Source organism: Acomys minous, assembly GCF_964271855.1.
Source record: "Acomys minous genome assembly, chromosome: 7".
NCBI classification, from domain to species: domain Eukaryota; kingdom Metazoa; phylum Chordata; class Mammalia; order Rodentia; family Muridae; genus Acomys; species Acomys minous.
The window spans coordinates 98,756,658-98,817,605 of record NC_140488.1 but is presented as its reverse complement, the minus strand read 5'-3'; the positions used below and the strand labels follow the sequence as shown (position 1 = coordinate 98,817,605).

The 60,948-nt window shown below is 42.9% G+C and overlaps 2 protein-coding genes across 3 annotated transcripts in view; both read left to right on the top strand.

Moving 5' to 3' along the window:
* The first annotated feature begins 21,942 nt into the window (after positions 1-21,942).
* TLR8 (toll like receptor 8) lies at positions 21,943-32,846 on the top strand. 2 transcript variants are annotated; one of them, XM_084790988.1, is made up of 2 exons: positions 21,943-22,101; positions 28,339-32,846. In XM_084790988.1, exon 2 carries the CDS (start codon positions 28,345-28,347, stop codon positions 31,420-31,422), a length of 3,078 nt encoding a protein of 1,025 aa, XP_084647114.1. In that variant the 5' UTR covers positions 21,943-22,101; positions 28,339-28,344; the 3' UTR covers positions 31,423-32,846. The 2 variants fall into 2 exon arrangements, with proteins under 2 accessions (XP_084647114.1, XP_084647115.1); XM_084790989.1 differs by lacking the exon at positions 21,943-22,101 and adding an exon at positions 22,584-22,623.
* Positions 32,847-60,620: 27,774 nt separating this feature from the next.
* Positions 60,621-60,948, top strand: part of TMSB4X (thymosin beta 4 X-linked) — a 2,074-nt gene continuing 1,746 nt past the window's right edge. Inside the window, exon 1 of the mRNA XM_084789980.1 lies at positions 60,621-60,700. The gene's annotated coding sequence lies outside the window, so the exon portion shown is untranslated. The remainder of the gene's footprint in view (positions 60,701-60,948) is intronic.

Below are 60,948 nucleotides of genomic sequence, written 5' to 3'. Positions count from 1 at the left end.
ATTCTTAGGCCTGCATTTACCAAAGTGTAGTTGCCTTTAGATTGGGGCGTCATGGCTGTAATTCCTGGATAACATAACCCACAAGGTACTGTTTTAACACATTTTTCTCATTGGCAGATCATGACAGACTGTTTGAGAAGGGCAACTATCTGGGCCAGACCAGACCAGACCAGAAATTCTGGTCTGTAGGGCCCAGGAATGTGCACTTCAGCAACTAACACAAACATCATTGAAGAAGCTAACCCGCAAGGACGCTTGGGAAACGCATCTTCCTCAGGGGTGCCGGTGGCTGTTCATACAGGGATCACTTTTGCAAATAAAGCCTGAGCCCCCAAGGTGTACAAAATCCCTTGATGCTCTTATCTCACTACCAGGGACTAAAACTGTACTTAAATCCACAAATAGGGCTCCCTGCCAGGAACTATTTGGGGGTGGAGATATACTTTATATATGGAAATAGCAGCTCTGCTCAGGGTTAAGATATGAAGACAATTTGAACAAGAATATTGAGAAAAATTTAAGTTAATAGGCCTGGAAAGGCAGGTCAACTGCTACTTAAACTGCAGCGGGGGTTGGGGAGTGGTAGGTAGGAGGGGCAGATGACTACATAGGTTTCCTATAATTTTCCTACCATCTTCCTCTAACACCTAGATGCCAACTGCATTTCCATATGTATGACAGAGAGTGCCATCTAGTGGAGTGTGTGATCCCTGCTGGATGCAGATGTCTGGTTTCTGAGCTCCTTAGCTGGGTCTCCAAAAAGGGAAGAAAATGCCATATAAAAGCACATAAAATCATCTCTTGAAAAACAATTATTGTGATTATTTTTACATACCCAGTGTATTCATACAGCAATGTGTCAGATGTGTATTAAGCATTGTTTGCTGGTAGAAGGGCAATACAAAATGGGACCACAGAGTATCAAATCTGCTTCCACCACTGAATTGGTTTCCCCCTCCCCCCTTTTAAATTGCTGTGACAAAACACCTGATAGAGAAAGGAAGTAAGGGTTCATTTTGGACAGTAGAGCCAGAGAACCATCCACTGTGGTGAAGAAGTCCTGGAAATAGGAGCTTGAAGGCAGGTGCTCATAGGGCATCTGTAATCAGAAAGCAGACCCCACATGGTGCCCGCATTCAGGATGTGTTCCTCTTCAGTTAACCCAATCTATAAATTCCTTCATGGACATGCTTAGAAACAAGGCTCCTAAGTGATACCCGATGCTTTCAAGTTGGCAATTGGCATGAACCATGCAACCATTAATGCCCCAATACGGGGCCAGTTATACATGATCTTTTGAGTACACCTATACAGATGAGTGACCCTGAGGTAAATAGCTGAGCATGCTTCTTTCACTACAATACATTCTCCTGTTTTCATAGACTGTGTCCCCTATTAGAGTAGTAATAAGACACACACCACTTATTCACCCACTTTGTAACTCTCATCTGTCTGAACAATCTAGGCAATACCTTCCTCTCCTACCACTACATGGACAACAGTCTACTTAATGGTGCCTTTGAAACTTGCTTTGACTTCATAGTTTGTGAATTAGTCATCTTCTCCCCTTGTTTGACTGAATGGGATGATGCTTGGATGTTCCATGCCAACTTTCCTCAAAGGTAACTGAGTCAAAAACAATGCCATGCACATTTGCTCACACACACACACACACACACACACACACACACACACACACACACACGCTGTACCTCTGTATATCTATATTTTCCCATGTATGGCGTGTATATGTATACTGTTTATGTGTTATAAATAATGAAAATGCCAATCCATTTTGTACTTATGTTACTTGCAAGACAAAATGAGATAATCTGTAAAAACTATTCAGCGCAGGGTTTCATTATCTATCAAATACTTTGTTAAGTATTAACCATTAATTTATCCTATTGCTTTGGGTTTGTGTTCAAATTAGTCATCTCAAGAGGTAAATTCTATATTCCTCAAAAGTGATTTTGAATTTTGATTTACTTTTAGCAAACAGTACTTGGAAAGAGGTTTACTAATAATCTCTACTGTATATAAAATACTATACAGTAGTATATTGATGCATTATATAAATTCTAAATTTATATGTGGAGATTTTGGTTTTATTTTATGTGTATGGATGTTTTGCTGTAGGTATGCCTGTGTGCTGCATGAGCACAGCACCCCCAGAAGAGGATATGTGAGCCCCTGGGACTGGAGTTACAGAATCAAACCCTGGTCCTCTGCAAAAACAAAAGTTATTTTTTAATTGCTGAACCATCTCTCCAGTCCTTAAATTCTAAATTTAAAAGACAACAATTACCTAGCTCTTCTATTCAATATATACCTTTTTGTTGTTTTATTTTTAAGACAAAGTCTCTCTGTGTAACCCTGGCTGGTCTTGAACTCAGAGATCTACCTTCCTCTGCCTTCCAAGGGCTGGGTTTAAAGGTGTATGCCACCATACTTGGCTGAAAATGACTTCTTCTTCTTCTTCTTCTTCTTCTTCTTCTTCTTCTTCTTCTTCTTCTTCTTCTTCTTCTTCTTCTCCTTCTCCTCCTCCTCCTCCTCCTTCTCTTCCTCCTCCTCCTCCTCCTCCTCCTCCTCCTCCTCCTCCATCTCCATTTTTTACTCCAAGACAGTGTTTCTCTTTGTAGCATTATCTATCCTGGAACTGACTCTGTAGAACAGGCTGGCCTCAAACTCATAGAGATTTGCCTCCCTCTACCTCCTATGCTTTGGGATTAAAGGTGTATGCCACCACTGCCTGGCTCCCAACACATATTCTTAAGTATGGTTTGGTCGGTCTTACTTTTTATCTGTGGACTAAATTCCATTAAATCTTCTAGAAATAGTTCAGATACCCAGAGGTTATCTCTGTAATTTTTCTTAAATATATTTTTTCAGTTTCCATCATCTTTCCTCTATAGTAAGAATGCCAACTATTTTCTGCTGAAAACTTATCTGAAGAAAGTCCCTTTTTCTTATTCCAAGTTCCAAGATTTCTCTAGTTCTCTTGATTCCTGGCACTCCACAAAAATAAGGTTGGGGGGTAGAGAGAAGAAGAAAAGGGGGAAGAAAGAGGAAGATACAGAAGTGTGAAGTAATGCCAAATGTTGGTTTGCTTAAAACACTTTGATGATTCCTTACTCTTAAGAATGCCTAATGCTAGGGTCACCCTTTAGATTCCTCAGAGTTTCCCCTGTCCTAGGTTTCTGGTTCATCCCAGAGCTGCCTCCATACACAGGTTTCAGTTTTCTTTCCCAGTTCTCTCTCCCTTATTCTTCCCTGAACTTGATCCCTCCTATTCCCCTCCCCACTCCTGCACCCAATCAAGTTCCAGCTCTCCATCTCCCTTCAATCACTCATCTCCATCTCATTCTCCATCTTACTTTTCTAAGAGATTTAAGCATCCTCCCGTGGGCCCTCCTTGTTATTTAGAATCTTTGAGGGTGACCCTAGCTAAGATTCCTAGCCACAGGGGATATGGAACCTGAAATGGCCACATCCTGCAGCCAGACAAGTTGCCCAAAGGAGGGATGGAGACAGCAACCCACCCACAAAAACTTGGACCCTAAATTTGTCCTTCCTATAAGAGTCACAGGGGTAAACATGGAGCAGAGATTGAAGGAATGGGCAAACAATGACTGACTCAACTTGAGACCTACCCCATGAGAGAGAGCCAACCCCTGACACTATTAATGATACTCTGCTATGCTTACAGACAAGAGCCTAGCATAACTATCTGATGGAAACAGATATAGAAACCCACAGCCAAACAATAAGTGGATCTCTGGAAACCTTGTGGAAGAAAGGGATGAAGGATTGAAGGAGCCAAAAAGGTCAAAGACACCACAAGAAAACCTACAGAATCAACTAACCTGGGCCCATACGGGCTCATAGAAACTGTACCACCAACCAAAAAGCATGCACAAGACAGACCTAGGGACCCTGCACATATGTAACAGATGTGCAGCTTGGTTCTCATGTGGGTCCCCTAACAGCAGGAGAAGGGGCTGTCTCTGACTCTGTTGCCTGCCTTTGGATCCCTTGCTCCTAACTGGGCTGCCTTGTCTAACCTCAATAGGAGAAGATGTGCCTAGCTCTGCCTCAATAGGAGGCTTCCCCTTCTATGAGGAAAAAGAGAGTGGGGGAGTGGGGGAAAGGAAGAGAGGTGAAAGGGAGAGACTGGAAAGAGAGGAAGAAGCTGCAATCTGGATGTAAAGTGAATAAGTAAATGAGTTAATAAAATGGAAAAAATGAGAAATGGCTATCCTATTCTCCCCTATATCCTGATATTTACTCTGTTTCTGAATATAAGTGGTCTTCTTTGTGTATATATATATTTTTTCTTCTTCTTCTAGATGTAGCCTTTTCTCTTACAACTTTATCTAAAATGTAATGTTAACGGATGCCACAGTTTGCATACATAAAAATAGGAAGTGATTTCTTCCAAGAATGCGAGGGGCGGCCTTTACCTCCAAGCTTGTGACAAGTTTAATCTCAATGAAGCTTATTTGGGACTTCAGAATTTGTACTTACCAAGTCTGAGGTTTTCAGTGTTGTTGGAGTTTGGGGCATCTACTTACTTACACTTCTCTCTACATGAATAGGTAAAGAGTCAGTATTCTTTGAAAACCCTTCTTGGTCAAGAGAAGAGACTCTCTAGCCTGGTGCAGAGACCAGGCCAATGGGACCAGGCCATCTCCTGGCCAAGGAACCATCCCTCGAAACCATGGCAACAAAATAGAATAATTAATTCTTTTTAGTAGGATCCTGGCTCAGGTTTATGGAATCAACTATTACTAAGGAGACATGTTCGTCCCATTGCAATTTCTTACTCCAAGCTAGGACAAAAACAACAACAACAATAACAAAACCCAAAAAGGCCTGACTTCTTAATGAGTTTGAGAATACTTAAAACTAAGAGGAAGGATTTATAAGAAAGTAAATATGAGTCCTTTCTATCAAATACTATAAAACTTGTCTTTAGGATAAGGTATTCAAACCGTTTTATCTCCTCCCCTTGTAAGACTTTAATGAAAAAGTTAAGCACTCCCATCACCAGCAGCCAATAAAACCTTTGTTTATACAAAGGCACCCTGTTTGCATTCCAGGATTTTGGTGGCCTGGAACAGTGAGCCTTTCCCCACCTTAGAGCAGTGACCCCTTTCTCCTTCCTCCTTCTTTTTCTGCACATGTGCATCAATTATTTTCAGACTAGCCTATCAAATAAGACAATGAGGTCAGCCCCAGCCAATGAGGAAAAGACACAGCTACTCCATGGGTTAGAATAAAGTCAAATTGCACTTCCTGTTTCTGTGTGTTCACTTTTCTGAACACACCCTGTTGATCAAGAGTGAAGTTTTGCCTTGACCCGGAAAAAAAAGGGGGGGAGGGAGAAGCTAGTATTCTTTCAATTTGAAAGACCACTTGGAAATGTCATCCTGCAAATCTCCAATCTCCCCACTCAACTGAGATGACCCACTCAACAATGCGTGGAGAAGGAGAAATACAGGCATTTCATCCAGAGTGAAGGCTCCTGGTCCCAGGGCTTACCTAGGGCAGCAGAAGCAGAGACAAAGCACTCTCCTTCTGGGCAGGCTGCCTCAGGACAGAGGTAAAGCCAGGAAACTGTAGGGAAAGGTGAAAAGGCCATTTACCTACAGTCGTCCATTGAGCAAGTCACTCCAGCAGCACCTGTGAGAAGCATAGGAAAGGGGAGTTGGGGAAGCAGGGACCCAAGCGTCCTCATTTGGAGGATTGAAGTTCAAATGAAGAGAACGCTCCCTCTGAATTACTATTCTGAATCGGTACTACATGAACAATAAATTCCCAGCCAAGTTGTTGCACTAATTAAATAAATTCTGGAAAACATGATGTGATTCTCGAATTCATGAGCTGAGAAAGATCCTTCCCTTTCAAGCAGAGACCAAACCTACGAGTTTCTCTTCAGTATGCATCTACCTTCAGGGGGATAAAGTTATCATTTCTTTTCTTTTCCTTTTTTCTTCAGGTTTTTTGAGACAGGGTTTCCCTATGTAATCGTGGCTGCCCTAGACTCATTTTGTAGACCAGGCCGGCCTCATACTCATGGAGATGTGCCTGTACTCTGCCTCCCACGTGCTAGGATTAAAGGAGTGCACCACCACACCCAGCTTTCATCTGATCTCGGAAGTTAAAGCTATAATTCCTAAGATTCATTATTGTTGGTTGGATTCTATAATTTACTACAAGAATTTGTGAGATGGCATAGAACGTAGCTAAGACACTAGTATTCTGCATTATATAGCTATAATAGAGGCCATCAACTATACTCATTCTTTCCGCCAGTCAGCAAATCTATATTTACTGTATGGCTATCATGGGCCAAGCAAGGTGCTACTTGTGATTATTTGGAATGTGTTCATCTGAGTAGTACCATAAAGAAAAATAAAGGAAAAGGTTTTGGCAATAATATATAATTCTGAAGTAGTGACTCAAAGAATTGAGTGAGACTAGGGAGTATGAGAGGAAGGCTGCCCCAAATAAAGCTACTTAAATGAATAAGGAGAACTCTATTTGGCAGGGATAATAAATGATTTAGGGGAAGATAATGATGTGTCTTAGCAATGTTAAATTTAGGGGCCCTCAAATAGCCAAACTGGAGACAGTGATTCAGTCCATTTTGGTGGTTTATGAAGCCCAAGAAAAGGAGGTGAGCTAGAGGGAGGTTGTTGGGGTCTCCTGTGAAAATGGTGGCGCTATCTGGGTGTTTGGCATAGGGCCTTGCTATTCAAATTGCGGTCCTTAAAGCGGAAACATCAGCATTTTGTTGGAGGCTTGTTAGAGAGGCAGTGTGTAGAGCTGCGAAGAGGGTTCAGTTGGTAAAGAACTTGTTTCACAACTATGCCAAACAGGATCTGATTCCCAGAACCTGCGTTTCAAGAAAGCCAGGCAGAGTGGAATGCTCATTTCATCCTAGGAAGGTAACGGAGAGGACAGGAGCTGGAGAAAGGAGGATCTCTGGAGCTTGCTAGCCAGCCAGTCTGGGCAAATCAATAAGCCCCGGGGCAGTCAGAGACCCTGTCTCCAAAAAGAGCAAATGATTTCAGATGACATCTCAGGTAGTCCTTCAGCTTACACACACACACACACACACACACACACACACACACACACACACACACGGGTGGGGCATACAGTATCTAGAGCTCTACCAAAGATTAGCTAAATAAGAATCTAAAATTTAACATGGAACACAGGTGCTCTCTAGGTCCTAGGAAGCAGGTCTATACCCCTTTATGGGAGAATTTCTGTCTCCACATTGTTGGCAGAAAAATGCATTGTTGATATGGGATAAGAACATTTTGTGCATTCTGTGATATCTAGCCATATCCGTCTATCATCAAATTGTAACAACTCAAAATGTTCCCAGACAATTCCAAATGTCCCCTAGGGATTACCAACACAACTTCCTCTGAGATCTGCCAATGACTGGGTAGACAACAGATAGGGAACAAAAGGGAAAAAAAATGTTGAGACACGAGCTTTGGGACATTCTCATCTTCTATGGTTTGCAGATGAGCCCGGAAAAGAAGATAAAAAGAAGGGACTGGAGGATGGAGGCATCCCCGGAGAACAGCAGCTATGAGAACAAGGGGGTGGTGCCGATAAATGTTGCCAATGAAGATATGAACCGTGACGTGTTCATTTTATCTAGAGGAATGGAGGTTACTCGTGACCCAGTATAATCTCTGTTCACAGAGCGTGGAACCAGGGGTGGAGGAAGAGGCAGTCAAGGTCCAGCTGGAGAATGAATAGGAGCTGTGGGAACTGAGACCAGGTGTTAGTTCTTTGGGATTTAATATAGTTCCCAGAGAGCAACATCAGAATTTAGAAACAGAGTCCCAAACCTACCAAGGTGCAACCTGGCCCTAAAGAAAAGTCCAAAGTTCCCAGATGACTCCAAAACACATTAGATGTTGGGAAACTTGACTAATAGGTAATTTAAAAATCTGATTAGCTGGAAAGGGAGAAGAGGTTGACCTTACACAGCATGCGAGTGTCTTAAATATGCTATTCTTCTCAAATTTAAAAGACACACATATGGTTGAACATCTTGGTTCTGTAAAAAGGAAAATGTGTGATCTACAAACTCCAAAATCAGAACTCAGATGGCATTCCTATTTTTTGAAATGCTAGCTAGATGTAATTTGTAAAATTATTTTATCAAAATCTCAAAGATACTTATTAGATATGGTACTTTTATTTAGACAATGAATGCCTATGAACAAATGCAAACATATTTGAAATTGTTCCTATCTCAATGGGATCTCTTCTTGGTTAGTGGAAAATCAAAAAGTGTAACCAGAAGATAAAGGACCAGAGAAGGGGGGGGGAGAATATTGGTATCATTCCTTGAGAACGGAAGCATCAGGATCTTACTCAGGGAACATATGCATACTCATATAGGAAAGCACTTTGGAGCAAGCACCTTCCTGAGCATGTTCAGTTTAAGATGTGCATTGCTATGCATGCTCGGTTCAAAGTCACAGGTCAGGAAGGAAAGAGGGTAGGCATCATACTGGGTGTGCTTGGTTTAAGATCATGGAGAAAGAAAGACATGGAGCACACATTCAAAAAGTTAAAAAACGGAAGACAAGAACACTTCTGGGCAAGCTTAGTTATAAAGAGGGTAGGCATGTTCAACCTCCTTTCCCTAAAAAAGATTTAAGTCGAAACCAAGTGAAGAGACACACATACTAAAAGTACAGTAGTATACAAATTTTCCCTATAAAGGTTCCTTCCTCCCTCACTTACTAACAATTGGCTGGCATTCATGACAGTAAATGGTGAGCCTGGCATGGTGGCAAAACCTTGTAATCCTAGCATTTGGCAAACACAAGCAGGAAGATCACAAGTTCCACCAAGCAAGGTCCTGTTTCATAGAGAGGGGAAGAGGAGGATGGTAGTAGTTATGGCTGACTGTATGTACATAGAAACTTTTTACATTTTTATTTATTTTAAGTGTAGGGGTGTTTTGTTTACATGTATGTATATATGCTATGTGTGTGCCTGATACCTCCAGACGTCAGCAGAGGGCATCGGATCCCCTGGAAGTGGAGTTATGGACAGTTGTTAGTCTTCATGTGGAAACCTATCCTTGGTCCTTTGCAGAGCCAACAAGTGTTCTTAACAGCTGAGCCATCTCTCTCGCTTCCTGTACATCTAACCTTAATGCATCATTTTATCTACTGTTTCATACAAAGGCGGGAATACAGTTGGCCTGTGTTGTGCTAAATTTGTGGTTTTCACTTTTTTGAAACCCAAGTAAGCACACAAGTGGCAGAGAACTTTGTCCCACCAATAACAAAGGTTACAACCCCAGAGCACTTTAGAGGGTGGGATAAAACTATAACATTCAAGCAAGGGGTATTTCTTTACTGTGAGAGAGTCCCAATAAAAACCCAGACATAATTCCCCCACTTTTGTACAGTAACTCTGAAGTTTGGCTGTACCTTGAAAGTACCCAGACAGCTGAAAGAAGCAACAATTAAACAAACACAAACACAAAGCATGACTGCGTCCGATGTACTATATGGGTTTTTATTTAATGGATTAGAGCCAAAGCTCCAGGCTTGGATTTCAAATTTTGAGGTGGATGCCTATCAGAAGGCAAAGTGGAGAAAAAAACATTACTTTCCAATCCATTGAATCTTATTGCAGCAGATTATCGCCTGAGAGGCCTAGAAATCTGGCCACTCACTGGAAAAGCACAAGGGCCTGGTTTTGACTCTCAACACTAGGGAAAAAACAAAAACAAACAAACAAAAACAAAACAAAACAGAAAACACCTGCTAAAACTTAGGTTTCCATATCCGGAGGAAGGAAGGCTGAAAGTGGAGTCCGTGTATTTGCACCTCTAGCGAGCTGGGTCTAGTGCAGCGGTTCTCAACCTGTGGGACACGACCTCTTTGAAAGTCAAAGGACCTTTCCCCAGGGGCTGCCTAGGACCCTCCTGCATGTCAGATGGTTACATTATGATTTAGAACAGTAGCAAAATTACAGTTATGAAGTAGGAGCCAAAAACGATTTGGGGCTGGGGTCACCACAGCATGAGGAACCGTAGCAGAGCGTCACAGCGTTAAGAAGGTTGAGAGCCACTGCTCTAGATGATGCTGATCTTCCCAGGTTTACTATTTCCAAAAGGTTCTCAAAGTTCCCTGATGAACAGAATCATGGGCACATTCCTAGGTCCTGCTGTGGCATCCATGGATTGGTATCTCTAAATGTGACTTCAATTATCTATATTTTAAATAAAAAAAGAGAAACAGCTATCCAGATGCCTTGATACAGGAGACTAAAGAAGTTTTATTTATAAGTGAGATGATGTTGTTAAGTATCTGAGCTGCCTTGGTAAGATGCCCGAAATATTGGGTGGGGAGCGCCATCTCGTGGCAGAATGATTATTAGCTCTTTCGCAGTTGGCTCTCAAACCTGATTGACTGCTCTTTTGCTTTGAGGACTGTCGCAGTGAATTTGAAATCATTCACTGGCCCCAGGATCTTCCCACGCATCTTCAGTTTCTGACATCGGCCTTTCCAGTCAGGCCGACTTTCCGGGACAACACAAGAACTTCCTCAAATTCCCTTCCCCCTCCTACAAAATATCTCTTGCCACCAACCTCAGCATCCGACTGAAACCAGAGCCCCACCCTTCCCCCTACCCCCACCCCTGCAGCCTGGAGAAGAGGCAGCCTCTGAGCTATCTATAGTGAAAGCCCATCCATCCCTTCTCCACGCTCCCCTCACTTGGGTAATTGCTTTCCTTCATCTGTTGCAGAATAGCCCTTTTCCACCCTGCTGCTTTCCCCTCCACATCGAAGCATTCTTGTTTTCCAATTAACTTCTCTCTCACTTAGTGTGCGCTTTCAAACACTGGAGATTAAACTCTAATGGTAGTCAATAGGAGATGCACGAAACAAAATGTTATACCACAGCAATGTAGCGTCCTTAATTTTTTTTGAAAAAAAAAATATCAGATTATAATCTCAGCATTCAAGAAGTAAGGATTATGAGTTTGAGGTCAGCCTAGGCTGGACAGTGATCTTGTTTCAAAACAATCCCCCCAAACTCCAATTAATTAATTATATTAAAAATAGAAATAAAAGCAGAAGACATATCTATATCTACAATAGAACTGTTGTTAGACTTGGGAAAAAGTACCTTTAATGATTAAGCCACATCTCTGACCTCTGCGAACCCATTTTTACAAAAGAACTTGTATGTAGTTGTATAATAAGATAAACATAGGAAAACCCTGAAGAAAAAACATCCATTCTTGTATTTAAATGTTTAGAACCACATGGGAACAATACCGTACATAATACATATGCATAATAACAAAATGATACATATATATTTCTACCAAAGCCATCCTCTGCATTTCCATTTCATTTTAGCAACTGACAATTGTGCACGACTGGCCAGGATACATATCAATATTGTTTGCTCTCCAAAGTTTTATAGTCTTGCTGGACATGGTGGTAAACACATACCTATAATGCCAGCCCTCTGGAGGCTGAGGCATGAGGAGTGAAAATGTGAGACCAGTCAGTGCTATTAAAGTGAGTGTGTGGCCCACCTGACCTGTAAAGAGACTTTATCTCAAAATAAAATAAGATAGGTGTGTGTGTGTGTGTGTGTGTGAGAGAGAGAGAGAGAGAGAGAGAGAGAGAGACAGACAGACAGACAGACAGACAGACAGACAGACAGACAGACAGAGACAGTAAGAGACAGAGACAGAGAGTGAGAGACAGACAGAGACAGAGAGACACAGAGAGATGGAGGAGGAAGAGAGAGACAGAGAGGCAGAGACAGAGAGACACAGAGAGATGGGGAGGAAGAGAGAGGCAGAGACAGAGACAGAGAGACAGAGAGAGACAGAAACAGAGAGACAGAGACAGAGAGAGGGGAAGAGAGAGAGAGAGAGAGAGAGAGAGAGAGAGAGAGAGAGAGAGAGAGAGAATCTGTATATGTGCACATTTGTGTATCTGTAAGTGGATGCCAGATGTCAATCTCAGGATTTCTTTCTCCGAATCATCTACTTTGTATTTGGAGAAAGGCTCTTTCATTGGCCTGGAGCTTGCTGATTAAGGTAGGATGGTTGGCCAGCAAGCCTCAGTGATCTGCCCGTCACTGGCCCAGTCCAGAATATTACAAGTGTGCACCACCATGTCCAGCCTTTGTTTTGGTTTGGTTTTGGTTTTGGTTTTTCGAGACAGGGTTTCTCTGTGTAGCCTTGGCTGTCCTATACTCACTTTGTAGACCAGGCTGGCTTCGAACTCACAGTGATCTGCTTGCCTCTGCCTCCTGGAGTGCTGTGATTAAAGGCATGCGCCACCATGCCTGGCACCATGCCCAGCTTTTTAAATGGGTCCTGGGAGCCAAACTCTGGTCCTTATGCTTGGCACTTACTGTTTTGAGCCATTTCCCCAGCCATCCAAAATATTTTATGGTCCTACAGAATATCAGGTGGAACCACAAAGTAAATCTAAAGCAGACAATGAAAAGTGCAAGAAGGCTTTCAGTTCAAATCCCAGTTTTGCAACTAAATTTGGGTAAATTACTGATTCTCAACAAGCCTGTTTGTATTATTCTGAGAATGAGATTCTAATGACAAGGAAAGAAGCATGTGAGCTATGGAGAAGAAGAGTCACAGACAGTGCCTGGTACAGTGGACACCATTTCACTGTAGCTGGCATCAATGAGGGGTCCACAGGCACTTGGGGACAGAATTCAGAGAGTCTATTTCTGCTAGAAGATGATGGTAAAATGGACAGAACCACAATAGGCTGTGTCCCAAATACTCATGGCCAAAGACACTCACAAGAGCTCAGAATGAGAGCACTGATGATTTACAAAGGTAGGGTCAACTGGAAGCCTCCAGATACCTGCCCAGGAAATATGAGTCCTGCCAAGACTTGGGGAGTTCTCAGGGAGTACAGGTGGTCAAATGAACTGAGATCCTGAAGTACTATGAGGGACAGTTGGGGGAGCTTAGCTCTCTATGGCAGAGACAGTGGGCTACTAGCTCATCAGTCCATCCGTACAGCAGTGTGTGAGTTACAATGGTAGTCATATGGGCAGTATTGTTGGAATGCCAATCTGAGGTACCACTTGACTTTTGGTGGTGAAGGAGCTACCATGTCTGCTGTCATGTTCCACTGTTTGTTTGCTTGCTTGTTTGTTTGTTTTTGGAGACAGGGTTTCTCTGTGTGATAGTCTTGGCTGTCCTAGACTTGCTTTGTAGACCAGGTTGGCCTCGAACTCACAATGATCCACCTGCCTCTGCCTCCCAGAGTGCTGGGATTACAGGCCAGAAGCACGGCACCCAGCATTCCACTCTTATTTAACCTTTCACAACCAGGCTTTTGATTTGACTAGCACACTGTCAAAGCTCCTCTCTTGACTGTCATGGGTCCAATTCTCTACCAAATTAGGTGACTTCAGCAGTTTTTGTACTCCTTGGCATTTTGTACTATAAGCACTCAGGAGCCAGCATAAGCCAACGTTTCTTTACCTCAGTTTCTTCCTGTGAGAAATGGAAATATTCATAACTATCCAGCACAAGTTTATCCTTTATTTATGTATTCCTCTTTTATTCCCTCTCTTCAGTCTAGAAACAGCGACTGAGCTTCTATTATGCAGCCTGAGTGCAATGGGTTAAAAGGATAGCCTTGCCATCCTAGAGAAACCAGTCCAGAGTGCCTTTTACACTGCTTGATCCATGAGCGATAAAAGTTTGCAAGGAGGAAGTAGACCCTTATCTAATCAACTCAGGAGTGAGGCTACTCCAGGCAAGTCATGGGATCATGGAACAATCACAAAGCACAGACACCCCGTTGTGCTCAATGCTGGTTTGTCCTCTTCCCAGGGTTATTCTATCTGGCTCTTTTGACACCCCTGTTCCCATAACTTTGACTCCATAATGAATTTTCAGGACTGGAACTGTAGATCAATTGGCAATGGCAGGTTTCAAATCTGTGAAAAATGGCTGAAGTGCCTACTTACCATATCAAAAGCAGACTCTGGCTGCCAGTTTCTCCTTGTATCACTTAGTCCCTACCTGTTACAGGGACCCTCTTGACTGGTACGCCTTCCCCTACTGGGCTACTCTTCCTTATATAATTCAACCATTTTGGTTACCTGACCTCTTTGTACCTTTGGGCCTCCTGGCTGCTGCACCTGGCTCCCTGCTCTCCCCTTTCCCTCTCCCCACATGGCCCATCTCAGTCTGTTCATGTCCACTCTGGACTCTCCAAGAGGTCCCTGCCTCTGACTATGCTCTCCCATGTATCTGTAATAAACTTTCTCTCTCACCATACCTAGAAGGATCATGATCCTTTCCTTTTTTATTTCTCTTTCTCATCCTTATAGAACACTTGCTTATTGTACATGAAAGTGTTGGGTTTGATTTACAGTGCTGCATAAACCAGGAGTAGTGGCCCATGCCTATTATTCCCATGTAGTGAGAACTTTGTAATTTTGATTTCTTTCAAAAATACAGATATAGGCCAGGTGATGATGGACACGCTTTTAATCCCAGCACTTGGGAGGCAGAGGCAGGTGGATCTCTGTTTGAGGCCCGCCTGGTCTATAATGAAAGTCCAGGATAGCCAAGGCTAACACAGAGAAACCCTGTCTGGAAAAAAACAGAAACAAAACCAAACAAACCAAACAAACCAAACAACAACAACAACAAAACCCAGATATTGTAAGAATATGTTTTGATTTTAATTCCAGGTGTGGGGATCCGGGGCTGCTTTGCAGCAGCTGGCTATGATTTGCCTCATGCTCTAGCAGAGGCATGATTTTGCCAACTCCAATTCTGCAATCGGGTGATGTTTGGAATTCTGGGGAGTTTTCATAGAGTGTATAAATGCTAAGGCCCCAAGAGAGGGATGGGTTGCTTGGTTGTTGGTTGCAGTTTGTTAAGTAGTTGTGCACAAAGAAAGGAGAAGAAGAAACTAGATATCATAATGGAAAAGATCAAACTTGCTCCAAGGACCTCAACGCCTGTAGCCAGCAGGAAGCAGTCTAAAGATAATGTCACCCCCCTTCCCCTTCTATCATTGTTTCTATCCTATCTAGTGTTAGGGGCTTGAAAAGGTGGAAGAAAGAAGAATGCACAAAGTAGTAGAAAAGAACAGTTACCTCTCTGCATTTGGGATTGTTACATCTCAATGGTTATCCCATCCCTTGTATCCTCCCATTCTTCCCTCCCTCCCATTTTCCCCTTATTCCCCTCCCCTATGACTGTTCCGGAGGGGGATTACCTCCCCCTGTATATGTTCATAGGGTATCAAGTCTCTTCTTGGTAACCTGCTGTCCTTCCTCTGAGTGCCACCAGGTCTCCCCCTCCAGGGGACATGGTCAAAGGTGAGGCACCAGAATATGTGAGAAAGTAATATCCCACTCTCCACTCTACTGTGGAGAGTGTTCTGTCCATTGTCTAGATCTGGGTAGGGGTTTAAGGTTTACCTCCTGTATTGTCCTTGGCTGGTGCCTTAGTTTGAGCGGGACCCCTGAGCCCAAATCTGCCTATCATAATGTTCTACTTGTAGGCTTCTAGGACCCTCTGGATCCTTCTACTTTGCCATTCTCCCATGCTTCTCTCACCTAGAGTCCCAATAGAATGTCCTCAGTGTCCCCCAATAGAAGAATGGATAAAGAAACTGTGGTACATATACACTATGGAATACTACTCAGCTATTAAAAACAAGGAATTCCCGAAATTTGTGGATAAATGGATTGAGCTAGAAATGATCATAATGAGTGAGTTAACCCAGAAGCAGAAAGACTCAAATGGTATATACTCACTTATATCTGCATATTAGCCCAAGGGGCATGTCCCACGAAAGCCTTCACTTACCAGGAAATTGTTCAATTTTTACCAATGAAGACTTGGGCACCTGATACTAGGGTGAAAACCTAGTATTTCAGAGAGGCAAAGAAAACACCCAGTTGACCTTCTTACTCAGCTGACATTCCGGAAGGAAAAAGCCAAAAAAGCCAAAAGCCCCTTCTTCTCTTCCATGCTGTCTTAAATATCCTTCACTCAATGTCCCTCCTTTCTGTTTACTCCCTGTCAGCTAGTTTCTTGCTCCGACTCTCGACCTAGGGTTAACTTCATTTAGCTCTTGGATTACAGGTGTGTGCTAGGGCTGAGACAAAATCATAAAGACTTGGTTACAGTAAACATAAAGCTCTTGGGTTAAAGATGTGTGCTAGGGCTAAGCCACTCCACAACTAGAAACAAGATTTTATAGTTCCCAATCTCAGGGTTCACAATGGGATCAAATATCCTGCCACAGTCTTAGTTCTATTGCTGGCAAGAGTCACCATGGCTAAGGCAACTTAGAAAAGAAAGCACTTACTTGAGGGCTTGGTTACAGTTTCAGAAGACGAGTCTATAACCAGCATGGCAGGGAGCATGGAGGCAGGCATGGCACTGGAGCAGGAACTGAGGACTTACATATTGAGGCAAAAAAAAAAAAAAATCAGAAAAATACTGAGCCTGGAGTGGGCTTTTGAAACCTCAACACTCATCCCTAGTGACACATCTTCTCCAACAATGCCACATGTAAACCTTCCTAAGACAGTTTCACCAACTAAGGACCTAGTACTCAAATATATAAGGCTAGCTGGGCGTAGTGGCGCACGCCTTTAATCCCAGCACTTGGGAGGCCAGAGGCAGGCGGATAGATGTGAGTTTGAGGCCAGCCTGGTCTACAAAACAAGTCTAGGACAGCCAAGGCTACACAGAAAGACCCTGTTTTGAAAAACCAAAAATAAATAAATAAATAAATAAATAAAACAAAAACCAAAATCAAATATATAAGGCTATGAGGGTCATTCTCATTCAAACCACCACACCGCATATATCTGAAGTGCCTGCTACCAGCTGGCCATGTCACACTGTTGGTCACATGGCTGACTTAGAATTCACAACTCTGATATAACACTCTTCCTTCCATGATGTACTCTTTGAAAATGAATTGAAGCCTATGTAAGAAGTAAGCACTTGGGTGGTGGGGTGGCATGGGACTCTCCATGAACTCTGTGGAATTCTTTAAACTGTGGAAGCTGTCTCTCCTCTCCCATGTATTTAATCACTTATTCATATATGATATCTCTGCATGAAATCATGCGTGTTTGTTTCATACTTTGGGCTGTATTTCTCTAGTGCTAGCCATTGGGATCTTACTCTGGTTAGGACAACTTTTTTCTTTTCATTCATCCTTTGTTTCTTTCTTTTGGGTTTATTTTTTGGCTTTATTTCATTTAAAAATTAAAAATAGACTATGCAAAACAATTAGAAGTCTCAACCATTTCCCAATATTCACATTAGCAAGACTAGTCATTAGAAGATGATATGAAAAGACACATTCTTAGGGCCCAGACCTTCTTCTGGGCCAAGCTGCAAGTTTCCTTTTTCTCTCCATCTTTTCTTTTCTGGTTTGTTATGGTACGTGTATCAATGAATGTACCCAGAAGAACTTCAAATGGCCTAGGCAATGATGACAGTACCACAAAGAACAGCTGGCAGGAACCAGATGATAGGAAAGGCTTCTTTTCTCCAGAGAAGACTCCTTAACTCAGTGCTCAATTTCATATGTACATGTTCATGAATGCTTTCCTGTCCCTGAAGTCAACACTTCCCATCTGTGATCAAACTTCCGTGTTAACTACCCCAAATGCAGTTGCCAGGGAGAAGGTAAAAAGCAAAAGCCACACATCTTAGTTTCTGGGGAAGTTTGAAGTCACGACAAGTGTGGTCCAGTGTCATCTAGACCTTCAAAATTCCCCCTTAAAATATTTTGTGTCTTCGATACAGAAACTAATTGTGAGGAGTCAGGGCAATATAACCAAGAGAAATTTCTTCCCCAAGAGAGACAGTGAGAGGAAGTGGAGGCATGGCCTACAAGCACCTAACATGAGCAGAGTCCCAGAGGACCAAACTGATAGGATCAAAGGCTGGTAAAAAGCCCCTCAGAACTTCAAGGTCACAGGGTCTCCTATTGCTGAGCCCTGGCACTGACATGTGACCACCAAGAGCCCTTTGGGCTCCACCTACAGTTGTTGCCTCTCAACTCTAGAAAAATATTATCTCCCTTTACTCATTGATAATGAAGACTGGAGGTTAAAAATGTAATAAGCTATAAGGCATTTCCATGTAACCTCGGACTCAACAACTCAACAACAATCCATATAATGATCTTGCTCTGTCAACCAGCCTTTCCACTGTGGTCCTCATTCCTTGCTGCCATCACAGGTCCCCTGGCCTGACTGGATCTGGAATTCAATCTTTCAGCAAACTTTTTTTTCTTTCTCTGAAGACTGTCCTCCCCACCTCCATGATATTCTGTGGCATAGAGCAAACAGAGTAGCAATTTTGGGTCTTCTCTGCTTCCAGTCTGCAGTAGTGAGGAAAATTCCAGATACTACCATTTCTCAGACTCCGATGGACTGTGAAGTAGCCGTTTCCTCTTGTTCTGAGCCTCACAACTTAACCAGAACTTGTAAGTTCCCTCTGATCCTGAACATCCAATCATTGGTCCACTCTCCTTTGAAATAGCCAACCAGAATCTTTCCCTGTTAAGTGAGAACATGGTTGTTCTGGCAAGAGATGACATCCAAAGACCTTCTATGTCTATGTGATCCAGCTGGAATACAAACACACATTTAATCCAGGAGAGAGAGTGAAACAGATCTGAGTTCAAGGCCAGCCTGGTATAGAACAAGTATCAGGTAAAGAAAAGCCGAGGTCCAGGTATGGTGGTACATGCCTTTAGTCCCAAACAGTGAAGGCAAAGTTAGTTTGTAGAAAGAAGCACCCATGTTTGAAAGTGACGTCTAATTGAGTGTCAGAGAAGATTTGACAGAATAGGATATGCCCAACTCTCACAGGAAGAGAGAGGAAAGGGAAACTACTTAAGAGGTAGTTTTACAGACAGAAGTCAGTTTTGCCATGATCGTAATAGAGAGGTGTGTTGCAGAGAGAAAACTCAGGTGAAGATGAAACATGCCAGAAAATGAGAAGAAGCCAGAAGATTAGAGCATATTTCTGCGTTAGTTTGAGGCCAAGTAGAGCAATTACGGGCCTAGAGAGAAGCCAGATTAAATAAGTCAGCTGAGAGAAGAATTTGAGCCAGAACAGCTGAGTTGAACCAGCCAGCCCAGAGCTCAGAAAGAACAAGAAAGGGTGAGCTCATTCAGCAGTAAGTCTCATGGGTCTCATAGGCTGAAAATTTTCTAGGCCTACATTAGATTGTATGGAGGCTAGAAGCTTCCAGGACTACGCCTAGATTAGCAGAAGAAGGCAGTAAGTCCCCCTAAACAACAGTTGAGTCAGGAGAGTAAAAGTTATTTTTGCACCCTTTGGTTTCACTTCCCTTGCCTGTAACCTTTGAGGACCATTTTGAGCTCTTAACTGCTGTGGTTACTTGTGGGGTCACAGGTCATTATTTGGAAGAGTTTGGCTTAAAGAAATAGAGAAAAGAATAGAACTTGAAGGAAGACCATAGTTTTCATATAATTATTCTTTATCTCTAGAGGAACTCAAAAAAGGGTTTGTAGGGGACTTTGGGGAATCTTGCCTTCCCTTGTGTCTGTAAAGTTATTACTAACCACTGGAAGGAGATAGGCCCCTTCATCACAGTCAAATGCACTATGGTACACAGTTGCAAAGATTGTCCTCTGCAAGCCTACTTGTGCAATCGTATGGTCAACTGAGGCTGTCATTTAGCCCTCCTTCCTCTTAACTAGCTCTGTTCCCTTATTTGGAACTTTATCAGTTCACATAGAAGAGTGCCTTTAGCTAACTTCTTTATACAGAGTCCTGTGTTGTATAGATGAACACTTTCAGATTTGGGTTGAAGGGAGGAATGAGAGTACTAATTGAAATCAATGATTTAGGCTGGGAATGAGTAGAGGGTAAATGGCTTAGTAGAGAAAAGGGAAGGATGGGGTTAGGAGGTATCCAATAGCTTTATGCCTTGCAGGGCAGGGCAGGCCTGGGCAGGGTGGGGTAATCCCAGCAGTTGCAAAAGCTAACTCTTAGGCTTGGCCAGAGGGCATGATAAGCTGACCACTATACGTTGGACGGAAGTTATGTACAGATTCCTCATAACTGCCTTCCATTCAATTCTTTTTTCATTTTCATCTTTGGTTGGGAACAATAACAGATGATTTTAGGCATGTTCCTAGCAGATAAAGCCTGTGTACATGTGCGCCCACATATAATCATATTTTGTAAGATTCCAATTAACTGTTCTATAACTGGTTGGTATTTTGCACTTTTGAATCCAGACCACAAGAGTCAGATTCTTCTATCAAGTCCAAGATGCTCTGCTCAGTCATCCAACTAGTACTCTGTTGATGTTGTTATTGTTGTTTAGAGTATTGGGTTTTCTGAAATCAGATCTCAGTATGAAGCCTTTGCTGACCTAGAGCTCACTATGGGGACTAGACTGTCCTCAAACATGTGGCAACGCTTCCTCTACCTTCCAAGTGCTTGGATTACATTTGCATCATCATACTAGGCTAGAACTTTCTTTAGAACAGCATTTGAAGAGAAACTAAGAAAGTGAGAAGCGTTCAAATGAAGCCTTTGATTTACGAGGTTTCCTTCCTGAGACCATGCCTTCTCTATGGTGATGGACTGGATTGATCTTTAAGATGTAAGCTAAAATAAATCTTTCCTCTCTTAGAAAAAAAAGATTTCTGGTTATGTCACAAATGCCTGAGCTGTCTATGTTCCTTGATGTCCTGGGTCCTAGAAAGCTCTCTGTAGCCATAGCCTGATCTTGAATTTCTCAGGGACTGGACCTCTGAAGTCAATCTAGGAATGGTCACTCAAGCCATTCCGGGACTTCTGCAAGACATTCCTTCATAACCAGGCCTTCTGTTGTCCACATGCCTATGAAGGGCACTCCAATGTGGTTCCCTCTTATTTGGTGAGAGAGGGCACTCTAGGAAAAGCATCTCACTCTGACCTACTCTTTTCTCCAGAGCCCAGAAAGCTCCTTCCATACAAAGTTGGCTTTGTAGGACAGGAGGCCAATTTCTGATATCATGTACATCCTTACATAGTAAGAGAAAAACAATTTCCCACAGTTATTTCAAAACAGAATAACAGCTGAGGGCAGTTTTGTACTATCTATGTGATGATGAGGAAATCCTTTTTTGAGGGTGGTGTTTTCAAAATCAGAGATTGAAGCTAGTGCTCTTTATTCATTATGCCAAATTGCCACATGTTTCTGAGTAAAATCTTGGGTTTTTTTTTCCAGGGCTAGATTCTGCTCCAAGGTTCTTGACTATGGACACCTTTCTAGAGGTAATTTGATGATGCCCTGGCTCTGGAAGCTTCAAGTCTAATTTTATCCAACCAAATCAGAGAAGGAAAAATCCCCAGCCTTTAGAATACTCATCATCTACTCACTCAATGAACATTTATTTTATTTTTGAATAAACAATTATTGAAGGCATATTGCATGCCACAATGCTGCATAAGGTAGAAGGACCCCAGCCATGTTCCAGTGACAGCCTTGAAAATATGTGTAACAAAGTAGAACCCATTTATGACTTAAATACCTAAGGATAAGTTTCAGAAACCCCAAATTTGATACAAATTTATGTTAAAGGTGTTTGTTTTTAAGAAACACACTATATTTTTTCATTGAAATATTTTCTCCCCATTTTATCACCTGTTTCCCTCAATCTTGCTCACCAAAAACCCTACAGATGTGCACAGACATAAATACATACCAACTCACAAAAATATGCTTTACAAGTTATACAAAAAAATTATAAGTGACTTTTCCTCTGATTTCAGTTTCGAAATTTTGAAGCACAGCCAGTAAGTGAGTTGGCAATGATTAAGAAATCATAAGTTCCTGTCTTCCCATATAAACTTCTGCAAACCCCATGCTAGGTTCTGCTGATGTTAAACCAACCAAATTCCAGAAATCTGCCAATGTCTGTTCTCTGCACACCTACTGCACACAGGGGACCACACTGTACTGCTACAGCAAGCTACTGAAAGAGAAACTCAGCGAGGAAAAAAAAAAAGGTAAGCTGTGCTTGAACTTGTCTCAAAGATCTCCAGCAAAATGTCATTTCCCATTTAGAGATCTGGCTGGGTGGCTGCTGATATGAACAAAGAAAGTATTTACTGAGCAAGCAGTCGCAGAAGCCAAAGGAATCTAGCAGCACGCGTTGTATGCTGGGAGGATTGCCTGCGGGATGAGCTTTGTGTGGATGTTAAGATAAACTAATTGGAGAATAAACATCGAAAGCTGAATGTGTTGATAATCTTATCATTTTGAACAAGAAAGCAAGACCCTTCCAAGATAGAATTTGAGCTGGTCTGTTGCTTTCTGGTCCTGCTAGAGGACATCTCTTCTTGTAGAACCACAGGTTTAGAGGTGAAGAAGGAAACTAACATTTTTACCTTTTCTTTGTCTATAGAACATAGTCCCCTTCCTTTACACCAATGCTTCTCAACCTTCCTAACAATGTGACCCTTTAATACAGTTCCTCATGTTGTGGTGACCCTGAACCATAAAACTACTTTTGTTGCTACTTCATAACTGTAAGTTTGCTACTATTATAAATTGTAAAGTAAATGTCTATGTTTTCCTACTGTCATAGGTGACCCCTGTAAAAGGATTATTCCACTCCCAAAGGGGTCACATTGCTTTACAGACATAGATTAGTCCCTACAGCCTAGTGATGGTTAAATTTTACTACTAAAAGCTTGAATTTCAGTAGCAACAGTTACTCTTCTTGACTGGAATTTTAAAACACACATCTCACTACATCTGAAGCTATTGCCTTACATTGTCTAGATACACCAAGTGGTCTGTCTTTATCATTGTCGAAAGGTATCAGTTTGAAAAGCAAAGAAACTGTAAGTCATTCTGAAAGATGTGTTTTATAGAAAATTCAGGGAAGTTTAAAGAGCATTTGGAAAGTGTGACTTGAAAAGAATCTTATTCAAAATTGACTATGTGTTTTTCCCTAGCCATTTAGTGCTTATTAAAGTCCTTGGTGTGCTTTTGACAATAATTTAATGTCTACTTAACTTATTGGAAGTTAATGTTGATGCTCACTTAAGGCCCATTATGGACTTTGAATATCAATTCATTTTGCACTAAAATTTTATGACGCTTCCAAATGACTGCAGTGGCCTATATGGGATTGGTCCAAGTAGATCAACAGCACAGATGACATTGCAATAGAAGTTGTCCAGCTTTTACTTGACTAATTGCTATAATGGTCAATATAGCTACATCGAAAGAAAGGAGAATATAGAACAGTAAGAGCATCAAAGTAAGCTTGTAAACAGGAGCTTGACTTCCACCTGTCAAAAAAGGGAATAAGGTAGGTAGGCCTTACATATTTAATTTGATTCTCTTACTGTTCTATATACTACTTTCTTATGATACACTTATGTTGATTATCATTTCGTTCTCCTTCCGTCACTGCTTCCTATCCCTCCATGTGATAATCCTAAAAACAGGAGAATTGACGGAAGAAAAGGCAGGCTCATGGGAAGTTCGGACTCAGAGAATGTCACAGCACAGGAAGTGATTCTTGGTGCTTTCAAACTCAGGTTCTATGCAAAAGCAACAAGCACTCTTAACTACTGAGCCATCTCTCCAGCTCCTGGCTGTGATGCTTTTGCTTATCCCTGTAACCAGATCACTGTCAATTTGTTCCTTAAATTCCAGCCCTAACTCATGAACCATTTGAGCAGATCTATGTTCTGTTTCAGTTTGGCTGCCTACTATGGAAGTGACTTTGGGTAAATTAACCTCTCAAAGCATCAGGGTCCAAATCTGGGAAACAGGCTTATGATACCACACACCTTGCTGATTTTTATGAGGATGAAATAAACATTTGCTTGGTTTTTTACTCAAAGACAAAACAAAACAAAAATCAGAATAATGCTTGGGTTTTTGTAGTTGAAAGTTGTAATAGGACCTTTAATTCCAGCACCTGGGAGGCAGAGGTAGGCTGATCGCTGTGAGTTTGAGGCCAGCCTGGTCCGTGAAGTAAGTATAGAACAGCCAAAACTACACAGAGAAACCTTGTCCTGAAAAAAAATCAGAACCTGACCAACACTCCCTCAGTGAGATGATCAAGGTCTACATCAACTGGGAAAGTCATGTTGCTAGCATGTAGTCTTGGTCTTATTAGAAGGACACACCGTACCTCTATGAGCTCTTTCTCCCAAAGCCTATGACATCAGTCAAATTATAGCAAAAATGTCATGTAAGTCCAATGGAAGCACTTGTAGGTAAACCTCCACTGTCTCATCTTTGCTATCTTCCAATCTAATGTTTTAGCTAACTTTCTAATTTTTAGTATACACAACAGATAAGCAGGTTTTGTTTTTCCTCCACTGTTGGGTTTGAAACAGTTCCTGAGATGAAATACATGTCCAATAAGTATTTGTTGAATGAATAAATAGAAAAATTATTTTATTTTTCCATTCCATTTCTACACAGGATTCTGTCATAGGATTACAAGCAGACCTCTATCCATAGACATTCAGATTATTTCCAATCTTCTGCTACTGCTAAAAGCTTTGCTTAGAATATCTTTCTACATAGATATTGGCCCGTGTTTGGGATCTACTTCTAGAATTGGAAATGCTTGACTCCAAGTACACATTTCTAGTTTTGAAAGATGTTGCAACCTATTGTCCATCCTAGAAGTCGCATTAACTTCTATTTCTGACAGCAAAATATGATACTGTTTCACAACATGCCCAGCTGCACAATGGATTCATTTTAAAACTGGAATCTGGGTAATTTCTTGAATGAGACTGGAGTATCTTTTTCTGTGGTTAGGAAGTATTCACAGGGGCAGAAGAGATGGCTCGGTGCTTGAGAGTACTCTTACAGAGCACCTTAGTTCATCTCTTAGTACCGACATGCTGGCTCACAACCATCAGTAGCTCAAGCTCCAGGACACCCTGAGACTCTTCTGGGTACCAGGCGCAGGCATACATGGAAGCAGAACATGCACATACATAAACATCTAATCACATTGCATTTTTTGCTGTGACTATATTTTGGTCCATTTTCTATTAGGTTGTGTTCATAAAAGGATTCTACATAAGAATATATTAAATATAAGCAGAAAGATGAAACATATCAAAGAGTCTAGAAATGGATCCAAATATGCAAGAAAGTTGTACATGGAGCAATGAGCATATCAAAGCAGGGGTCGGATGGTTCTGCAAAGGATATTCAGACAACTGTGTCTCTACTAAGAAAAGAATAATTTATCTTTACTTCACACACTTTATGTCCAAGAGTTCTAGTGGGGTAAAATATTTTAATATGAGAAAATAAAATCATAAATTTACTAGGAAAAATAGTTAGGAAAATTTTTCCAGAATTCAAGTGTGGAAGCCTTTCCTAGACCCTACAAATAAGTCAAATTCCCTTTTTGGGGTGCTTTTAGCATCAAGTAATTTTTTTTTTTTGTTTTTTCGAGACAGAGTTTCCCTGTGTAGCCTTGGCTGTCCTGGACTCCCTTTGTAGACCAGGCTGGCCTCGAACTCACAGCGATCCGCCTGCCTCTGCCTCCAGAGTGCTGGGATTAAAGGCATGCACCACCACCGCCCGGCCGCATCAAGTAATTTTTAAAAATCACAGATTAAATTTTTTAATATTACTTCATGTAACTCATGTCTATCTACCCATCAAAAGGAGTCCCCAGACCATTCACTGGTTGACATATGAAGGAAATTACATAAAATTACCTCAGACCTCACTAAATTCAAAGTTCAGATTGGAATACATGTAGATTTAGATCTTCATAGGGACCTTGATAAAAATAATATTTCCTATGTTAGGCCACAAGTTGATTACATTCCTGAAAGTCTACACTGTTACATGTTTTCAAGCCTTATCTTATGATGCTGGGTTTTTTGGTTTTTTTTTGTTTGTTTGTTTGTTTGTTTTTGGTTTTTTTTGGTGAGGCATTCTTTTGTTGTTGTTGTTGTTGTTGTTGTTGTTGTTGTTGTCATTTGGTTTTTCAAGACAGGGTTTCTCTGTGTAGCCTTAGCTGTACTGGACTTGCTTTGTAGACCAGGCTGGCCTCAAACTCAGAGTGATCCACCTGTCTCTACCTCCCAAGTGCTGGGATTAAAGGTGTGTGACACCATGCCTGGCTATGATGCTGTTTTGATATAGGGACTTATGTAGCCCAGATTTGTCAGGAGCTGGCAAGGAGATGAATTTGAACACCTGATCATCCTGTTTCTACCTATAGAGTACCAGGATGACAGGCTTATGCATCACCACCCCAGCTTAATCAGGGCTAGGTCTGAACACAGGGCCACAAGAATGCTGGAACAGCACTCTACCACCTGATCTACAGCCCTAGCTGAAGTCATTTTGTGAACACATTTTCAAGTTGTATTAGTTTTCCATTGCTGCATATTAAGTAGACTCCAACTTTAGGGTTTTCAAGATGCATTTGCTTGCTTAGAGATGAAAACTCAGTTTGATTTCTACTCTAGGAGAGCATTCAACACTCTAGAGTTCCAGAAAGATTTTTAAGAATCAGCCATGCCTTCCTTAGAGAAATTTCAATAGCCATTAATCACAATGCTTGCATGGTCAGTAGTCCACAGTTTTGTTTTTTTGTTTTTTGGGGTTTTTTTTTTGCCTGATCACTACATTTGATGCACCATTTTGTCCCATACATTTCAAAAGAAACAGAGTATGACAGTCATTGGCTGAAAAAAAATTTAGAAGTCAAATTGGCTTAAGTCCAAACATAAAACTATAACATTCTGAAAGTTACTTAACTCTTAACTCTTGTTCATCTGGAAAATGTGTGTGAACAAATAATTGTGTTTTTTATGAGCCTTAAGGAAATGCTGATGTAGCACTTAACACAGTGCCTGACACTTTTTTGTGTGTCATGTTTCACATTTTAGCAATGTAAGGAACATAGAGAAACCCTGTCTCGAAAAACTAAAACCAAATCCAACCAAACAAAAAACAATGTAAGGAACTAAAAGAATCTGATATGTGCCATTATCACAGAGAAACAGAAAAAGCCGAGGAAATAACTGTGAGAACTTTGGAAAGCAGGTGATGGGTGACCTTGACTTAAGTGTCTTGGGTGATACTATAATAGATGCAAAAGTTGAGTTCTTCTTGGGAGCCGGCCAAAGTTTTATCGAGTTATACCAAGAAGGGCTGGAGGAACAACGTAGTGGACACAGTACTTGCTGTGTAGTGTGAGGACCCAAGTTGAGAGCCACCCCTCCACTGCTACCCCCAGCACCTCCATATAAGCTGAGAAAATGTGCTGGCCTGCTTCTAATTCCAGCTCTTAGGAGACAAACACACTGGATCTCTGGAGCAAGCTGGCTATCTAGATGACCCAAATTGGCAAACTGTGTGTTTCATGAGATTCCCTACCTCAGTAAATAAAGTAGGGAGTGATTGAGGAAGAGAATTTGTGTCAATATCTGGCTTCCACATGCATGCACCCACACACATACATGCACACTACACCTGCAAGAGAATGGTTATACAAATAGTGTGATGCAGCTGGGGGTGGTGGCACACACCTGTCATCTCAGCACTTGGGGAGGCAGGCAGATCGCTGTGAGTTTAAGGTCAGCCTGGGACTACAAAGGGAATCCAGGACAGCCAAGGCTACACAGAGAAATCTTGTCTCAAAAAAATAAATAGAGAAGCCGGATGGTGGTGACACACGTCTTTAATCCCAGCACTCAGGAGGCAGAGGCAGGCGGATCGCTGTGAGTTTGAGGCTAGCCTGGTCTACAAAGTGAGTCCAGGATAGTCAAGGCTACACAGAGAAACCCTGTCTCAAAAAAACAAAAAACTAACTAACTAACTAATTAAATAAATAAATAAATACCAAACCAAACTTATAAAAAAATTTTATAACCAAATAATTTGTTGCTTAAAAAACATGCTATACTATATACTTTCTATTACCCACAACCGTGCCTCATTCTGACTCAGTGTGGTGGTTGTGGGAGGAATCTTGATTAATGCCTCTTCAACAGCTTCCTGTCGTCATATCTCCGAGTTACATCTTTAACATGTTTAGCTCACTGAGAGCTAAAAATATATCAATATTCCAAATGCATTTGATGCAATGTATTAAATTGTTAGTAGCATCTCACCCGTCATACTTATATCAAAACTCACACAAGTATGGTGAAACACTGCTAATTTTTCCAAGAAACACCCATCAAATATTGCCACTCTAATACAGTACTTCCTCTTTTGTTTTTCCTTAGGAAACCATGTCCCTACCGTCATGGATTCTGACCTGCTTTTGCCTGCTCACCTCGGGAACAGGCTCAGTCGTCCTCAAAGCAAACTATTCCAGAAGCTATCCCTGTGATGAAAAAAGGCAAAATGCCCTTGTGATTGCAAGATGCAATCATCGTCGGCTACAAGAAGTTCCCCAAACTATAGGCAAATATGTAACAGAAGTAGACTTGTCTGACAATTACATTACACACATAACAAATGAGTCTTTTCAAGAACTGCAAAACATCAGTAAAATAAATCTGAACCACAATGCCAATCAACAGCACCCGAAAGAAAATAAAAATGGTATGAATATTACAGACGGAGCATTTCTTAACCTAGAAAATCTAACGGTATTACTGCTTGAGGACAACCAGTTAGGCACTATGCCTACAGGCTTGCCTGCATCTTTGAAAGAACTTAGCCTAATTCTAAACAAGATAAGGCTGGTAACTAGAAACAACACTTGGGGTCTTAGGAACTTGGAAAGACTCTATTTGGCCTGGAACTGCTTTTTTCATTGCAATCACAACTTTACTGTGGAAAATGGGGCATTTACAAATCTTACACACTTGAAAGTACTCTCATTGTCTTTCAACAACCTTGTCCATGTGCCTCCCAAACTACCAAGCTCCCTGAGAAAACTTTTTCTGAGTAATGCCAAGATCCAGAATATCACTCAAGAAGACTTCAAGGGACTGGAACATTTAACATTACTAGATTTGAGTGGAAACTGTCCGAGGTGTTTCAATGCCCCATTTCCTTGCACACCTTGTGAGAATAACTCACCCATACACATACATCCTCTTGCTTTTCAAAGTCTCAGCCAACTTCGCTATCTAAACCTCTCCAGCACTTCCCTCAGGTGTATTTCTCCCGCCTGGTTCAACAATCTAACAAATCTGAAAGAACTCTACCTTGAATTCAACTATTTAGTGCAAGAAATTGCCTCGGGAGAATTTTTAACAAAACTACCCAGTTTACAAATCCTTGATCTATCTTTCAACTTTAAATATAAAGAATATTTACAGTTTATTACTATTTCCCCAAACTTCTCTATGCTTCATTCTCTCAAGAAATTGCACTTAAAAGGCTATGTGTTCCGAGAACTTAAAAGGGAACATTTCAAGCACCTCCAGAATCTTACCAACTTAACAACCATCGACTTGAGCATTAACTTTATTGAGAAAATTGATTTCAAAGTTTTCCAAGATTTTCCCAAACTGAAAGTCATTTACTTGTCAGAAAACCGTGTCTCACCCATAATAAATGATTCCTCTTTGCCATATCATATCCTTAAACCTCGGTCAACAGTCCCCGAGTTTGAACCACACTCGAATTTTTATCATAGCACCAAACCTTTAATAAAGCCACAGTGTACTGCTTATGGCAAAGCCTTAGATTTAAGTTTGAACAGTATTTTCTTTATTGGGAAAAATCAATTTGAAGGTTTTCAGGACATTGCTTGCTTAAATCTCTCCTTCAATGCCAACAGTCAAGTATTGAACGGCACTGAATTTTTAGCCATGCCCCACATTAAATATTTGGACTTAACCAACAACAGACTAGACTTTGATGATGATAAGGCTTTCAGTGACCTTCACAACCTGGAAGTGCTGGACCTGAGCCACAATGCACACTATTTCAGTATAGCAGGGATAACACACCGTCTAGGATTTATCCAGAACTTACTAAGCCTCAGGGTGTTAAACCTGAGTTACAATGGCATTTACACTCTCACAGAGGAGAATGAGCTGAAAAGCATGTCCCTGAAAGAATTGGTTTTCAGCAGAAACCGCCTTGACCGTTTGTGGAATTCGGAAAAGAGTAAATACTGCCGCATTTTTACAAGCCTCCAGAATCTGACACGCCTGGACTTATCTTACAATAACCTTCAACAAATCCCAAACGAAGCATTTCTCAACTTGCCCCAGAGCCTCCAAGAGTTACATATCAATGGTAATAAGTTATTATTCTTTAACTGGACATCACTTCAGCATTTTCCTCAGCTTCAGTTGCTGGACTTACGGGGAAACAAGCTATATTTTCTAACCAATTGCCTATCGAAGTTCACACAATCCCTGCAAACACTGCTGCTGAGCGACAATAAGTTCTCCCACCTCCCTTCTGGCTTTCTCTCTGAAGCCAGCAGTCTGGTGCACCTGGATCTAAGTTTCAACATGATAAAGATGATCAATAAATCCTCCCTGCAAACCAAGACTAAGACAAACTTGTCTGTCCTGGAGCTAAGTGGGAACCATTTTGACTGTACATGTGACATCAGTGATTTTCGCAGCTGGATAGATGAAAATCTGCATATCACAATCCCTAGGTTGGTGGACGTTTTTTGTTCCAGCCCTGGGAATCAAAAGGGGAAGAGCATCATGAGTCTAGAGCTTATGACTTGTGTGTCCGATGCTACGGCAGCAGTCCTTTTTTCCCTAACATTCCTTACTACCATCACACTTATGTTGGCTGCCCTGGTCCACCATCTGTTTTACTGGGATGTTTGGTTCATCTATCACATGTGCTCAGCTAAGTTAAGAGGCTACAGGTCTTTGTCCACATCCCGAGCTTTTTACGATGCTTACATTTCTTATGACACCAAAGATATGTCTGTTACTGACTGGGTAATCAATGGGCTACGCTCCCATCTCGAAGAGAGTGAAGATAAAAATGTCCTCCTTTGCTTAGAGGAGAGGGATTGGGATCCAGGATTAGCCATCATTGATAACCTCATGCAGAGCATAAACCAGAGCAAGAAAACAATCTTTGTCTTAACCAAAAACTATGCAAAGAGCTGGAACTTTAAAACAGCTTTCTACTTGGCCTTGCAGAGGCTAATAGATGAGGACATGGACGTAATTATCTTCATCCTCCTGGAACCTGTGTTACAGTACTCACAGTACCTGAGGCTGAGGCGGAGGATCTGTAAGAGCTCCATCCTCCAGTGGCCCGACAACCCCAAAGCAGAAACCTTGTTTTGGCAAAGGCTGAAAAACGTGGTCTTGACTGAAAATGATTCACGGTATAACAATTTGTACATTGATTCCATTAAGCAATACTAATACTGGCAAGTCATGACTCCACGCCGTCATAAGTTCACATAGATGCTCTTTCTAATGAACTGTGCTGAATGAAAGGACTCATGGCTGTTTGAGATGCTGAGAAGAAGAGACAATTGGGTACGTAGCCCAAACAGGACACTTATATCAGCCCCTCTATGGCTCTGGTAACTTTGTGGAAGAGGAAGAGGGGGCAGAAGAACGTATGAACTGGAAGACAAGGAGGACTGAAAATACAATCTTTTGTGCGTGGTGGCCATTGCATCCTCTTACAGTTACTAGGGTTGCCTGCAGTGAGCCTGCATAAGATTGGGCCTTTTATCAGTCAAGTATAGATGGGGCAGCTCCCATGAGACTATACTCTATCCTTCTGCACTATTGGCCATTAGTGGATTCTGGGAAAGAGGTGGTCATTATCTTCAGCTGTATACTCTCTGATGAGCCCAGATCTAATGAATAGTTCAAAACCCATGGTTACAGAGAAAGCCCTGGTAAGCTCAGTGCATCAGAAGACAAAACAAAAAGGCCTGAACATAAGGAAGGGTCTTGTAAGGAGGTGGGTAGGTTGGCGGCAGTGGGAGGGAGATAGGAAAAGGTAGGCCTGAGAGAAATCAGAACGTGTGGGTCTCTCTCAGAGACCTCGCTCAGGGATCTACTCCCAAGCTCACACCCAGGCAGTTGTCCTCAAGATTAAGCGTCTCAGCTCCCTTCTATGTGAACTTGCTTCAGCAAAGTCAGCAAAAGGGCGCCCAGCCATCTATAACAAGAGTTAGTCCTTTGGAAGCTAGTCAGAAAATGATACCACTGCAGCTGTGTCCTGTTTGGTAAAAGTCAACCACGGATCCTACCAGCTCCAGGCAACAAGTACCTCAGGTCCAGGGAAAGGTATTGAAAACCAGGGTACTAAATCTAGGAGCCCCTCAGCTAAGAGAAAACAGTTTGACTAAGATAAGTGCTTATCTGAGTCAGTCATTAACCATTTCCTTGAACTAAAATTCAGGGACCGCTTGCCATCTTGGTCACAGATCATCAATACTGGGGAATGTCAGATCACATGGGCAATCTTAGCAGGCAGTCTATTTATTATATCTACTTTTCAATCCCTAAAAACATTTGCCACTGTAAGTAATTAACTTGACATTAAGATGCTGGTGAAATTAATGATATATCCATGGCTATAGGGTATATACATTGTGATTGCATTCATCTTTCTTTTACAATGACTTCTGAAAATAAATTTTGAGGGGGCTGGAGAGATGGCTTAGCAGTTAAGAGCACCGCCTGCTCTTCCAAAGGTCCTGAGTTCAATACCCAGCAACCACAGGATAGCTAACAACCATTTATAATGAGATCAGGTCCCCTCTTCTGGCATGCAGGCTTACATTCAGGCAAAACACTGTATACCTAATAAATAGTAAATAAATCTTTAAAACTTAAAATTTGAGATTACAATGTGATTACACTCCTTCCTCCTTCTCTTTCCTCCCTCCAAATCCTCTTATGTGCCCAGCCCGACCTTTACAAATGCTGCCTACAATATTTACTTTTTGTTTGTTTGTTTACTCATTTTTTTGCTTTTTTGAGATAGGATTTCTCTGTGTAGCCTTGGCTGTCCTGGAATCACTATTGTAGACCAGGCTGGCCTCAACTTCATAGTGATCTTCCTGCCTTTGCCTCCCAGAGTGCTAGGATGAAAGGCATGCACCAGGACACCCATCTCCTCAGTATTTATTTTTGTTTTTGTTTTTAGAGACAAGGTTTCTCTGTGTAGCCTTGGCTGTCCTAGACTCACTTTGTAGACCAGGCTGGCCTCGAACTTACAGTGATCCACTTGCTTCTGCCTCCCAAGTACTGGGATTAAAGGGGTGCGCTACCACATCTGGCCAGTATTTACTTTTAAGGGTTTTATATCACCTAAAAACTATAAAGGAAAGTTTTCAAAAGCATTTTATTCCAGGCATGGTGGTGCACGCCTTTAATCCCCAGCCTGGTGTACAAAGTGAGTCCAGGACATCCAGGGTTACACAGAAGAAACTCTGTCTCAAAAAACTTAAGGGGAAAAAAGCATTTTAAAGTTTTAATAATCACAAAGATGTCAATCAAAGGGATGATAAATGAGAAGTTTTGAAGGGGATTAGAAGTACTCCAAGCCAGGCAGTGGTGGTGCACGCCTTTAATCCCAGCACTCAGGAGGCAGAGGCAGGTGGATCTCTGTGAATTTGAGGCCAGCCTGGTCTACAAAGTGAGTCCAGGACCATCAAGGCTACACAGAGAAACCCTGTCTCAAAAAACATAAACAAAACAAAACAAAAATCCGAACAAACAAAAGAAAGAAAGAAAGAAATACTCCAAGATAATTTGGCTCTTGTCTGAACATTTTAACATTCCACAATCTGGAAGTACAGTCACTTGGCCTTACTGACTCTTTCACCCACACTGATGTGGCTTTTCCTCTTTCTAGGAATTTCAGTTTAGAGCTTTTTGGTTCTGGAGCCTGGGACACCCAGAGAATGCGGCAATGACTTCATGTCACCTCAGGTCATGGTTCAAAGTAAAAGGGCAAGCATGAACAACTACAAGAGGCAAAACACAAGCATCACCCTCACTTCATAACCACCCACTCTTGCAAAGGTGAGAACTCAGTCATGTGAGGAAGCCACAAAAGCCAGGTTTCCAATCATAAGAGCTCTTCTCACACATCATATACACTTCCCATAAAGCCTCACCTCCCGATAGTGTTATCCTGAGGACATAGGATTCAGACATGTAACCTTCTGAGAGACATGCGCAAGCCGTAGCACTCTGTCCTTAGTCTCCGAAATCCATGCCCTTCCCAGTGTGCAAAAACGTATTCATTCCATTGGAATAGTCTCAGTCTTAACTGAGTCCAGCATTGACTCAAAAGTCCCAACTCTCATCAGAGACTTAAAGCAGTTTCCTACCAGCTGTGGACCTATGAAATCAAAACAAGAGATCCACTTCTGATAGGCAATAATAGGCTAGAGATAGAACAGATACCGCTTCCGCCCCCATTTTTAAAAGGGGAAAAAGCCACCAAGAGGAAGGAGTAACTGACTGCAATTGAGTCCAAACGCAGAAAGGTCAACATCATCTCTTAAACCTGAAAGATGAATTTTCATTTCAGGCATCACTCCCTGGATAAATTGGAAGAAAAGAGGAGAGTGCTCTGGCCACAGACAATCCTGCCTCTGTGATTTTGTGAGGCTTGGTTTATACATCTGCTGTCTTCAGAGCCACACAGTGGTGTCTGCCACTTCCCTCAGTATCCTAGGCTCTACAAGGCATTCCTCTAGCTGAGACTCCCTGTGGTAGCTCGAGGCATGCATCAGCTTTCTGCCTGGTCTCCCAAGCAGTTCACAGGACCCTTTGGAACCTAGGAGGGGGCTGCTATGCCTTCATGGCTCTTGTATTCTGCATGCCTGCAAAATGAGCACCACGTGGGCACTGCCAAGGTTTATTGCTTGTGCACTCTCAGTGATGGTTGAATTGTGCCTGATCCCACCTGAAGCATAGCTAAAACACCAGGGAGCAGAGGTCAAGGTGGCCCTGGGCAGTAAGCCTATTCTACCCTTTGAGACTTTAATGTTGCTGGGGTGGGATGGATGGACCATAAGGTCCTCCGAAACACCTTTGTTCTAATGCATGGTACCTGGCCTATTTATTCACACAGATTGCTGTACTAAGCACTTGCTTGCCAGTACTCTAACAGAACATTTCAGGGTTTTTGTTTTGTTTTGTTTTGTTGTTTTATCAAGACAGGGTTTCTCTGTGTAGCCTTGTCCGTCCTGGATTCGCTTTGTAGACCAGGCTGGCCTCAAATTCATAGAGACCCACCTGCCTCTGCCTCCTGAGTGCTGGGATTAAAGGCATGCACCACCATGCCCAGCTGTGTGTGTGTGTGTGTGTGTGTGTGTGTGTGTGTGTGTGTGTGTGTTTATAGTGCAGTCTGCAAATTTTCCACTTTTATCCTTTGCTTAGCTTTTAATTATAATTTTAATTATATATTAGGGCAGTCCTTTACACACTTAGCTTACTGTAAGAGGTTGTATTGGTTGCTTTTCTCTTTGCTGGGACTATGTACCTAACAAGAAGCAGCTTAGAGGAGGAAGAATTTACCTGGGTTTACCGTTGGCCTCTTGGTGATTGTGGAGGAAGGCATGATATGGCAGCAGAAGCTTGAAGCAGCTGGTCACATTGCAGTTGCAGTCAGAGGCAGAGAGCGATGGTTGGTGTGGTGTGTTCAGCTCTGTTTTGCCTTTTCCTTCAGTCCGAGATGCCAGCCCAGGACATGATGCCCATCATACTTGCGTGGGTTTTGTGAATCCAGTCAAGAAACTCTCTCATAGACAGACATACCTGAAAGTTTGTCTTCTATGTGACTCTAGTCAAGTTAATCATCAACACTAACTGTCAGAGCGGTTAAGGTGCAGTGCAGCTGTGTCAGCCCTTTCTTGCTTAGAAATTTCTCCCTGCAGATATTCTGGTTCGTCTGTCCTAAGCTCCACCTTTCTTAAGCTCTGAAAGCCTGATGTGTGTCTGCAATCCCAGCACTCTGGAGACAGAGAGACAGGAGGGCTGCTGCACCTTTGAGCTCAGCCTGGTATACATAGGGAGGTCCCGTGCAGCCAGGACAACACAGGACCCTGCTTCAAAAAGCACACAAACAAATTCTACCCTCTCAATGGCCCCAAGGTCATGGCCGTAATACAAGCAAATCATTTGCAACTATGTAATAAGAACAACTTTTATTTGCGTTTCAATTAAGACTTCCTTTTTCACTTCTGAGAGCTCATCCAAAGAGTTTATTTGTCCATATTCCTGTCAGCATTCTGGTCATCATTTATTGCGACCTGCCAGTGACCAGTGTCTAGGAACTCAAGTTGAATTTGAGTTTTAACAGAGCTCAAGATGATGATGCTCAAGAGTCCTTTACTGGGCATCACTTGAACTTTTGTCCCAAGATAGCTCAGGGTCAAAGCAGGGACAGAGAAACAAGAGTGAACATACTAAGTATTTCTTTTCATCACTATCACTAGATGTGCTGAGGACACAGAAGGTCCAAATAGCCAGATTGGCGGGGGGGGGGGGGGGGCTGTTTGTATAATGCCCTTTAGCAAGATAAGCTGAATTGCTGAGAAGAAGGAGGAAACATATTGTCTGTGGTACTCAAGGCTCTATGGGGACTGAGTTTGGACAGCAGGATAATATAGGCAATTCTAGTCTACGCAGGCTACAATAACCACTTGGCTAACCCCTAGGATGATTCTGAATTCACTGACTCCTCTGCATTTAGGAGCCATCATCAGAATTGCTATTAATGCTGTGCTTATGGCATTCTAGGATTTGTTTAGTCTTCTCCAAATTCCATATCTCTTCATATGATCTACCTCCAAAGTCGTATCCATATCTACAGGTATGTTTATAACAATGTCTGATTCCTGGCCTCTGTTGTGGGTCTCTGTTTGATTTCAGTTATTATAGCAGAATACCTGCAACTGGGGGATTCATAATACTAAAAGAAGTCATTTAGCTTCTATATAGTTTTGGAGGCTGGGAAGTCCAAGATCAATGGCCAGAACAGTTAACTCATTGTAGACATAGCAGAAAGGTAGACAGAAATGCGTACAAGAGGCAAAAAATGAGGCACAGTTGTAGAGTTTAGGTAAAAATAAAGAGGCTAAAATGAAACGTGAATCTTTACAGAGCTGTCTTGCGATGCCTCACGTCCACAATTAGAGCCTAACTCCTAAAGATTCCTGGTACTTCACCCCAAATACCAAGTCTCAGGAAGGACAATAGGTGTAATGAACTTTACTACTCAGCAAGATAGTGAGTTGCCCAGTTAGTACTTATTCAAATATGCCCCACACAAATGGTCCAGGTAGCAAGGCCAGATAACTTCCTAATTGCTATAGCAGGACTGCACTGAGACTTCATCTGCTGTCTTCTTTTTATTCTTTATTAAAAATGTTATAGCAATTTTTGGGTGATGATAAATATGGGGACCCCTTCCCATTCACCTCCTTGCTCCCACCAGGATAACTGTTTTCAACACAACTGATGCAACCCTGCAAGAACCAGAGCTCAGCACCGGGTGTGGTGGTGCACGCCTGTAATCCCAGCTCTGAGGGAGGCAGAAGCAGGAGGATTGATGTGAGTTTGAGGCCAGCCTCATCTACACAGAAAGTCCAGACAGCCAAGGCTACACAAAGAAACCCTGATGGGAAAACCAAATAAATAAATAAATAAATAAATAAATAAATAAATAAATAAAATGAGAGCTCACTTGTATGAGAACATTCCAGAAAACCTCACCTCTATAAACTAAACATTGCCCCTGCTGGGGTCCACCTCCCAATGATGCCTGCTTTAAAAATCAAGGTTCCAAGGCACACACTTAGGATGCTCTGAGAACCCCTAGTTTAGCAATATGTTCAGCTCTTCACTGCCAGTGTCCTTGAATTTAGAGCCATTACATTATCTACTATCAGTACCAGGGAACATCACAAAGCACTCTCTTCATCTCTGGCCTTGAGATTAAGGAAGAGGGGATTGGAAACCCCTCAAAACTTACTTGTCTCCCTTCTTGTTCTCAGCAGCAGGTAGACTAGTTGTATCTAGGGCACTAGAGAACATCAACAATCTTAGGTGTTATAATGTTGCTTCCATGAGGCTCAGCATTTGGGCGAGAATTCCATGTATCTGACTATTGGACTATGGTTCAAAGCAAGCACAGTACAGACCAGGAGGACTTCAATAGAAGGTGAAATAGGCCGGGCATGGTGGCGCACATCTTTAATCCCAGCACTCAGGAGGCAGAAGCAGGTGGATTGCTGTGAGTTCGAGGCCAGCCTGGTCTACACACTGAGTCCAGGACAACCAAGGCTACACAGAGAAACCCTGTTTTGAAAAAGAGAGAGAGAGAGAGAGAGAGAGAGAGAGAGAGAGAGAGAGAACATGAAATAGAAGTGAATTAAGTGGATGGCTGTGCAGTGGATAATGCATGGTGGTTCATTAAAAAAAATGTGTAGACTGTCCATGAGTCTGACATGGCTTCTTCATGTAGTTCACAGATCCTCTGACACTTTTCAAAGCATCATTGCCCTCATGTCAATTCCACAGCATGCTGCAAATACCATAAGTGAAAAATATTCCTTAAAAATGGTGTAAAAATAGAACTACTATACAATCTATATATACCACTCTCGGTTATACACTCAAAGGACTCTTATATCCTTGTTTATTGCTGCACTGTCCATAATAGTCAAAATGTGCAGTCACCTAGTAAGTCCATCAACAGAAGAATGAATGAGGAAAGGGAGGTATGCCGGATGTGGTGGCGCACGCCTCGAATCCAGCACTAGGGAGGCAGAGACAGGCAGATCTCTGTGAGTTCGAGGCCAGCCTGGACTACATAGTGAGTCCAGCACAGCCAAGGCTATACAGAGAAACCCTGTCTTGAAACACCCCCACCAAAAAAGGAAAAAGAGGTACACATCTTATAAATGAAACTACTTCATTTTTGTTTATGTTGGATTCGTCCCTTGAGCTGTTTATATTCAGTTGATATGCTTCTTGATCAGGAAGTACTAGTTTTCCACAGGGACATCATTCCAAAGAGACAGGTGACAACAAGGTGCATCACATTTCAGCAGCCAAGCGCAATGAAAGAGTAGCCAGGGTAGATTTTTCTTTGGTATAAAGTGAGGAGGCTAACATTCATTTACGTACCATCCTTAGCCACAGGTAGGGTAAAGTTGACACTTGACACAAACTGAAAATAGACCTAATACTCCGTTCGTTGAACTAGGTTAACCTTTGCTGACACTGAAGAAGGCCTCTGCGGACTTATTACTGCATAGTGTGCTTTCAAAGGCATTTGGATCCACTGGGACTAACTGAAGCAATTAGTTTCTGATCTTGAAAAAATTTCCACCTTCTAAACGGCAAATGTAATCCAACCAAAGTGGGGTACAGTGGAGATATTATTTACACTGAAAAACAAGACAAGATGTGCATATGTATATGCCAAATATTCACATGTACAAGTGTCCACCGGTGGATGGAGATGGCCATCATTAACTTTCTAGTAAGTATAAACAAACGGGATAATATTTTTAAAAATGAAATAAGAGATGCTGGAAAGATGGCTCAGTGGTTAAGAATGCTTGCTGCAGCCAGCATGGTGGCTCACGTCTTTAATCTCAGCAATCCGGAGGCAGAGGCAGGTGAATCTCTGTGAGTTCAAGGACATCCTGGTGTACAAAGAGACTTCTAGGACAGGCAAGACTATTACATAGAGAAATCCTGTCTCGAAAACCCATTTTAAAATTAAAAACTAAGGCCAGGCATGGTGGCTCTCACCTGTAATCCCAGCACTCAGGGAGGCAGAGGCAAGCGAATTGCTGTGAGTTCGAGGCCAGCCTGGTCTACAAAGGGAGTCCAGGACAGCCAAGGCTACACAGAGAAACCCTGTCACTAAAAACAAACAACAACAAAAGCAACAGCAACAAGAACAACAAACCACGTTTTGTTCTTGAAGATGACCAGGGTTCCGTTCCCAGCATGCATATGGCAGCTTGCAGCCACTTGGGACTTCACTTCCAGTGCACCCTATGCCCTCTGTGGGTACCAAGTATACAGTGGTATACAGATATACATGCAGGCAAAACTCCAATACTAAACAATAAAACACATAAAATGAAATAATAATAATAATAATAATAATAATAATAATAATAATAATAATAATAATAAATGTAAAGCCTGAAAGAAGAATACGGTGTAGCAGTAGTCTCTGTTTTGACACAAATGTTTTGGTTATATGTGCACGTGTATGCTCATGAGTGGGCAGTTGCACATATGCATGTGTACCTGTGTGCACATGAATGTGGAGGCCAGAGAATAGTCTCAGGTGTAGAAGTAGATAAGCTCAGGGTCATAAGCACTGACATGTTGGCTTTGAGGTGTTGGTGAGATATTATAGAATTAGTCTTTGTCACTGTAGCACTGTTGACAACTTGGATGACATTCTTCTTTGTTGGGGAATTGGAAGCAGCTGCCCTGTGCATTTTAGGATATTCCACAGCATTTGGGTCTTGATGCTGCATGCCAGTATGGCTGGCCCTCCCTTTTGCAGCTTGTATACAGTACATACAAGGAAACCATGGACTAAATTTTTAGTGTGGAAGTCTGTATCGGATGGCTACATGTTATAAAAGTCTCCTCCTTTTGCCTTAAAACTTGTAAAAATAATAATAATAAAAAGCAGGGAGTGGTGTCACTCACCTTTAATCCCAGCACTTGGAAGGCAGAGGCAGGTGGATCACTGTGAGTTCGAGGCCAGCCTGGTGTACAAAGTGAGTACACAACAGCCAAAGCTACACAGAGAAACCCTGTCTCAAAAAACAAATAAATAAACAAAAACCTTGTAAACAAACAAACAAACAAACAAAAAAGGAGGGCTGTGTGTCTCCACCAAAGTGGCTACTTTGACTAGGTGCCAGAAGGAGAAAGTTGCTGGTGCAGTTGAGGATGCTTCTGCAAAAATGTAATTTCTACTATTCTGGATCGGCCTTGGTGGCTGCTGTATTCACATTCTTTTGGGGAAGCCCATTTGTGCTCATAGGCATGGTCACGCCGCGTGAACTGAGAACTCTATAAAAAGGCCACATCTTCAGTAAAAAGTATGGGGAGATAAACCTCTGGGACTGAGGACTCAGTCAAGGGCATCCTCAAGTTCACCGCATAACTGTAATTTCTCATGGACGATGGGGTTTCACAAAAATAAAAGGGAGCCCGGCCATAGCTCACTCAGTAGAGGCCTGCATCGTAATGCACAAAGTCTATGTTCCACCTCCAGCATCATATACACTAGATGTGGTGGCACATGCCAACCATCCTAGCACTTGGCAGGCGAAGGCAGGAGGGACAGGAGCTCAAGGTCATCTTCAGAGTGAGGGAAAAGCCATCCTGAGTCTTGCCTCCAAACAAAAGTTCAGATGGATATGGACCAACGACAAGGTACACTAGCATCAGATCAGAGTGTCTCCCTCTCATGGATATGCCATTTATATTGAAAGGGGCACAATTTGCCTGCAGAGACTACAGCAAATATGGAGCAACTGCATAAGATATCCAGGCTTTATTTACCAGAGGGACCTTGTAACCCTCACGAGTCGATACCAAATATTGCCAGTAGATGGCAGTAAAGGTCTGCGTAGAGCTCTGGCTTTGGGCTAGCCAAGGAGCTCAGGGTGTGGTAGCTTTATTGTTGATTCTGAAACCTGGCCCCTCACCTGCCTAAGAAATCTGGTTAAAAGCCAAATTCCCAGTGAATCAGAGAGCCCTCCTAAACACAGCTCCGTTCAGGAACCTCGCCCTACACGGTCAGATAAGCAGTCTACGTGGCATCAATTCAGACCTGAACAAGTAAACTCAAGTGCAAATTTTCTATTGGCTCCCGGTGATGTCACTTGCTTGTGGCTTGGGAGGCTGGGAGAACTGGTTTTCTAAGTGTGGGGAACCTTTGTTCTCTGCAACACCCACCTGGAAACCTGGGGCCTCTCTATGAAGCCAGGGCCTCCGAAGTAACTGAATCCATTTTACACAGCTTTGCACACGCAGAACGCCCAAGAAATGGAAGCGCAAAGCAAGGCTTAGGCAAATTCCCTCTGCACTAAGGGGTCTCACTCCCCTTGGCTCCGCTGGACTCAGTGCCAGAGCCAAGAGGGGCTTTGTGGAGCTTTAAACCACTCACTTGGTACCTTTGCTTTCCTCCAGGTTCTGGCAGGCAGGTTCTGGGCTGGATGGAGTTCTGAGAAGACTCAGAGTGGTCCCAGGCATTCTGTATAGGCTCCTGGGTTCATTAAATCCCCCCACCCACTCACCATTTTAGATTTCTTACACCTCAGGCATATTTAAACTAATATGCAAACCTTAACAAGGCAGTGTTAGACAAGGGCTAAGCAGAATAGAAGGCTGATTACAGTACGGAGGAAAAGACCATCCCTCCCCCACCAACGGCCATGATTAACATTGTTCCCAAAAGGTCAGCTTGATATTTGCTTTGTCCCTTTCTGAAAGAAGCACTGTGTCTGATTTTCTTCAAAAGACCTGCAGGTTGTCTAAGAGGAAGTCAGGTGATTTTTTTTTTAAACTTTTGCAGGAACTGGCCGTTTGTTTACATCCAATCCCTTTAAACCTCCACAGCTGAGGGTGGAGAACTCATGATTTTCACGCCCTGCCCTGCCCTGCCAGAGCTTCACACTCGATCTAGGACAGGTTAGCAGTGACCCAGGGGAGCCTGGTCAAGTGCTGTCCCTCCCCACCCCCTCCCCCACACACTGATAGTACCATTTCCCTTTCAGCACGCAGTGTGGTGGCTGCAGCTGAACCCAGTGTTAAGTCCACAGTTTTGGATAGTTCGACTGGCTGTAGCCTTCGGAGGTAGCCAGTGTTAGATGAGTGGGGAACAGCTGGGAGGGTGTGCTCAAAAGAGCCCAAAGCTATTTGAGGGTGCACTGTGCGCCTCCGTCTACAGCGCTGGCTGCCCACCACAGGGCGAGCTTATTTATAGGACTTGTCCCTTGCCTCACAACTTCACTTTGCTCACCTCTGTTATCAAGGAAGCAGAAACATTCCTGGAGGCTTTTCTTGGGCTAAACCGGCGGTTTGCTGAGAAATGATCAGTGACTGACTTGTTGGGTGGGGAGAAGCCATTTGGCGCGCTTGCCAATTTTCCTGAACCTCAACTCACGTGCACCCTCCTGGAGGGACAGTCTCTCCCTTGCCCAGTGCAGGCTTTTGCTGTCTTCCTTGGCTCCTGTACCTGGCTTTTAGCACTCCCCCACCTATGATTGTGACTCTTTGAATACCTTTCAGGCTTTCCCCTAATCCCTAGGGATAAAATGAATACCCTTGCCATTTTTTTCATCTCTCTCTCTCTCTCCACCCCCGCACTTCCTTCTTCTCAAGCTCACAGCGAAATTACTAGATTTGGAATGTATGCTTATGGGAAGAAATGAAGGGGTGACTGGAAGCTGACATTAGCGACAGTAAGACAGTGCCTCAGGTGCCGACCTCTTAATTCGGCAGAGCAATAAAGCGTCTCTTTTTGATAGCCTAGGGGGCTACTCATCCCCCTCCTGCAATGCATCCTGGGATCTGCAGGGACAACCAAGACTAGCTGGCAGAAGCAACCCTCCCCTCAGAGACCAGCTGTGCCTCTGTTCGCAGTGTCTTGTGGGAAGAGAGAAGTGATGTAGGAGTCTTAGGAGCCACAGACGCCATTGCAGGCATCTTTGTTTCAGTGAAGCTCCTAACTGGATTTGGGCCTTTAGACCAGTTGCTTCCTTACTTTTCTCAGTTATCAACTGTGAGAAAGCCTGTGCTTGGCTTACTTCTAAACCTTATGGCAAAAGGAACAATAGATGCTTGAGCAGGCTTTTGCGTCCTGCCACATAATACATGGCCAGCAGCTGTGCCCACGTGCTAAGAAGGGGCAGGGCCACTGGGAAAGTTCACATTCTCATGGGAAGTGAAAGTGAGTCACTTTGCTGTTTCTGTCATGTGACAGCTGTGGGACACAATCAACTCACCGAGCTTCTGCTTCCTGTTGATAGGGGGCCTGGTGGCTTATACCTGCAAAATCTTCCAGTTGGGAGGCTGAAGCCTGCTTGACTAATAAATTGAGACCCTGACAAATGCGACAAAACAACAAGTGGGGGATGATAAGAGGTTTTATTTAGTAACCACTTCCAAAGTGACTCAGCCTGTTCTAGCAGCACCCCTCCCCGCCAAACGCCAGACTTTCAAGACAGCAGTGGCAGCTTGATTTGTGTCAAATGGCACCTCTAGTCTCTTTGCTATGTGCCACAAGTATGCATACATCTTCTGGAGGGTTGTTGTTTTTTTTGAGAATTATCTTTTCAATTTTTATTTGTCTTTATTAGTGGACCTACGTCATTCTTTCCTGAGAGTGTCTCCTTATGTAGCCCAAGCTATCCTTAAACATATAGTACCCCCTCCCTGCCTCATGCTCACAAGTGTTAAACCTATACACACGCGCCACAGTCTCCAGGAACGGTTGTATACTTTCATTATTTTGAACACATTTTTAGTAAATTCTCTATCTGATATACATTTGTGACTATTCCTTACTCCGTTGCATTTTTCTTTCTTTTTCTTTTTCTTTTTTTTTTTTTTTTTTTTGGTTTTTTGAGACAAGGTCTCTCTGTGTAGCCTTGGCTGTCCTAGACTCACTTTGTAGACCAGGCTGGCCTCGAACTCACAGCGATCCACCTGCCTCTGCCTCCCAAGTGCTGGGATTAAAGGCGTGCGCCACCACGCCCGGCTCCTCCATTGCATTTTTCTTACCAATGCTTTTGTTTAGGAGCAGAAGTCTCTGTGACCTTGTCAGTGTTTTCTTTTATGGGGTGTGACTTCCGTGACACATGACAGAAATATTCACCAGGTAGATGAGGTGTTTGAGGCCTGTAATTCCCGTATTTGGGAGGCTGAGGCAGGAAGACCACAAGTTCCAGGCTAATGCAGGCTAAATAGAGTGACCCTCTACTTAGAGTGATGCTCTTACCCCCGTGCCCCCACCAAAGACAGACCTATTGGTCTAGTGTGCAGTCACAAATATTTTCTCTTAAGTTTACTTGTACAAATTTTGTGATTTTATGTTTATGTCCCCAATGCATTTTTTTTAAATTTTCTTTTGTCTTAAAAATGTTATACATAAAACAATGAAATATCCCATTTAGACTCATTCCCCCTCCAAACTCATCCCATCTTCTCCTCCTTAATTGCCTCCCTCCTAACTTCATTTTTTTAAATAACTTATGAAATCCACTTAGCATTGCCCATAAGTATCAGTCTGGGGCACTCATCAAGCATGGGAAACCCACTTGTGACTAAATCCTAAAAATGAGCGAGTTTCTCTCCCCGACAACTATCCACTGCCAATAGCTCCTTAGTAAGAAGTGGGGCCTGGGGATCATCTACTCCATGTGTGATAGAATGTTGCCTGGCTTGATCTTGTATGGGTCTTGTGCAGGTAACCAGAGCTGCTGTGAGTTCCTGGGTACACTAGGCATGTCATGCCCAGAAGGCAGTCTTTCACATCACTCCTCCCCATCTTCTGGCTCTTATATTCTTTCTGCCTCATCTTCCTTCATGTTCAGTGCTGGAGTTTATATTGTATGGGATATGAAAACTTATGTACCTTGGACTTTCTGAAAAACATTAAACTAATACGTAATATTGGCTGTTTTTAATTTTTTATTTTATTTTATTTTTTTATTTTATTATATATATATATATATATTTTGGTTTTTTGAGACAGGGTTTTTCTGTGTAGCCTTGGCTGTCCTGGACTCACTATGTAGACCAGGCTGGCCTCGAACTCACAGAGATCCGCCTGCCTCTGCCTCCCCAGTGCTGGGATTAAAGGCAAGTGCCACCATGCCCAGCTGTTTGTTTGTTTGTTTAAAGAATATAAGCATAATGTCAGCTTAAGGTTATACCAAGCCTAGAGGCCTACTAAGGTTGGGCCCTAAGTCACTGTGTAGGTTGCACACCTAGGAAGCCACTCTTGAGCAGAACAAGCGTATGTAACATAGCAGTCTGGCTCCAGACTTCTATATTATACCCACGACATGTGGCTGCTTGGTAAGCATTTGGGAAGTTGAAAGTAAAGTAATGCATCCCGGGACTCAAGAACAATGTAGAAATGGAGAAATGTGGGGGAACTCAAGAGGAAGGAACTCTAGACCCTTCTGGCTGAAGTGTCACTTACTTGGAGGAACTACAAGTGCTGTGGCAGGTAGTACTGGCTGCAACCAGTGGCACCGGAAGTTCTTCTATGTCATATTTCTTGGGCCAAGAAGTGCTGGCAGGGTCCGAAGCAGGAGTGGCTTAGACACAGGTCATGGATGTGGCCACAGGGGGCAGTGTGGAGCAGATCTAGTTATAGCAATGGTCCCTTGGAATTGTTAGAAAAGCCTCCCAGGGGTAGGTGATGGAAGCTAGCAGGAGTACAGAGAGGAAAAGGACACATGGGAACACACTGGAGGCAAGTGAAAATGAGTCTCGCCTCTACTCTAGATACAGCAGATCAGGGAGGAGAGAACATTTTTCATACATAGTGCTGGCTCGCATTGTTCGCGAGGATATTAACCCTGTCTGTGGGTAGCATCCATGACATGCAGGCTGTCCTTCACACGGTCCCAATCTTCAGGAAATAAAAAGGCTTTGGGAAGAAAATGGAAAACAACAACAAAACAAAACCCAAAAACAAAACCAAAAAAACCATGTGTGGGTATGCGCGCGCGCACACACACACACACACACACACACACACACACACACCATCACCCTCACCACCACCAGTTTAAGTTCCCTAAAAGAAGAGATGTTAGTGGCCATAAACTCAGCCATTTCTCAATTTGATTCCCCCCCACCCCAAATATCCCCTTTTGAGTTTTAGAGGCATAATCAGTTCTCTGCTTCTGTTCCTTGCATATAATTATGTCACATAATAACAGTAACAATGGGAAGTGCTGATGGAAACAAACAGGGCAATTAAGAAAAACAAACTCAGAAAGAAAATTAACTTTGCAAATAGCTCCAAGATGCGACTCTCAAACTAGATAGGAGATGGGTGTAGAACATCACAAACTCAGCTCCCAGAGTTCAAGTCCCAGCTCCTATTTACCAGCATGTTCATGATTTGGGGCATGTAGGTAGCAAAGTTTCCTTCTTAAAGCATAGGCAATCTCAATCATTATGTCATCTGCTTCTAAAAGTAAGATAAAAGATGCTTTGATTAGCCTCTAGCATACAAGAAGCAGATTTTAAATATCAGTTGTTATCCTAATCTCCAGGTGTATTATATTTGCATTGAATGACAGTAACATTCAGCAGTATCTCTATATAAAGCTATCACATCATTGTCATATATATGATATGTGATATATTTTTTCTAAGGTGGATGGAATACACATGAACGCCAGGTTTGGTCCGAGCCTTATGATTGCCCTAGAAACCGAGAAAGAAGGGCTCATAGCCTTTCCATGCTGCAATTGCTACTAACAAGTAGGATCTCTGGCAGAATATGGGAAGCCTGAGACCACTCAAAGAGAGCATCAGACCTATGTCTATACCAGCATTTAAAAGGAACTCTCTAAGCCAGGCATAGGAGTCCCAGCAATCAGGGAGGCAGAGACAGGCGGATCTCTGTGGGTTCGAGGCTAGCCTAGTCCACAAAGCCAGTCCAGGACAGCCAGGGCTGTTACACAGAGAAACCCTGTCTTAAAAGCAAAACAAACCTCCTACTAATGTATTCATTCTACAATGTATCACTTTGTTCAACCCAAAATCATGAATCTTTTCCATATATACACACTATTTCTGCATAAAAACTTTTGTGTAAAGTCAGTCATGTACAAGCAGTTCGCAGGAGGGCTTAGCAGTTTTCACTGGAGTTTTTCTTCCATATAGAGAAGAAATAATACCAGCCATGACCAAAACAATGGAAATAAAACAAATAGGTTCTCTTAAAAAAAAAAAAGCAAAAGCAAAAAAGACATGCTGGCCTGGGGTTGTGGTGCACACCTTTAATCCCAGCCCTCAAGAGGCAGAGGCAGGTGGATCACTGTGAGTTCGAGGATAGCCTGGTCTACAAAGTGAGTCTATGACAGCCAAGACGACACAGAGAGACCCTGTCTCGAAGAAGAAAAAAAAGACACAAACCAGTGCTAGGACATGGCCTACCATTGAAGAGACCCAGCCCAACTAGGAGGAGGAGAACAAATTTTTAAAAAAAGGCAACAACTAGGCCAGCAATCACCGCAGAAGACTTTCCAAGGTGTGGGAGAATGAAAACCCCATGGATTTCCAGTGCTCACTGAACGCACGACAAATGCATGTATTTTGTTTTATGTTATTAAACCTCAGTCAAACTGACTATAAGAGTTCATAAGGAAAGGAAACAAGCTACCTTCTGAGCACGTTGCCTGGTGCGTAGTCGGCTTTTAGGAACGCTTTGCTGCGTGAGACCGCTGAGAAGCATGGCAAACCTAAAACTAGGCTTCCTGCTTGGAACCCATGGGCCTCCTTTCATCCCCGGTGCTAGCCCCCTGTACAATGCAGGGAAGCAGGAGGAGCCCAGAAGTATGGGTCAATGGAGCGGAGGGGAGATGGTACTTCTGCCCTGGGGCCTCACTTTTTTTTTCCAGTCTTCACCCCTTCATCCACCCCCGGAGTCTCTCAGTTGCAGCACTCTTCTTCAGCACCCCACTGACACTCACTTGGGGGTAGGCCTAGAAGTCTGTGGAAACTTCCTTCTACATAAACGGCAGGCTGAGAGGGCTAGCTGAGAGAAGGAAACCAAAGAAACCGCAGCCTCTTGCCTGCAAGGGTACCAGCCCAGAAGCCTTCTGCTGAGCTTGGGACCTATTTCTGGCCTCACTGTTTGCCCAGAGACCTTGTAGAAATCACTTATCATGTGCCTCGTTTCCTCACTCATAGGTGAGGGGCTGGCTGCCTAGTGACACCCTTTCCCTGCCTTCCCTGCCTTTCTGGGCCATCAGACAAGAATGAGTTAATAGAAAGAAACTAATGCAAAATTAACAAGGGCAAACGCTTGGATGAACATGCTTGTGCACAGTGGTGCAGCCTGGCCACCCATCCTTCCCCGGCAAGAAAGCCCTCACGGAGTATTCAGACACATATCCACACATTAGGTGATCCCAGGAACGGCTTCCCCATCTCATGGAAAAATAGGAAGAGGCTCACCAAAATGTAATGTTCTCCTCTATTTTACAGGAAGCCACATAAGGAGTAGCCCCTGAAATCAGGGTGTCTTAATGGCATCTAGATGGCTCAATAGTGGGTACCAAAGGTACCAAGTCTGATGCACAGTGATACAAGAGTTCCTTTACTTTAGGATTGTTCTGAGCCATAGAGAGAACTGTCTTCTTGCCCTTTAAGAACACAAGTTCCTTTACTTGCAAATAAGCAGGAAGTCCCCCACCTTGGGTTGGGCCTCTGGGCGGTGCCTTTCACTTCCTTCCAAAGGTGTTTTCTTACTAAACCCCAAGCACCAAGCACCAGGGTCACATTGCTACTTTCACAGTCCTACCCGGCTGCTCTGGGGTGGTTTTTGTGGAAAAATTCTTGATCAGGAAAAAGAAATAATATTTTTTAAATGCATGAAAGGTGAAGATAAAAATGTAAAAATAATATTTTAAATCAATATCAAAGTAGTACTATGTGTTTCTGGTACAAATGTTAAGTTTTATAAGTGGAATCTCCAACCCTTTTTCCCAGAAGCAAACTGGTAATCGTTCTTAAAATTCTCTTGAGGAAAGCCAGTGCAGTGGGCGGGGTTCAGTGAGCATAGGCTCTTGGTGCCAAGCCTGACCACCTGAGTTTGGAACCCCAAGACTGACATGGTGGAGATGGAGAACTGACTCCTGGAAATAGTTGTACTCTGACCTCCATATCCATATGTGTTACATGTGCTCAACACACACACACACACACACACACACACACACACACACACTGTATCCATCTGTGTCTGTGTCTATGAGTGCACACAGTGTGTGTGTGTGTGTGTGTGTGTGTGTGTGTGTGTGTGTAGTCATCGTCGTCATCGTCGTCGTCGTCATTGTCCTCACAGAAACTTCTACATATGGGGAAGACAGAGGGTGGTGGCTGTGGTTCACTTCCTCAATTGCTCTCTATATTCTTACAGGCAGGGTCTCTCTCTCTCTCTGAACTTGGAGCTTCCTTACTGGCTAGACTGGCTGTCTAACAAGCTTCCTATCTCTCCCCACCACCCACCCCAAGGAGACATCAAGACTAGTTAAAAAGCCCTGGCTCCCACCAGTTTTCCAAAGATGTCCTAGTTCTTCTTAGCCATAATTTCCCAAACTACTGAGCCCACTTTGCCTAGCAGAGTAGAGGGGAAATTGCAAGTTGAGTCTCCCCAGCTCAAAGTAATGCTTACAAGCACCAGTTACTGCAAGACTCTTTGAATATATAAACACTATAGGTGGAAACAAAGGAAGAGCATCTTCCAATCTCCTCCCCCTCTTCTTCCTTTGCATTGCTTGTAAATGGAATGAACCTAAGGCCTTGGGGCATGCTGTGCTGGGAAGCACTCTACCACTGAGCTCTACCTGTAGACATTGTGGTCTACTTTTAAGATAAGTGAGATCATTTTGTGGCCAGAAAACAGGTAGTTGGTCCAGCTGTTGCTTTTAGTATCTTCTAAAGAGGTCCTCAACACCCCCATTACTCTAGTATTTAGGGAAAAAAATGCTTAATGAGAGTTGTCATCATGGGTGTACTTTGTAAACAAATATTTTCAGAGTGATTTTTGCCACATATCACCTTTGATGATTTTCATTTTTGGAGATTCCTGGGGTGTAAGGTGCTGTCATGGAGGTACATTCATTCCCACACACAATCTGGGTGGGATTGGTGCATGGTGGGGAGACTATTTCACCACCATGGAGGGTTATAAGGAGCCCTCCCATAACTGACAAGCACCATGTAGGAAGTGGAGACCTTAAGAGTGCATATCTTGGGGCTGGAGAGAAGGATCAGTGGTGTCAAGAGCACTTGTTCCTCTCGCAGAGGACCCAGGGTCAGTTCCCAGCACACACGGTGGCTCATCATTATCTGTAACTCCAGTTCCAGAGCATCTGACACCCTTTTCTGAGCTGCTCAGGTACCAGGCAGCCATAGGGTATACATACATTGATGTAGGCAAAACAGCCACACTCGAAAAATAAAAAAAAAATAATAATAAATCTTAATAAAAAATAAAAGAGCATGTCTCAAACTATCGTAGTTTTCCGGTGGAGAAATTCAGCAGATAACACCTTCATCAAGTGAGCAATGTGATTTTTTAACATTCTCAGTAATTAAATAAACCAAAGTCATTCTGATCTTGATACTAGACATCAAGAAGGTCGCAGTAGCTCTCATACAGTATTCCTGCCCTCAAAGAAAGCACACAAATTTAATCACAAGGAAACATCTATTAAACATAAATCAAAAGAGTTTTCACATAAAAGCTGTCCTATTGTCAAAAACATCCGTGTCATGGAAAACCAAGAGCGGCCAAGGAAGTTCTATATTAAAAGATATTAACAGGATGTGGCAATTAAATGTTTGCATGATCCTGGGTTGGAATCCGGACCAGATAAAAATTGTTAGAAGGACATTATCAGACAACATTTGAATATGTCTGTAGATTAATTAGATAGCAGTATTGTAGCACAGATAATTTCCTGGCACACTTAGTTGTACCCGTGGCTATGCTGCGGAATGCATTTATTGATAGTAAACACACATCTAGGGGTAGGTGATGGGTGATAAAAGGTTTCATATTCACAATTTAGTCTCAAATGGTTTTAAAAGCAATACACATGTAGGTTAGTAGATAAAATGATTGGTAAAGGAAAGCAGTAAAACATTAAAACCCGGAGGTCCTAGGTGAAGAAAAAAAAGTCAATCATTAATTCTATCTGAAGATTTTCTGTAAGTTTGAAATTATTTCAAATGATTTTTCATATAGTCTGGTTAATTCCAATCATAGTTTGTGTTAGAAACAAATAGCAAAGCAGGCCTAATTACCAATGGAAGCCAAACCAGTAAACTGCAGAAACCGAAGGCCAAAAAAACTAAGCAGCAGTAGTGGCTCCATGGGTAAAGACACTTATCAGCAAGCCTGGTGACCTGAATTTGATCCCTGGGATGCAAGTGATAGAAGGAGACAACTGGTCCTGCAAGCTGTCCCCTGACCTGCACATATGCACTGGTATGTGTATGCACACACTCACAAAATAAATGTAATAATAACAAAATAACATCAGTTCTCTCTCGACACAAAGTACTTCTTATCTATTTTCATGGCAGTCTTAGCATTTTTGTGCACAAGAATAATAATTCGGTGTGTTTCCTTCAATTTCCTCTCACTATAAAGTTTAAATCTCCTTTATCCAACTGATTTACATCCAGTAACCAGTAGCTACCATATAAGGATATTTACTCAACTCAGTCCCCAATGGTAGGTTCTCTCTCTGGGAGCAGAAGCCAGAGAAACATATATCCTGAAGGTTCTCTCAGGGTAGCCTCCCTTTTAATACTCTTTTGTTGTTGTGGCTTTGGAAAATTGTTTGTAGCGTTTTTTTATAACTAACATTTTTGTATATAACATCATTTAACAATGAACCATTTTGAAGTAGACAGCTGTCATTAAGTACACTGGTGAAGTTGGACAATCACTACCTCTACGTAGTTCTAAACCATTTTTATCACTCCCAAAGTAAGCCTTGTATCCACTACAAAACCACTCTCCATTTCTTTCAACCCTTAGCTCCTGGCAACTACTGATATACTTAACTGTTTCTGGATTTATCTACTCTGGATGCTTAATATAAAGAGATTCGTACAATATGTGGTCTTTGTAACTAACTTTTTCCATGTTGTATCATGTTTTCAAGGCTCTTCTATGTTGTAGTATGGTTCAGTACGGTATCCTTTTTGGTGACACTAGAAATTGAACCTTAGCCTTGCTATTATAATGAGCTGTAGCACCAGCCCTTCATTTATTTCAGACAGACTCTCATTACATAGCTCACCCTGGCCCCTTGAAATGAGTGTGTAATCAAGGCTGACTTCAAACTTGAGACCTTCCTATCCTTACCTCCTGAGTACTAGGATTACAGGTATATGCCACCATGCCTGGCATCATATGGTAATTCTGTGTTTAACATTTGAAGACAAAGATTAATTGTAAACTTTTAGTTGAACCTATTAGCTGTGAGAGAGATTCAGGAATCATTGTGGTCCGTTGGTTTGAATTGTTCATATTATATTTACCGACTCAGATCATGTGGATCTGGCTTTTAACTGCACATTCCGGTTTTTTGTTTGGTTGTTTGGTTGTTTGGTTTTTCGAGTCAGAGTTTCTTCTTGTAGCCTTGGCTGTCCTTGACTCGCTTCTGTAGACCAAGCTGGGCTTGAATTTACAGAGATCTGCCTGCCTCTGCCTCCCTGAGTGCTGGGATTAAAGGCGTGCGCCACCACTCCCAGCTAACTGCACATTTCTGGTAAGAAACTCAAGTGGCTTTTTCCTGGTACTTTCCTTTACAGTGGGTAGGAATCATAGTTATAATTTGTACTTTAGATGCAAAGTCAAATGCCATGATGGACTAGTGTAATGTAGGATACCTCCCATGGGAAGTAAGTACAGGTATCAGAGAGAATCAGAGCTAGGAGTACAGATGCTAGGGAAGGCTTGCTCTCTCACTAGCCATACATGGCAGTCAGGCAGTCAGGCAGTGAGTCAATGTCTGCACACAGGTAAGCTAAGAGCTTCAGGCCATCCTTAGACAGGAAAAAACAACGCTTCTATGTGCACACTATACAAACCCTAGGGACAAGTAGTGACTCCTCTAGGTCACCAGCGTCAAGGGTAATGAGGCTAAATTGAAGCTTTGAATAGAGAGGAGAGGGTGAGGCATCCTGCGCGCCCAGCTTGGCTCTTACAATAGCAGAGAATGGGTGAAAGGTGAGGAGCCTCAAAACCTTCCAAAGCTAATGATCTGAGTTACAAAGCAGGATGACAGAGCCCAAGAACCTCCCAAAAGAACCACTGGAGGCCGTGTAGAGAAGTTCATTTCTCATAAACATCAGAAGACCAGAATTTCCTGGAGTGGTGCATGTGTGCATGTGTGTGTGTGTGTGTGTGTGTGTGTGTGTGTGTGTGTGTGTGTGTGTGTTTGTACATGTTCATGCACACATGTTGCATGCTGTGCACAAATGTGACTCAGCCCTGGGTTAGCAAGGCTGGACTTCAACTGGAGAAGAAAATGAAAAAGGAGGATAAAGAATTTCACTAGCAGGGTGTGATGGCACACACTTTTAATCCCAGCACTCGGGAGGCGGAGGCAGGTGGATTGCTGTGAGTTCGAGGCCAGCCTGGTCTACAAAGTGAGTCCAGGACAGCCAGAGCTCTATTATACAGAGAAACCCTGTCTCAAAAAACAAAACAAAACAAAACCAAAAAAAAAAAAAAGAAAGAAAAGAAAAAGAAAGAAATTATGCTTCTTGTGTGTCATGTGTCTGTGTGTGTGTGTGTGTGTGTGTGTGTGTGTGTGTGTCTGTATCTGTGTGTCTATGTGTACTTAAGTGTATGCTATCATTCTTTTTTTTTGGGGGGGGGAAGGGTTTTTCCGTGTAGCCTTGGCTGTCCTGGACTTGCTTTGTAGACCCGGCTGGCCTCAAACTCACAGCAATCCGCTGACTCTGCCTCTGGGATTAAAAACGTGAGCCACATGCCTGGTGTGTTCTACCATTCTTTAGGCATTGTCTACCTTATTGCTTGGTTTGGTTGTTTTTGTTATTGAATTTTTTTTAGGGGGGTGAGGGAGCAGGGTCTCTCACTGGCCTGGAATTTGTAATGTGGTGGGAGGTTGGCTGGCTAGTGCACCCCAGAGATAGGCCTGCCTCCACCTCCACAGTTCTGGGATTTTGTACATGAGCACTACCACACTTGAGAATTGAACAAGTCCTCATGCTTGCAAGGAAAGCACATTGCTAAATGCATCATCCCTGAGAGATGTACTTCCTAGAAAAGGTTTGACAGGACTGAGGACAAAGTTTAATGGTAGATGCTGCCTAGCCTGCATAAGACTAGCACAGTACCATGAGGAAAAACAAAGCAAAACAACAGCATAACAAAAAGGCAAAGCAAAGTTTTGACACCCATAACTGAGCATGACCTTTACTGTATGATCATCTTGACTCTGTTCCCAAGGCTGGAATCACAAGCATATGACACCACTGTCATTAGTATTTATAGTGCAATTGCTCACTTATTTAAGTTTCAAATGTGTTTGTGAAGCACATATGTGTTTGGTACCCACGGAAGCCAAAAGCCATGTCAGATCTCCTGGGACTGGAGTTACAGATAATTGTGAGTCACCATATTGGCTCTAGGAAGCAAACATGGTTCATCTGGAAGAGTAGCCTGTGTTCTTAACCACTGAGCTATTGCTCCAATGCAAGTGCCCATATCTTTAAAAAGATTTATTTATCTGTAAACATATATTTATTATGTATACAGTGTTCTGCCTGCAGGCCAGAAGAGGCCACCAGATCTCATTATAGATGCTTGTGAGCCTCCATGTGGTTGCTGGGACTTGAACTCAGGACCTTTAAAAGAGCAACCAGTGTGCTTAGTCTCTGAGTCATCTGTCCAGCCCCCAGATTTATTTATTTATTGTTTATACACTATTCTGTCTGCATGTACACCAGAAGAGAGCACAAGATCTCATTATAGATGGTTGTGAGCCACCATGTGGTTTCAGGGAATTGAACTCAGGACCCTTGGAAGAACAGTCAGTGCTCTTAACCTCTGAGCCATCTCTCCTGCCCCCAAGTGCCTCTATTTTAAGGTGGGTTATTTTGGGTTTTGTTTTAGGGTACTAAGGACTAAATCTAGGGTTTTGTACATGCTAAGAGCATGCCCTAAGGATGAGCTACTTTTGAGCCCTATACAAAAGCCTTAAGCATGTTAAATTGGAAGATTTAGAGAGATAGGATGTAGTATATAGCTTCATGTCTAGCTTGTCTACAAAGCCAATCTGAAGACCTTGGGATGCTAGACAAATGGAACATTTAAATGAAGCCATTTCTAAGATAGCTCTTCTGAGTCCTGACCACATCACTGGGTTTGCTGTGTGGTCTTAGCCTAGTTGGGTTACTTATGCTACAACCCCCTTCTCTATAAAGTGAGAGAAATACCTGGCCTCCTTAGCAGGTCTTCTGGGGTACTGCCTGCATGGGGAGATCTCAGGAAAAGGCAAACACTCAGAAAATGCTGGATTCTTACTACTGCTCCCATTATGGCTGCCATGCTCACAAGCATTTGGGGGCAAGAGGGGGGGCAGTGTCAAGACCAGGCTGACCTTGAACTCACAGCAATCCACCTGCCTCTGTCTCTGGAGTGCTGGGATTACAGGTGTGAGCAAGTGCACCCAGCCCTCACAAGCATTATTATTCTTTCACCTGGTCCACACCTGCCTCTCAACAATATTTCCTGCCACTATCTTTCCTGCTATGTAAGTTCCTTGCCCTCTGCAAGACTCAGAAGCTTATGTCGTTTTTGAGCTGCCTTGCCAGGCTGTTTGGAGACTCAGTAACCGCTTGGAGGGGATGTTGTGGAGGCCAACCCAAGCTGCAGAATGAAGCAGGCTCAGAAATTCCAGCGGGTCACTAAAGAGAACAGGGCAATCAGCAGTGCTGCACATGCACCACAGGGCTGGCTTCTTGGTTTCCTCTGTTCTTGCTGGTTTTTCTCTGCCTGCTCTTTCTTCTCACACTGGCAGGGGGAGCTCTTTGTTTCATTTTACTGGAGCTGTGATGAGTGAGAGACCTAGGAATGCTGGAGAAAGGTCCCTTTCCGTGAACCTAGTGTCAGGAGCGGACCTCAAGGGAAGAACACAGACTTAGAACCGGATGTTTGATTCAGGGAAGGTTGCTTAAAGTCTATGAGCCTCCGGGGTTTGTTCTGTTTTTGTTTTGTTGTTTTGTAGTAAAGTAAGGACATCAGCCCCTCCTATGTAGATGAGAATTAAATCTTACTCTACATGGAAAGGCTTCAAGGAGGTATACAATGTGGCTAGGACTAGATTTTGAAGATTCCCTTCCCTCCTTTGTCTTTTCTTCTCACCGTTACCAAGGGCCCCCAGCTGTTCACGGGGATTTAGAGTCTCATGGGTACAAAGGGGTGGGGGTGGTCAGCTGTGAGGGAGAGGTTGAAGGAAAGGTGGCAATTGTATGCACCCCAGGGGAGTGTGTACTGCAGGCAGGTGGGGCAGATGGTAGGAGGCCCTGAACAAAAAGAATTGGGGTTTGAACAAGCAGAGAACCGAGAGCCTTGCTGCAGCCGCTGTTCTTAGGCTCCGCCTTTCCCCCTTCTGATTAGTGCTCCGGCCATAAGTTTAAAAAGTTCAGAATTCATAGGACTCGTTTTTTTTTTTTCATGAGCTCAGACTTCTACGGCTGTCTACAGCTGTCTCTCCATCATTGGAAATAGACGCAATTTGGGCCCAGGCCCACTCTGGCAAGCAAAAGAAAACAAAGCGGTTGCTCACATCACTTCCTGGTTCTGTGGAGCTTAGACAGGGTGCCATGGCCTGTGAGCTGAGAGAGGCAAGGCAGTGGTGAGGTGAGCTCTTTGTTTGCCTTTCACAAGAAGACCCCTAGGTCAGAACGCACCCTGCCGCTGAAGTGACCAGGGCCTTTGAAAGCAATCTTTTTGACCTCTCCACTTCTTTGTCTTTGTCCCTTTAATTGGAACTGAAAACTCCCACCTCAGTGGTCATTGTGCCCAGCACATGCTAATCTACTTAAAAATGCTTTCTTCCCTGAAGCAGCATTTATCCCTGATGTCTGGCATATTCACGCTAAGTAGGTTTAACTGTCTTGAGATGTAAACAAGGTTATTGGAGTCTTCGGTTCTGGAATTGACTTGAAGTACTGACAATCAACTTGAAGCAGTGTGAGCATGGTTTACTAAGCAATACTGTCTTCTAGGTATCAGGGAACACACAGCTTTCTAACTCAGGCTGGCCTTAGACTCACTCTGGGTCCCGTTGAATTCCTAATCCCATTGCCTCTACTTTTTTAGTGCTGGGCTTTCAGGCATGTCATACCCTGTTCTATGTCCTGCTCAAGACTGAACCTAGGGATTAGTGTATGGTAGGCAAGTGCTATAGCCTCAGCCCGTTTGTTTGTTTATTTATTTATTTATTGCTGTATTTTTATTTCTATGTGCTTATTTATTTTATTTGATAAAAACAGCGAAGTATCTAGTTTTATTGGTACCTTATTAGAGAAATAGTATATTGTGTATTAATTATAGAGAGATACACAACGACATATATAAATTTCCCTTGATAAGAGAATATCAAAATCAAATCACTTGAGGTTTTTTTTCATGGCACACACTGAAACATTTATTATTTTCTTTTCTTCTCACCTTTCTATTTTAAATAAGAACAGGACAAAGGGCTTGCCGTTGTAAAGTGTGGCCCGAGAACTTGATCTTCCCACAACTCCTACTGCTCCTTATTGTCCTCATTCATCCACTTTACAGAGAGAAGTTAAGAAAAGAATGATTGACACAAAGAGCCCAACACTTTTTAAGACAATTCCTTTTCTTTGCATTTCATTTTATCGCCATCACCCTTCCTTTTCTATCCCCCCCTGCCTCCACTCCCCCTAACCCCCCCCCACCATCCCCCCACCCCCAACCCTCGTCAGTGGGCAAGTCAAGCCCAAGTACAGAGGGCTCAGTTCCCATAGTAAGCTGCTTCCCCTTCTAAGGACCCACCTGCTCTTTTTCCATCAACAGCTAAGAAGCTGCCTGCTCCCGTGTTACCAAAATAGGAAATTCCAGATGTTTACAGCCCTTCCATCTCCTCTGGCCACATGACTTTTGTAAGGCCTAATCTTTCCTAAGGCAAAGGGGTGGTGCAAGGGTAAGTAAGGCTGGGACATTCCTTTGTCATAGGGAGGCATGGAGGAAAGAAAGACTTTTTTTTTTTTTGACAACAGCTGAGGGGAAATGGAATCAACCCACAGAAATGGTGTCGGCGATGTAACTGCAGCTGCTAGCAGAAGAGTCCAGGAAGGCACCCTGCAAAATCTTTTCTGTGTTTCAACAATGCAGTGAACACCCTGCAAGTGAACAGTGAACGTGGGGAGGGAGGGGATGTGTTACCAGAGGGGTGGTATCTGATGCATGCTCAAACAGGTCCAGGGCCCCATTTCAAGAGCAGAAAGGCAGTCACCCAAGTAGAGCATTAAGGGGGTGGGGTGAGGGAACCAGACTGTCTACCCCCATCTCCTTCCTCCCCAGTAAAAGGGAAGTAGATGAAGAAAAGGGGAAGTCCAAGCTGCTCCAGCAGTGGCATTTTAGGGTCTCTATAACACTTGACTTATTCTCAGAGAGGCAAAGCCTCTGTCATAAAAAAAAAAAATGCTTAGCAAAGGATTTCTGGAAACATCCCCTCGGCATAGAAAAGGAGAAGGGATATTTTGCAGTTCTGTGTGTCTCAGAAAGAATCCGAATGATACATTTTTATAACCTATATAGCTTTCTCCTATCAACTACCGCTTGCAGGCACAAGCGTGGTACCTGGTATCTGTAATTACTTTTTAGTAGCAAGTAGTTCCTGGCAATCTCCGCAGCTGACTCAGGTGCCATTTTGAAATCGTCCCTTCTCTACCTAAGTCGTCCACACGCATTGCCAAAAACCCTCTCAAAACCTAGTTCGTGCTTCTGTTTCAACCCTCGGAGAGCAGAACTGATGGATTTGCCATCTTCAGAATTCTTGGCTCTCATTAGCAATCTCTTTTAATTGACAAAAATAAGAAAAAGGAAATTAACTTCCTTATTGTCAGTCAATAGCAGAAGTTGATTTTGAGCTATTTTTTAAGGGGGAGGCTGTATGCTCGATAAAACTCCCAATTACCTTATACCTAGCAAATATTCTTTACTTGACTTGAGTGTTCACGAAAATTATAGAAAACAATATAGACGCGACAGTGCTGAAACTTTAGAAAAATCACTCAAGTATTTTTTTTTATTGTCCTCTCAAATCAAGGGAGAAGACAAGCGAGGAAGACAAAGAGGGCCGGGTGGGGCGATTGCGGTCCACTGGTCTGAAAGCTGAGTCATAGGAATTAGACCCCAGCAGCCCATGTACGAGGGACACCACACCCTATCTTGGGGGCGTTGGCTGCAGACAAAGCCGGGTACGAAGTGAAGGAATGCCTGTCCCCTCAGGTGCCACTCAGGCCCTTAGTTATCAAGCGTTGAACCTTAAGAACAGGTTTGGGCGGCTGTTGCAAAAGTTCATGATCATAAAATAAACGTCAAAGGGGGAAAGAGCATTTTAAAGGCGTTGTTCCTTTTCTAGTTCCGCCATCGGTGCGGTTAGAGGACCCTGGTAGATGGGGATGTGGGGGGTGGGGTGGGGGGTCCGACAAGCCTCCGAACGGCCTTCCGGAGATGAGGCGCGAAGGAGTTAAGCGGGACGGCGAGTGACATCACCTCATTTACATAGGAGCGCGCATATAGCGGCTCTCGCCGAGCCCCTCCCGACAATCGGCAGCAGCCTCTGAGCAGATCGGACTCTCCTTGTTCGTGAACCTCACTCGGTGAGCCCCAGGGCCCTTTCCTTCAGTTCGCTCCTCTGCCTGCCCGGCGCAGGCTCTTGCCCCTCATCATCCTCATCCTTAAAGCAGAGTCTAAGGGGTACTCCTAGGCAAGGTTGTTTCGGGGAATTTGGGGGATGCTAAACTCTTCCAGATGCTGAGTAATGGGAAGGGGAACTTGACTTAAAAAAAAAAAAAACCTGGGCGCTTTGCTGCGCAGCTTCGAGGGGAATTGCCCTCTTTTCTTGACCC

Bases quoted from the DNA above. Each gene is read 5' to 3' on its own strand.
- TLR8 (XM_084790988.1), top strand. From the start codon at position 28,345: ATGTCCCTACCGTCATGGATTCTGACCTGCTTTTGCCTGCTCACCTCG.